General features: G+C 37.1%; 2 protein-coding genes across 3 annotated transcripts; one reads left to right on the forward strand and one right to left on the reverse strand.

The window, feature by feature from the left end:
* Window positions 1–4,725: 4,725 nt before the first annotated feature.
* Window positions 4,726–9,459, forward strand: LOC127074469 (uncharacterized). 2 transcript variants are annotated; one of them, XM_051015797.1, is made up of 10 exons: window positions 4,726–5,278; window positions 5,701–5,787; window positions 5,887–6,003; window positions 6,344–6,874; window positions 7,180–7,547; window positions 7,750–7,849; window positions 8,138–8,197; window positions 8,293–8,376; window positions 8,485–8,601; window positions 8,829–9,459. In XM_051015797.1, the coding sequence occupies exons 1-10, from the start codon at window positions 5,219–5,221 to the stop codon at window positions 9,135–9,137; spliced, it is 1,833 nt and encodes a 610-aa protein (XP_050871754.1). In that variant the 5' UTR covers window positions 4,726–5,218; the 3' UTR covers window positions 9,138–9,459. The 2 variants fall into 2 exon arrangements, with proteins under 2 accessions (XP_050871754.1, XP_050871753.1); XM_051015796.1 differs by having other exon boundaries at window positions 4,727–5,278; window positions 5,698–5,787.
* Window positions 9,460–19,779: 10,320 nt separating this feature from the next.
* LOC127074470 (uncharacterized) lies at window positions 19,780–41,687 on the reverse strand. The gene is made up of 24 exons (XM_051015798.1): window positions 41,271–41,687; window positions 39,291–39,400; window positions 38,527–38,692; window positions 38,325–38,425; window positions 38,112–38,184; window positions 37,870–38,005; window positions 37,552–37,712; window positions 37,231–37,355; window positions 37,047–37,146; window positions 32,438–32,534; window positions 31,766–31,817; window positions 30,788–30,889; window positions 30,558–30,704; window positions 30,293–30,455; window positions 29,975–30,205; window positions 29,659–29,819; window positions 26,893–27,021; window positions 26,675–26,792; window positions 26,398–26,593; window positions 24,714–24,825; window positions 24,481–24,635; window positions 21,778–23,194; window positions 21,182–21,376; window positions 19,780–20,622 (listed from the first exon to the last, which is right to left on the reverse strand). The coding sequence occupies exons 1-24, from the start codon at window positions 41,401–41,403 to the stop codon at window positions 20,152–20,154; spliced, it is 4,851 nt and encodes a 1,616-aa protein (XP_050871755.1). The 5' UTR covers window positions 41,404–41,687; the 3' UTR covers window positions 19,780–20,151.
* Window positions 41,688–72,089: the final 30,402 nt, after the last annotated feature.

The following is a 72,089-nucleotide window of genomic DNA, read 5'->3' on the forward strand; positions in this document are numbered from 1 at the left end:
TGTTATCTCGGTTTCATAAGCGAGATAACGGATGATGTCATAAAAAGTGTGTTAGATTATCTCTCGATTTTTAATAAAATTGATGGAAAATATGTAATGGTCATAAGTTCGATCCTCAATAATGATGTTTTGAACATATAACTTTTCAAATTGATTTATAAAATAATTATATGAACAATTATGTTATATTTAAAGAACAACTTACACTTACCAATAATTTTCGATCATCTTGTAACTCATTATTCATCTCTCGTTCTTTAATGGTTTGAATCTCGTTCAAAGTTTTAAGTTATTCATTGAAGAACAACTAGAAGAATTGAGAGGAATTTTAGCCATTAAAAAAAGTGAGATGAATTATGAATTACAAAATACTCAAAAAAAAACATTAATTAGTATCAGATGTTTTTCAAATTCAATATAAATTTTCGTACTATTATTTTCAAAATCAATTAAATAGGTTATATGTTCAAAGAGGTGTTAGTGAAATAAACATTCGATATTAGATATAATGAACTCGATTGTATTCTATGTCACTCTAATATCCTCTTGACATGTTCGGAAGAACAAGATGAAAGTTGCACATAGAATTGGAAATATATAATATCAATCTCAAACTCAATAACAACAACTAAACAACAACATATAGCTTTCAAAACATTGTTAGAAGGTACAACAACTAAACAACAACAACAATAACAACAACAACAATAACAACATCAACAACTGCAAAACAACATTAAATAACAACAACAACACAACATTAACATTTAACCTCAATCTAAACAACAACAACAACAACATTAAACAACAACTAAAAAACAATCTCTCAACAAAACTACATAAACATCAATAGTAAACCGACAACATACTTATTTCAACAAAAACAACAACATATAACATTCAATCTCACTTTAAACAGCAATAATATTGAATCTTTAGGGTTTAGGGTCTCAATAACAACAACAAAATGACAACAACAATAACAACAACAACAATGTAACATGAATAATGATGTTTAACATACTAAATATGTGATGAAGAAGTGAAAGAAATAATTTCTTCTTTCATTTTGCCACACGGAATCCTAAATAAGTTTCCTAAACAATGAGAGTCCTAAACACATATCATTTCTCTAAACCGAGGTGAAAAATAAAGTTTGTTTTGTTTTTCCTAAACACATATCATATCCTAAAGAAGTATTGAGTTTTTTTTGTTGTACAATATAGTTTTTATTATTTCTTTTTTGAAAAATAAACTCAATAAAAAAGAATTTCACACTCCTTACTTTTTCATAAAACATGTTATATACAATATTTTATCATGGTATAACAATGGTTAATGTGTGTGTGCATGTGTTTGTGGTGTGTATGAATAATTAGAAGGAGGAAGGAAAGTGTGTGTGATTAATTTGAATGAGGAAGGAAAGTGTATGTGAGTGTGTGATTAATTAGAACGAGGAAGGAAAGTGTATGTATTTTTGTATGGAGAGAGAGGATAATCTTTAAGTAAAAAATTTAAAAATAAAGTATTTCAGTTTTTTTTATAACTTCTGTATGGGACAAAAAGTTGTCTCATGATTTAGTGAATGACAAAAATTCATGATTTTGTCCAATCTCATATCATACGTTTTGTCATGTCCCGTGATCACTTTCTACATGAAACAGGGTACAAAAATAGAGTTCTTGTCGACTTACTTTTAGATGAACTTAATTCCTAAGCGGGATGAGACTACCTACTTTGCTATCCCTAATTTTCCATTATTCAAAATCAATATTTTTATCACTCTTTGCAATTTTTATAATGGTGAATGCCCTAATTCCTCGTTACAATATGTATTTTTCACATACTTTATAAAAATTTGAAATTACTCTTTAGAAAATTATCAATTGGATGCCCCTTATTTTTCAATTATTTTTTCTTTTTTTAATTGTTGAAAGAATAATATTATCTTTTTGAAACAAGGGAGAATAGTAGTTGTCTAGATGATAACTTATGAACATTCTAAAAAATTTATCATCCATACACAGTCTTTTTATTAGGAATATTCTAATCTGCATTGGTTGGAGATAGAACATTGAATTAGTTTATATAAAGTCGCACACTTCATCTTACAAGTCGGTTTTGTAAGAATGAGTTAGATCAAACTCTAATATGATATCAAAGTCTAGTGATAGGATCATGGTCGTTCACCATTAATATTCTAGATTTCAACTAGCCACCCCTATACTTATTTCCTGGGAACTCCCTCCCCGCATTTCCTATGAATAGACAACAATAATCCTGCAAAAAATTTCACTCATTTTTCAAAATTCAACTCGCACACGCGTAATTTTTGAATTCTCTAGGGCGATACTGGAAATTTCAATTAGCCTACTGGAAATTTCAAAAACATTATGTTTTTTTACCGTAAATAACAAAATTTGCGTGCTTTTGTACCGTAAATTTCAAAATTTTCGATAATTGTGAAACCATTTACCCTAGAAATTTCACAATTTGCGGTACAAAATGACTTGCATATCCCCAGAAATTTCAGAATTTTTGGTAGTTATAAAAACTTTGGTTTTTCCCATAAAACTCTGAATTTTTCAGAAAAATTAGGAAAATTTTAGAATTAGTGAAATTTTTTGTAGTTATTAATCTGTTTTTTCTCGTTTTTTACATTAAAATACAGGGCCAGGAACGAAACTATTGCAAGTAAAGCGATAGATAGAGTGGCAGATTAGACTAAGGTTGTTGAGGCCGAGTCTTCCTAGATACGGGTTGGACGGGTGGTTCCAACCGGTTCACACCAGAAACGGTTGATTGAGCAGGAATAGTTCCGCGCACCCCGTAGTACCCGACGTCAGCTGGTTAGATCAATTGAGCAGCCCAAAGATGATTCTGAGTATGTTCATGCTCAGGATGTTCATGACCCAAGGTCGATACAGATGCGACACATATTGCTACTGAGGTGGTTGATGATCAGGTGGTTGTTGATGAGGTTGTTGTTGATGATGTGACAGATGAAGTGGTCTAGCTAGATGTCGCTGTTGTAGATGTGGTGGTCCAGCTAGATGTCGTTGTAGTTGATTTGGTCCCATCTGCTACTGTAGGCATAGAGTTTACGACTCCTTCGATTTATCCGTATGTGCACACTGATGGAGGATTCCCGGGAGGACCCATTGACCGGTCGGTGCTTATCGGATATGATAATCATGCGGCATATCGACTATGGCAGGGAGAGGTATATATATTTTATGTTTAACTTTAATTTATTTATTATCGTTCCATGAAAGCTAACTGCTAATTTTTTAAAATTTATTTGTTACAGGATCGTCTCCCACTGAAGGTGACATCGTATGGGTCGAAGCTGGAGAACTTTCTGAAGACTCCGATGTCTAAGCATGTCAGTCGTATTGTACGTGATTTTGAGCTCTTTGATTTTACTGATTGCTTACTTACCATGTTCGACGTCTTCATTTCATCTTCCGTTTGGGGAGATTATATCTCTTAATTATTCCATCTCCCCATCGCCGACATATTCTGGATGGCTCATGTTATTAGCCAGTCGCTTGCATGTTTGACTATTGCACGAGATTTTGGAGTTTCTGAGGAGTTTGGCTTTAACATGGGTGCTCACCTTCATATGTCTTGGCTTCGGGATAGGTACGAAGAGCTTGTTGCGGGACAAAGTTATGAGGTTGTCGCTAGGGTGTACATGCTACATCTAGTAGCATGTACTCTCTTTACGGACAAGTCAAGTGTTTATATCGATGTCTGATTTGTCTGCCTGTTCAATAGCCTTGACGTTACCAGTTAGACATGGGGTGCGATGCGTTGACCATCCTATATACAACACTTGGAATGACGAAAGTATTTGAGACTAGATAGCACAAAATTGTCGATACAATCACAACCGTCCAAAACTGTCAGCAAAATCTTGAGCGTTTAAAATTTCAAACAAATAACCCTATCATAAATTTCACTTGGGTTAAAAATTTAGATATAAAATGATACTTTTAGAATTTCCGATAATATTATTAAATTCACGTAAATTTCAAAAATTTCGGTATATTGAAATGTAAAAATACACTATCGGAAATTTAGTTTGTACCGAAAATTCTGATTTGTCTATCAAAAATTTCGTACAAAAATTTATTTCAAATTTTTATCAGGGACAGTTTTAGAATTTTGAAACTATAAGGGGGTGTCAGGTATAACTGTGAGGCGACAAATTAAAATCTCTTAATATCCACGTATCAAATCTAAAAGATTCTTGAGTGTGAGTGGGTGTATTGAAAGACTTCAAAATTCATATTAGGCGGAGATAAAACATCGAAAAAGTTTATATAAAATAACACCACTCAACTTATAAACCGATTTTATAAAGATGAATTAAAGCAAATTCTAATACTTTTAACTAAAATAGCAAAAACAAATAAATAATAAATAATAGAAGGAAATTGGTGTGTTCATAAGTTATTTTCCATACACACTCCTTTAGTTTTTATTGAGCCAATATTTGAGGAGTTTTATATGGTTTGTGAGAGATTGAAAGGTGTAATGAGACTCTCCATATCCAATCTTCACTAGGCGAATTGATTATTTACATAATGGAAAATCAAAGAAAAGGGAGAACTTGTTGTAAAGAGATAGGGTGCAATGAAAGGTGGGTCGCACGTTAATTGATTATGAAAAAAGGGTGGTGGTCACACTCACTCACACTCACTTTCAAGTCACAAAGTGCACACTCACAAACAACACTACTCTCTCCTCATTTGCCATACCACCCTCTCTCTCTCACACACACACACAACAAATCACAATCATTATTCTCTCTCACTACTTTTACCCTCCCTTACAACTGCCTCAAATTCCATATACCACTACTTTTACAGCATGCTCTACTCTATCACACTAATTTCCTAATTAAGCACACTCCTTAACCATAATATTAACAACATCTTTAAATTTTGTTATCTTGTGTGTCCTTTTTTGTGGTAACTAACTACTCAAAAACACACACTTTTTTTCTTGGAGGAACCAACAACCTCGTCGTTTTCCTTCTTCTTGTTTTCTTCTTACTCACTCTCCTCAACACAACACCAATAATAATATTAACTATAAATCTTGTTTTACCATCATTGCATTTGCTTTATCATTCTCTTTTTTAATTCTAAATAAGCGTTGCTACTAGTATCACATTGCATTGATTTCTGAGAAAGTAGAACAACAACAAATGAATGCTAGACCACGCTCAACTCTTCACTCAATCAAATCTTCTTTCAATGATGCCAAAGTAACTAACTTCTTCAACACTAGTTTCATTTTTTTTCTCTTTTTATTCATCTATGCGTTGTTGAAAAATTCTGTTTTGGAATAATTAAAAAAGAGAAAAAGGAAAAAAAAAAGGTTAATTTCAAAGCATAAAGAAAAAAAAAAGAGCTACTTTAATTTAACAGTATAAGCAAGCATGGAATTTTACTTCAAAATTTGAAATATTAGTTTGTAATTATGAAGCCTCGTGGTTAACTGACAAAAGGGTGTGTTGTGTTTTGCACTTTTGATCCAAATCTAAAACTTTGTTCTTTAAATTCTCTCAAGAAAAGAATAATTTATATTAATGTTGATTATTCTTATACTTTTTGGTTTCTTTTGCTTTGAAAAAAATTTCAAAGTTTGTGTTTAATGGATTTGTTTATTATTGAATGTGCAAAGAAGGAGAAGAAGATGGAGGTTGGAGGAAGCAAAGGAATGAAAAACGGTCGTCGATCTAATCGAGAAAAGAAGATTGCATTGCTACAAGATGTATTGTGATTCTTCACTCATTTGAATAAGAAATTTTTTATGTTTTTGCGTTTGTTTTTTTTCATTCAAAGTAGTGATGTTTTTGAAGGTTGGTTTCAGGTAGATAAGTTGAAGAGGAAGCTTAGACATGAAGAGAATGTTCATAGAGCTTTAGAAAGAGCTTTTACAAGACCTTTGGGATCTTTACCTCGTCTTCCTCCTTATCTTCCTCCATATGTAAGTCTTTCTCTTTGAATCTAATTGAAGCGAGTTTGAAGAAATCACGACGACAAGGTTTTAAATAACGGTTGCAGACTTGCAGTCGCGCAAAGTCTTTCGCGATTTCGACCAGTACATGTGTTGCGTTACTAGTTACGGTCTTCGCGTGTGAATTAACCATAATTTCTTTTTCATCTTATAAAAACTGTGAATAACAGTATTAGTATCGACACCTTCTGATACCGTTTTGTCGCAGTCATTTTCGTGGTAACAGACCCGTTTTTTAAAACCTTGGACGAAACTACAGTTGTTTTTTATTGAATGAGAGTAATGTGGATTGTGTGTGTGATTGTTTTAGACATTGGAGCTTCTTGCTGAGGTAGCAGTGTTGGAGGAAGAAGTTGTTAGGCTTGAAGAACAAGTAGTGAATTTCAGACAAGGTTTATATCAAGAAGCTGTGTACATTTCCTCCAAAAGAAATGCCGAAAATTCGAATGATTCTATTGATCAAAACCACATGAGAAATAGTAGTTCAAAGCATCAAAGATCAAAATCTTATTCACAAAATGAGTTTAATTCAATGACACCAATAAGGATGACACCACAGAATTCTCTTGCCAGAAGTGCTTCCAGCAGGAAGCTACTATTCTCTCCTGACAGTGTCAATAATCACAGTGGGATGAGTAATGGGAAGCAATTGCACAGAAAACAAGATTCATTCTCGTCTATCCAAGAAGAGGGAAGAGGAAAAGAGAATCTTTTGTTTGGTAACTTTCTGAAAGATAAACAGTCTCCGGTGAAGAAAATATCCAAACTCATTACTCCGTTAAAGAAATCACCACACAAACACGAATCGGCCCAGAAGTCCATGGATCACTTGAAATTGCAGGTAATTCAATACATCTGATATGAACCCTCGGGGTTGGTCTGTTAGTGAAAGTTTAGGACCTGAGACTAAGAGTGTGATCTTCTTAAGGTCTCAGGTTCAAATCTCGCTAGGTGCAAATAATTTATATGTTGGGACAGTCTATATAGAATTTTGCTCTGATTTTAAATGGAACCTTAGCAAGTGGACAGTGGGATTGGTCGATCCTATGGTCGGATATCGAGCTTTCAAAAACACTTCTGATATGATTGATTTTTCCGTATTTTCAACAATGTTCTAATCTTTTTCTTCTTCTTTTGGTTTCCTAGCTGGATTGGAGATTATCAGAACATGAAAGGGCACAAAGTTCTTCAAATTCGCCAGCAGATAATAAAGTGTCAGAAGTCGATAGCACGCCAAATAGAGTTTCGGAGGATCTTGTCAAGTGTTTGTCTAACATATTTGTGAGAATTAGTACATCCAAGGACAAATTCATGGAACCGAAAACTCCTTCAACCTCAGGATCATCTTTCAACCAATACAGCAAGGAAAAGGATCAGTTTTGTGATCCTTATGATATCTGCTCAGAATCCAAAACAAGAGAAGTTGGTCCATATAAGAGTTTATGCGAAGTTAAAGCCTCTACTGTCGATCTCAACAAAACAACAAATGCGATGTTTCTTATCCACAGATTGAAGTAAGTTATAAATGCTTAATCTTAACACACGAAACACTGACACAGACACCTGACATTGGTGATAATTTGAGAAAATTAAATAATTGAATGTAACCACGTATATTTGTATCAGATACTATACTGTCTTCAATCTGAAGTGTCAGTACTATTACATAGTCATTAACTGCAGGTAGATTATACTAATCTTGATGACAAAATTCAGGTTTCTTCTTGGGAAACTTTCCTCGGTGAACTTGAAGAGCCTTAACCATCAAGAAAAACTTGCATTCTGGATAAACACATACAATTCATCTATTCTAAATGTAAGACACTTTTCTACTACACTGATTTATTACTTCTACATTTGAATTTGATGAAAATAGTGTTTCAAAAACCAAACCAGTGAAATCTCTAGACCATAGTTCAACCGCCTTAAACTGTTCGAACGTGGACGAAACTACTATTGAACCGCCACATTAATCGAACTTTAATAAAGACAAGTTCAATCGGTTGAATTTTCTGGTTCGGTTTTTAAAACTTCTTAATCAAATCTTAGATTGCCTAACATTCTTGGAATCAACACCTTCAAATATTTTGGTTTCATATTGTAGGCATACTTAGAACATGGCATACCGGGAAGTCCTGAAATGGTTGTAGCACTAATGCAAAAGGTATGATGATCCAAGCAACATTCAAAGCATAAAATTATCGTCGACTCTTCTCATCCGAATAGATATTTAATCTCTTCTGATAATGTCTATTGCAGGCAACAATAGTAGTCGGGGGACAGTTGCTGAACGCGATCACAATAGAACATTTTATCTTGAGACTACCATATCACCTTAAATTCGTAAGTGCTACAATCTCGAGACAAATGTCGTTTTTTATCGATAGTGTCCTAAAAGTATATATTACAAATAACCAGTCCCTTAATTTTCATCTTGAATTCCTTCAACAGACATGTCCGAAAGCTGCAAAAAATGATGAAGTGAAAGCAAGAAGCATATTTGGCCTGGAATGGTCTGAGCCCTTAGTAACATTTGCACTTTCATGCGGAAGCTGGTCTTCACCCGCAGTATGTTTCGATAACTCGCTTTAAATTAGACTCTTCCATTTTTTTCTTACTTGGATCAGTGACAACGATTAGTTTTATGTTATAAATGTTACTGTCGTTGTCGATAACCAAACTCTGCCAAAAGTTTAGGCTGTTAGGTGAATGAATGGTTTCTATACCTAACAAAAAATCCATTTCCTTCGATTTTATTGCATTAACGGAACATTTTGTTTTTTGTTTTAATTAAGGTGAGGGTGTATACAGCAGCACAAGTTGATAATGAGTTAGAAGCAGCAAAAAGAGATTATTTACAAGCTTCAATTGGAATCACAAAATCAAACAAGATAATAATTCCAAAGTTGTTGGATTGGTATTTACTAGATTTTGCAAAGGATCTTGATTCTTTATTGGACTGGATTTGTCTACAACTACCTGATGAAATAAGAAACCAAGCAGTTAAATGCCTTGAAGGAAAAGAAAGAGACTCTCTTTCAAACATGGTACAAATGAAGCCTTATGATTTTAGTTTCAGGTTGCTTTTACACACCAATGAATAAACCATTGGTGTGGTGAAGTTTTTTTTTTTTGGTATATCGGATAATTCACATAGAAAATAGAAAAATCAAAACATGTAATAATGTATTAAACATTACACTTTCAAACGTTCGTCTGAAAATACACTTTTGAATTTCGGAAAGTACACCAGAAGTCATATTCTGGTGTAGAGATTTACTTCCTAAATTTTCTCATTTGGGAATTAGTTTTGGTGTTTTTGGTTATGGTCATTGTTTAGACAATATACATAGATATTGAGGTTTCTTAGAGTTTCATTTGGCTGCAAACATTTTGGATTTGGAATGATTTCACATATTGCTTTAACCATATGCTGCCAAATCTTAGTGCATCTAACATTCAACATTTCAAAATTATCATACCTTGAGTGGAAGTCTTAATTGCATGCAATCCTTAACTTTATACTGACACCAACAATGGTTGGATCTAGAAAAATGGAAAAAATTACCAAGGCAATAATATTACAAACATATTAAAAAGGAGCAACATGAAAGTGAAAAAGTAGTTCGGTAAACAAGTTAGATTTTCTACAATTACATGTTAATGTAATAGTAAATCTCAAACATTGGAAAAAGATCATATATTTCATGTTTGGAATTGAATTTATTGGAAGTAATTCGTAATCTCATATTTATTGTTTTACCATTAGTAATTACGGTTAAGAATGACGGCTGAATTTCATTTACATTTTCATTAGTTGTGAATTTGCATTTCATTAAGATAATTAAAATCTATTAAGTGTACGTGAGTATCTTGTAATTCAGTTAGAAAATAATTCGGATTCTCTCTCTTATATTCTGTGTGTGTGCGCATCAATGGAGTGTCACAAACAACTCCAACAAGCTAGGACTTCAATCAATCAGGGAAACACGAGTGTATGAGAGGTGGGTCTGATTTCGTTTCTTTAATTCACACTGAATTGAAGTGCGAAATAGAAGAGAATCACAAAAATTCTTGATACTCATGGTAGGGTAAACACGAGCATTTGTGAGAATTGAATGATTTGCACACAGAACAAAGATGAACGGAGGAAACGGTGAATTGAAAATGAAGTTGCCAGGGTTTGATGGGAAGAATTGGAATCGATGGTCGATTCATATGCGTGTATTGATCGATGCTCAAGATGTGTTTGAGCTTGTCAATGACGGTTACACTGGTGGTTGAGAATGCAACGGATGCTCAAAGATACACGCATAGTGAGACGAGGAAGAAGGATCAGAAAGTATTGTTCTACATTAATCAATGTGCAGACATGAAGGTGTTTGAGAAGATTGTTGATTCAACGACAACGAAGACGGCGTGGGACATACTTGTACGGTGCTATAATGGTGACACATTAGTGAAGAAGGCGAAATTACAGTCCCTATGTAACACCATACATCCCGACTCGACAAGTAAATAAATAAAACATGAATAAATCACAAATGTTCACCAAGAAGGATGCTACTCACAACCATCAAAATATTTTAAATCACATAATAATGAAACAACCAATTTGATAAGGAGCGGAAAATTATAAATGTTTGGCATTAGAAGCCTCAACAGCATTATTAGTTTTAAAAATGCGGTTCAGAACATCACGAATCAACATAAAGATATGCAACATAAAATAAATGACATAACAGTTTGTCCCCTTGTGTTACATATCAGAGCGACTCCAACTATAGACTTAAACGATAAGCAACTAAAGAGGCACAACACCGTCTTCAACCTCAAACTCCTACTTGGGTACCTGATTATCTGTACTCCAGAGGAGTACTGACGCAACAACACAAAAAGGAGGTGAGAATACATTCAAATAATAAATGGTGCATATACAATCTAGATAGATTCACATAATCAGAAATGCACAACAATATCATGTATTCACATTTCACTCACATCACAATCACACACACAAAATCATGCAAGAGTATTCATCATTACACAAACATCACATCATCATTTAATATAATGCAACAATGACTCGGCTCATGCTCGCCACGGTCCCCACTCTGAACCAGACTCATAACTCAACCCTATATGCATGCGGTATTGACTCAAAATTTGATTCTTCATACGAATCGGATTTCAATCAACTGGGAACCCTGAACTCCAATCAACTACGAGCTCCAAGCCCCCGCTCTGAGCCTGGAAAAAGTAACTAGAACTCTGAACTATCAAACATGCCTCTTTCATAACAACAATGACATATGTTGCATAAAAATTAATCATACAAATAAAAATATCACAACGAATACAGCCTCACTCTAACTGTAATTCATTATATACTGAACACCATACGAGTAGTTCTCACCCCTGAACCACTCACCTCACCAATCACCAAAAGCATGTACAGTTATCACTCAATTATACACATGATTCACAACATACATCCACGCAATAATCATACAGTCACTCAACAAAATTATTTCATCAAAACAAAACCATTATGCAGCTCTACGCGTCAACTCTCTAATGCTTCAAACGGAACCTTATTTGAACTTATGGAACAAAAGTTACAGTCAAAATCGTCGGACAATGCAACAAAAGCAAAACAGAATATTTTTTCCACAAATTGACCTAAGACTGTCGATTTTCATAGGGTGACAATCGATTTTCATCAATGATGATTCTTTATTGACTTCATATAATCGATTAATTCCTCACAGCAATCGATTGTCATTAATTTATTTTCCAAAAATACGCAAAAGCAATCGATTGCTCCACAATGACAATCGATTGCCATAGGCAAAATTTCTAAAAACAAAGGCATGCAATCGATTGCCTTAAAATGTTAATTCCTCACAGAATCACAACATTCATTTATCATGCTCCTAATCAAAAAATAGAGGAAAAACACAAAACCCTATTGGAGGTTAAGAGAAACCTATCTACCATTTCATGATATAAGCATCCCTAGATGAATAATTTCCCCCCTTACCCTGTAACTCCAGCAAAAAAATCAGCAAAGCAAGCTCCCAATAATCCCTTCTCTCAAACCCTAACTCTGCCTTCCAATGTTCTTCTCTCCAAGTCTCTTGTTTTCACGTACTGATAGAAAAGTTCCTTCGACCTAATTTTCTCTACCTTTTAGAATATGTATGATTCTAATTAATTTCTCTTAATGACACTTTTTGTACAACAAGCACTCAATTTCTCTTCACTCACCACAAATGTCATCACTGGCCAAACATACCATAATTCAAACAAAATAATTATTTAAAAAATTTAATCAATTAAATCGAATAAATGATTAAATAAATGATGAATAATTAAATCTGGGTGTTACACCTTGCGGAAACAATGTGAGAATCAGAGCATGAAGAAAAATGAGAAGGTACCTGATTATATCCCACGAGTGATTGCAGTAACGAATGAGATCAAAACTTGTGGGAAAACACTCTCAAAGAAAACAATTATTGAAAAGGTACTAAGATCACTTGCTCCTCAGTTTGATTACATATTTGTAGCGTTAGAACATTCAAAAGACACTAGCACTATGAAGATTGAGGAATTGCACAGTAGTTTAAAGGCACGTGAATTATGATTGATTGAGATAAATTCTTAAAGAGAAACAAAACTAACTCTTAAGGCTCAAACCGTTAAGAAAAACAATAATGATAAGTCTAATTTGAAAAAATACTAAATGGAAGGGTAAGAAACAAGCATGACTAGAGAACATGAATAAGAAAAATGGTGATAATAGTTCTGAGGAGGCGGAATTCTCCAATAGAGGTGGACAGAAATATAAGAGTTATCAAAAAGGAAGGGAGAAATTTGATAAAAGAAAAACGCAATGCTTCAATTGTATTAGGTTTGGCCACTTTGCTGATGAATAATGATCAAATAAGGAGAATAAGAATGAGAAAGCTAATATAGCTCAAGGTGATGTAGAGGAGGAACCTATGTTATTACAAATGATAGTGGAGTGGTGATATATTGGTGGTATATAGACACAGGTTTATTTAATCATATAACTAGGAATAAATAGTGGTTGATCAACTTTAATTCTAGTAAAAGGACCATAATCAAATGTGCTAATGATGAGTACTTATCTGCTGAAGGAATGGGGAATGTTCTGGTGAAGCTGAAGGATGGTAGGACAGTCCTAATTGAAGATGTGGGTATGTGTTTGGAATGAAAAATAACCTAATGAGTATAGGCCAGTTGTTGGAGAAAGGGTTTTCAGTGACAATGGAAGATAATCTATTGATGTTGTATGATTATGAGAAGAGGTTGATTATACAGTCAGCATTTGAGAAAATTAGAATATTTAAAGTGAACATTGAGGTATCAAAATCACAATGTCTTAGTACAACAGACATTGAAAAAGAAATTGCATTATGGCATAAGAGACTATGGCACCTAAACATTAGGAGTTTAGGACAGTTGAACTCCAAGAATCTAATGCAGAATTTTTAAGACTATGACACCAGAAAAATCACGATGTGTGCATGAGAGGCAATCAATCAAGGCTACCATTGTCATCTAAACTGCCTCCTAGAGACACACATGTCTTACGAGTTGTACATTTTGATGTGCGTGGATCTTTTGAGTTGCCTTCACTTGATGGAAATAAATACTTTGTATCATTTATGCATGAATTCACAAGAATGATGTCGGTGACCCTTATTAAATTCAAGCATGAAATGTTTAATGGGTTTAAGAAGTTCAAAGTGAAAGTTGAGAAATAGAGTGATCATTAATCAAAGACTCGGAACGGATGGTGCGAAAGTGTTTAACTTAAATGAGACTAAAGAATTCTATGAAGAGGATGTGATTGAGCATGAGGTAACTGAAGCTAGCGGAAATATACCTAAGCACAATGCACACTCGAAGATACATCAGAGTCGCCATCGAACTTTATTTATTCCCGAAGGAAAGGGAAAACATCGATAAAACCTGGGGGAAGAGAAACGGATAAGGAAGTAGGTTATACAATGGGGAGGTATTAGCATCCCTCGCAACTGTTGTACTCAACGGGAACCATTTTAATTATTCTATGCTCGAATGGGTGTTACTATCTTGTGAATATTGACCATTTTTCCCTTAGGGTTCAGGAACTCCTGATTTTGCATGCTCCCTTTAGTTTAGGGTTTTGCTTAGAATCAACTGATTCAATTGACTGATCATTCATTAGGTTGTGTGCCTAGTTTAGCTGTTTAAATCCCGTTGATTATGTGTTAATCAAAGTTCGCTTTGATCAACCAAATCCCTTTTATTGTGCTTAATTCCACAAGTCTATTCAAGTGATAAAAAGACCCTTGATCACTTGATATGGAAAGTCCCTTGTGTTCAAGTTGTATTGGATCTCAAGAGCTCAATACCTCAAGATTCAAGATCAAGAGTTCAAGACTTCAAATTAGTACAAGGCTTTCACATTGTAGACAGACTGGACTACAATTCAAGCACAACAAAGGTGTCCCAACACTTATCAATCGTGATTTAAGTTGTGTGCCATGAGCCTTAAGCAATAGAGAATGAGTGAGAGTGGAGAATTCATATCCTCATTCTGAATATCTTTAGGTACATGACGAATGACCCAAATGCTCATCGTATTCACCTCTATTCATAGACTTTAGCATAATTTGAATCAAATGATTGTCAAGTCTTCTCCCACAACAAGCAACATTGTACTATCAGAATCAATAATCAGAATCTCCTATCAACTACTTATCAATCATAATGAGAGCTACACGCCACAATCCTTAAGCAACGAAGAATGATGAGATGAAGTTTCTCCTACCCTTGTCTAGAGTACCTTTACGTACGGGGGATAGGCCCTAGATATTCAAAGTATTCTCCTTCATTCATAGACTTTAGTGTAAGTTAAATCAAGTAATTGACAAGGTATTCTTCAAATACATCGATCACTCTCTCCTCTTTGGATCACTAATCATACTCTCATTGTCATCCAGATATCCTTTGGATTAATCCCCATGTGGTCAAGTCTTTGAATACTAATCAATCCACTCAATCAATGTTTACCTTATCAGTCCTCTTGTGCTTTGGTAAACCTTATTTAATCATGTTTGCCTTATCAGTCCTCTTGTGCTTTGGCAAACCCTTATTATTGTGAGCCTTATAAGTCCTCTTGTGCTTAGGCTCACTTTATTCAATCATTGTTCTCCTTTTAAGACCTGTTGTGCTTAGGCAAACCCTTTGAGATCTTTTTCCTTGTAAGACCTCTCGTGTGTTGGAAAATCATCTTTTATTCATTATTTGTCTTATAAGACCTCTTGTGCTTAGACAAACCCCTTTGAGATCTTGTGCCTTGTAAATCCTCTCGTGTGTTGGAAAATCCTCTATTATTCATTATTCGTCTTATTAGACCTCTCGTGCTTAGACGAATCCCTTTGTCTTGAAACCCTCTCGTGTCTTGGCAATTCATCTCTTATTTCTTGTTCGTCTTATAAGACATATCGTGCCTAGACGAATCCATGTTACCTTGTAAACCCTCTCGTGTTTAGGCCAACCATCTCTCAATTTTCACTTTGGCTAAATACCACACATTGGTTAATGCCATATTTATGTTATTCAAGCAATTTACCTCGCCTTTTGGCAACCCAATCAAATCTTCTTTCTTTGTTCCGCATTAGTTCCACGAACTACGGAGCTCTGACTTTCTCATTGCACGATGAGAATACGTAGGCACAAGGCTTCGGACCCTTGGCGAGAATCGCCCTAATTATTAATTCTTCTATCATATTTATTTATTCTTTCTCGTTCTCCTATCATTCACCTATCGTCATTCACTATTCAATACCTCATTTCAATATCTTATACCTTCATTCACTCCATGTGATATATTGTTCTCTTTGAGCCAAATATACTCTCTCTTTGAGCCAAATATATTATTTCTTTGAGCTTCATCCAGTGTTTGTCTTTGAACCGAGAGTTGTTTGACTTATTGCCAAACATTTAATTCCCTTTGTTTTCGGCCCTTCCATATAGTGGTACATGCCTTGGCCCCCCACATATTGCTTCATGCCACCTCTACTCTCTGGTTCAAATTTCATCCCTTTTTAGGTTCAAACAACATTATCCTTCAGTTCAAACCACATTTGTTATCACTCTTCTTTCACCTCCCACCATTGGTTCTATGAACTACGTAGCGCTGAATTTCTTATTGCACTATAAGGATATGTAGGCATGAGGGCCATAATCCTCTGCGAGAACTTTATCTATTCTTTTTCTTTTTCCTTTATTTCTTTTGTGAGTAATCTTTAGATATCACACTCATTCGAGTATAGAACAATCAAAACAGTTTCCGTTGAGTACATCGGATGTGAGAGATGTTAATACCTTCCCATTACATAACCGACTTCCTTACCCATTTTCTCTTCTCCCGAGTTTTATCGATGTTTTCCTTTTCCTTAGGGAATAAATAAAGTCTGATGACGACTATGTTGTATCTTCGAGCGTGCGATGCGTTCGGGTATATTTCCGCTAGCTTCATCCATTGGAGAGTGGACTAGGTGCAAGCTAGGACGACTCACTAAACCAGTATAAATCTGGTGTACAATTTTCTCAGCCCCTTTTATTTAATTTATGCATAGTTTCCATATTTTTATGTTTTAATCGATTTCTAGAATTTCATGTTGTTAGGTTTTACTACTTATAGTGATTTAATGTTTATGTTTGGGCTTGTGTTAGATCTTGTTTGCTAAACATTTAATTGGATGATTATTGTGGAAATATGTAATTGTAGATTGTTCTATTAGTTAATCAAATTTTGTAAAAAAAATAATTATTTGAATCAAACTAGATTAATTGTAATATTTTCACTTGTATGACTGATCATACGTTTGTCATTATTGTATTCATCCATATACACATACTCAATTGCGTAATTTCCATCTATAAAACTCTTTTAAACTTTCGCTCTCACACATGTTATAAACTATGAATTTTCGAAAACCTTTTTGAAAACAATCTTAAGGAAAGGTGTATTCGAACCCCACCCCCTCTAGACCATTATACTCTCATATTCAACTTAACAATAAGATTTGTTGATGTTTCTTTTATAGGAATGTGGTTAATATTGGTGAAGCATGGTGGAATAAAATTGATAATAACAAAGTTATGGTCTCATTTCCTTCTTTGAACGTGATTACACTAAAAACTTTTTTAATGTCATCAAACCAGTAACCATGAGACTCATTCTCATTATTGCCATCACTTACAAATGGCAAATCCAACAAATTAATATAAACAGTATTTTTCTTAATGATATTCTTCAAGAAGAAGTGTATATAACTCAACCACAAGATTTTGAAATATCTGACAAATCTCTGATGTGCAAGCTCGGTATGAAAGTTAACCTCTATTTTACTTCATATTGGCTTAACCAAAAGTTGTTGAGATCCCCCGTTACTTAATTATAATCACTAAGAAGTGTAGACCTATATGTTTATTCATGTTTGATGTCAATGTTGATGACATACTCATCATTGGATCCTTAATAGCTTATGTCACAAAATATATTCATAACCTAAATCACACTTTTGCTCTCAAGCAACTAGGCCAACTTAATTATTTCTTGGGAATTGAAGTTTACCACCTAGCATAATGAGTCATGTTACTCAATTTGACCAAATATCTACATGACATATTATACAAGGAAGATATGGAAGACTCAAAAGCTATTGGATCACCTATGGTTTGCAACCACAGACTTTTGCACTGATTCTCTATCAGATCATACTTTGTATAGATATATTATTTGTGTTTGCCAATATAAAACCTTGACAAGGCCTGACATAGACTACTGTGTAAATAAAATTTCTTAATTTACGGATAATTCTTTAGAGTGTGTTTGGATGGATCATTTTAACAAGGGAAAGTAATTTTTTAAGGGAATTTGAAATGATTTAATTAAAATTCACTGTTTAGATAAAAAAAAATGTGGAGAATTGTTAAAATGAAATAAATTTATGAAATATTTTATTCAAGTTAAATTTTAGGAATTTAAAATGACACCAAAAAATAAATAATTTGAAATTCTTCTTTCACTCTATATAATGCAAATGTTAAATTATTTATTATTAATTTTTTAAATTTTGTAATATGATAATCATATTTTATAAAAATTTCAAATTCACTCTCAAATTTTAAAAAAAAATTACAATTAAGTCTAACAATTTTTAAATTTTACAAATTGGTCCCTTTAAATTTTCAAAAATTGCAAATTGATCCCTGTATTTTATTTTTTAAATTTGGTCCAAAAATTTATGAAAATGACCCTCACAAAAATTTAACAATGAATCATTTTAATACTTCATCCAAAAAAAAAAACTAAAATGAATGGATTTTAATTGAATCATTTGAAATGTTTAGAATATTAAATTTCTTAAAAATTCATAATTGTCTCATCCAAACACACTCTTGTAGTCACATTCAAAAGTTGCGAAGGAAATTCTCAAGTACTTAAAATGCACACTTGGCCATGATCTATTATTACTTTCAACCCTCTGAATCCCCCTTCTCCTTAAGAGCATATACATTGATTCTGATTGGGCCACTAATCAAGATGAGGGGAAAATCTATCTCAAGTTCTTTTATTTACTTGGATCTTAATCTCATATCTTGGAGTTCCTAACATTGAAGCTGAATATAGTAGAGAGTCTAATATCACTGCAGAATTAGTTTAGATTAATATATCTTTTGTAAGAACATCACAATCTTAGTGGAATAGCTCTCGGTCATAATCCTATTTTTCACTCAACTATCAAACGTTGAACTTGACATTACTTTTTATAAATTAAACATATACTAAATCCCATAATAGAGTATAATATTCATAAAATTTGTTTCACCCTACATAAATTATCCATCAAATCATAAATAGGAATGTCCAAATGATTATTCAAAAAAAATGTGGGAGAAGTTTTCATGGAGCAAAATATGAAATAGGATTTTAAAATTTTGACAACAATAAATAAATTTGGATCAAAGAGTAAAATTCAACGATTTTACACAATTTCAGAACGATTTAAATCATTTAAAATCGTCCTAGGATACGATTTTACATAAAAACATTTTTATCTGCAATTTAAGACGAAATGTTAAACTAAAAATGTGAAGTTTATAAAAAAATTAAATCGCAATTTTAAAGATATCCTCTCACCAATTAAGTATGTCTTAATTTGTGACAAGCTGAAGGTGTTCCGTAAATGATCACCTTTAAGATTGCGAAGGTATAATAAAATACATTATAACTTAGCTGATCTAGCATCACATTTGTCATTAGGTAGTTGCTGACATGGCATAACAAGTTTGGAAAGTTAGAAGTCTTGTAACTATGTTGATGTGGCAAGTTAATTACAAGGCTCTTCTCTTTAGAGTCTTGCTATATAAGACAAGCTTTCTTTTGTAATTATAGTTAATGAATGAAATGCAATTGCTAATAACTTGCAAGCAATAATGGTGCTCATGAATTTCAACAATATTGTCTTCTCTTGTTAATTATATTAACAAATGTATGCAATGCAATGCATGCCTCTAATAATTGATTATATTCTTAGTTTGATTATATTTTTTTTACAACTCTCCAACTATAATGAAATTAGAAAGAAAAAAAAATCCCTTCATACCAAAAGAAAACGGATCAGGATTTGCTGCAGTAAATAATACACATGGAAATACGCAATTTTCAAGCTCAGTCGTTAATTTTAAACATGCATGAACACAACAAGTCTTTCAAATAAACCCTTGCGAATATACAATCTTGCTCTCTAACTTTGTACTTCCATCTATGCAGATGTACAACATAATTACAAAATCAGAAGAAAACATGTAATCACAGAACTTATCATCGGGAGAGAGGGAAAAAAGCTGAGGAAACATCACAATCTCACAAGCAAAGTACACAACAGAAACCCTATAATCTCCAGATTTTGGTGCAAGAATTATACTCCCACTCCCTTGTATATTTATCTAGAATGTAGTTCTTTACAACAACTTCATTAGGGGGGTAACAAGTTACAGCATGTTTTGTTAAAACATCTTGGAGACTCAGCCAAATGGTGAAGAAACAGGTCCTGCAATAGCATCAGACCTTTTGATGCTTCCCATTCCACACACGATGCATCCAGGTGCAGTCACAGCCGAAAATTTGGCCCCACAGAGATCACACACATCATATCCAATGGTAGACAGCCTGCTTAGAGTGGCAGCACAGAAATGTGAGGGATCTTCTAAGGGATCAATGGACTTGTTAGTCAAGCCCCTCTGAACACACAGGTCAACCAGGCTCCTAAACTCTTCCTGCTTGTTTGAAGGTGCTTTAGACAGTAGTAGTTCTAGCATTTGCTTTGAATATGCATAGTTTTGGACCTCCATATTCCTTTTGATGGCAGTTCGGATGCAATTTATTCTGTGTTTAGCAAGAAGAGGCAATGACCCGAGATGACGTGAAAGTCTTGCCATCTCATCTTTTGCACTGATTACACTTGGGCCATGGACTCTTTGCAGACGTCCTATTTCCTGCAATAATATAAAAGAATTCCAGTCATCTAATGTATTACAAAACTCAAGTGAAAATAATTATCGAGGTTCGGGTCTAACAAAGAAATTGTCCACGTCTGACTGATTGCTATACCATGCATAATCAAATAGTTTCAGCTCAATCTATAGTGTGGATAATGTTTTTTTTTTCTATCTTGAAGCTTAGCCAAAACTAGAGTCCACTGTTCACAGATGGTAAGTTGTAAAATGAAATGAACTAAAAGAAATTAAGAGGCTGGGTCTCCCATATTAATAAGGGGAACAATATGTATTCTCTTCATGTATATTCAGATGAACTGAAAATGGTGTGGAGTTGTTTTGCCTATTTTGAGAGTGAGTCGACAACACCCCTTACAACAACATGCAACAAAAAAGTCGACGGCAATGAGGACATCTTATAACAGGTTCTCTGATACTACAGGCTATGGCCTAGAGAAACAACAGCTCAAGTAGTATTTTATTTTTATTTTTGCTTGTTATTATTGGCGAGATTTCAATTCTATCTGTGTTCTTTAAAATTACAGAATTGTATGAGTACCCGAAGAAGAGTGACTGCTATTTTGTATTGAGCACAAATTGTCGCCTGAGCTTTAATATCACTTCCACGAGATTGTTCCTTAGCCAATGCAAGAAAAGATTCATCAAAGCAAGACAACGCATCAGAAAGATGGTTTAGTTCCAAGTGGGCAAGTCCAGTCTTGAAACATACAGCAGCAGGAGCCCCACGGGGAACCTGTTATTAGAAAATCCATTAGATTGGAGACTGAAGAGGCAATACAAGCTACTCAGATTCAGTAACCATGTCATTATCATAGGAGAAAACCCCTATCATATATTACTAACACGTGTAATATATAGCTAAATCAAAACATTTTTCTCAAGAAACTTTCCTAATTTCTTTTATAGAAACCATGGAATCATGATAGGAAGAACAGGAAAAAGAATGTTCATTTCAGTTTCTTGTAGATACCAATTCAATACATAACATTGAAATCCTGCATTCCTCCTCATATTCTTCCTAATACAAAATAATTAGCAAAATTGTGTTTGAGAACCATAGAACCTCAAACCAAGAAATAGCGTTGTGTGCACCAATTGACTTGTATGTAACTCTTATGCATGTATGTATTATACCTGTCCAGGATGCACAGAAACTGGTGCAGAACCAGTTTGTGGAAGCTTCCCTGAATCAGCAGAATTTGGTACTCCAAGTACACTAAGGTCAAGAGGTTGGCTAGAAAATTGAGGCTGAGCAGGCTGGAGCTGAGATTGGGGCGTGACAACAGCCTGAGGCATGGATTGGGGTGGGACACCACCATCAGGAAGTCCTATAGACTCAATTGGAACAACAGGTTGTTGAATGACTTGAGTGGAAACACCACCTTGAAAACTAGAAGCAGCTTCAGCAGCACCTTGATTTGGAGTTGTATTGCTTAGTTGAACCCCTGGAGTGAATTTTGAGAGAAAAGTTCCTGCAGGAGGCAGTGATGCAGCAACATGAACAGAAGAAATTGTATTCTGAAAGAAATCCTCTGGAATAGGTCCTGTTGTAACTCCCCCACCTACAAGCCCAGTAGTGGGCTGTGAAATTAATTCTGGTTGAGTTGAGGCTTCTGTACCGAAAAGGTCAACAGGAGTTGAAACAGTAGCAGAAGCTGCTCCTGTAGTTGTTGGTGGCAGGGACAAAATCTGGCCAAGATCCTGGCTTCCACTGTTTGACCTGGTCCTCATTGGTGGAGGTAACCCTTCACCAAGTTTAAACTGTCTAGTGGCTTCTTTAATCTTATTCACATCCACAGTAGAAGAGGAAATTGGTTTGTCATGTATTTTAATGTGTATTCTTTTAATTTTGGATGCTCCTTCTTCATCACTACTGCTACCATCATCAGCAGCTCCGTACATGGATTTCTTAAATTCTTCTTCGGCTTTAGCCTGCTCATCAGCAGATGAACTGGCAAGCTGTTTGTTAAGGCTTCCCAGACCCATCAATGAATCACCTTTGGGATCACCAACCACATTCGGTAGATTAGATATGGATTTAACTGAAGATGCTTCAAGACCATTTACTTTATTGTCATTACCTGCTGGCATGAAAGCCTTAACCAAACTACCTTCCCTCACTTCAACAATATTACCCCTTCCTTTAATTGAGCCTAAATACACACCAATATGATCTACAATAATGGATGGAATTGTTCCATCATCAGTCTTCATGTATGGTGTCACTTCTGCAGCAAGCTCCCATTGAGGTATGTCCTTCACAGTGGTTGGGGTTTTCATTTCCCAGTTTCCACCACCCCATTCGGGTCCTTTTGGAACCATACTCTCAGCAGCAAAGTTGGCAAATATACCTTGTGTCCATCCAGAAGATCGAACTCGTAATATCCTTTCACAATATCGCCTCAATTCGGAGTCAAGGCCTTCGTCTTCCAATTTCTGAGCAATACGCCGCATGGCGCTGGGATTAAGGTGGCATATAAATAGATCAAGCATGCCTTCATAATCCGCTATAACTTCAAACGTTTCTTTTGCACTATCAAATTGACCAAACCTGCAAGTGACATTATATTATAAAAATAACAACAAAAACTTGAATATCATGCTAATTACTACAAACAAACCGCACAACAAACCATCAATTGTCTTAATGCTGCTAAGTCATCATCTCCTCTATCTGCTTCATGTTCTTCTGTTTACAATGTTAACTTTGTATAAAACTTATATTTTTCATTGTCTTTTTGTTCAGATTATATTTGGCATTTATGCAGAGGCCATCGTGATGGTCATTCCTTAACTTGTTTTAGACCATTGTAATATTCCCATTGGAAATAAAGATGTTTCTACCATTTGCCCTCCTTGTTGTATGGGTTAAGTTGTATAAAAGAGAATTAGTAAGTGACAGTTGTCCATCGTTAGTGCAGGAATCAGCTATAAAAAGCTGATTTTCACCTTATTGTAACAGATTGAGCTTCATAATAATAGAATCAAATAACCATTTTCTACTCGCTTAGATTTCTCTGAAACCTTACTACATTGTCTTATGGCAAGAGTCCCACATCGGAAAAATATATGGCTTGAACATGAGTTTATAAGTGGAGACAGTCCTCACTCTACCAACCGGTTTTGTAGGGTTGAATTAGGTCCGACCACATTTCTCAACATGGTATCAGAACCTCGTTTAAGATCCGGTGGGTCACCTACTATGGTTTCCGCTATCGGATCCTGGGCGTGAGGGGGGGTGTTAACGAGTCCCACATCGGAAAAATATATGGCCTGAACATGAGTTTATAAGTGGGGACAGCCCTCACTCTACCAACCGGTTTTGTTGGGTTGAGTTAGGCTAAACCACATTTCTTAACAGGTCTGATTGAATGTTTGCTATGTATTTCCCTTTCAAAGGTATTATTTGGAAATGGATCCCAAGAAATGAGTCCCTGGTGCTTAGCTATAAATGTGGAAACCATTGAAGCCAAGGTTGTGGTATAGGTAAAGACAACAAGAGAGGAACGGAATCAGCTGAAACCTTTCTATGGCCGCACACTTATTTGAGAATAGGTCACAATCATTGAATTTTAGTTAAGAATCTATTGTGAGATGCAACAGCCATTAAAAAACTAATAAATAAAAACTACTATTTTCTGGTCTAGAAAAATATGCATCCATTAATAGATTAGCTAATGGTTGGTCTTAGAAAATAAAACCTGAACAAATTAATATAGACACTAAAAGGCCTTGGAACAATAAATAATTGAAGCAAAACTGTAGTAAAAGGAACACAATATCCCATAAGTACAATGGCGGCATCATATGCATAGTGACAATTCCCAGTTTGCCTACCTGATACACGCATAAGCCAACTGCCTGAACTGGTGAAACAAATGAGATGTGGGAGGACATCTTGGATAATCTCTGGAACGCAGAAATTCATCTTTCAAAACAGATAAAGCAGTGGAAAAACGAAGAGCATTAACAGCATAGACACCTCGCATCACCTATGATCATATTTTCAACATGTTCAGTAGTCCAGAGAGACCAATGCTAAATTGATAAGACAGAATCCAAATGCTAACCTGGGTGAACTGTGGGCCAGATTGTGATAAAGAGACAGCTAAATTTCCACAGACCGTAGATCCTCTTGCAAGGATATCCAGAGACCTAGGTGTTATGCGCAAGCTGTCGAACCTTCAATCAGAAAAAAATTTAATGTGTCAATTTTATCATCTTTAATATACATTTAATTGAGATAAATTAAAAGTGCTCTTAAAGCCTAAAACTAGCATTTTTCCCAAAAGATGCAACTAGATGAGTATGCTACCAGTTTGGTTCAAGTTGCATACTATTTTCAAAAATGGTATAAGTATTTATTTAAGTAAATGGAGTATTGTTCTTAAAGCACCACCAGCCATGTTCCTTGCTAGATATATATTGTAGGGTGCAATGCAAGTGCCATATGGATGAAGCAGGAACTAAAAGGAAAAACACTAAGGATGTTCATTGGGTCAAAACACTTCTTTCCCAAGGTTATGTCGGTTCCATAAAATCAAATTAGTATATTTATTATTTAGAGCAACAAAATTAAAAACAATATGAAATAAATTCGAAGTAAAATATGCAAGAATTTAATAACAATATGACATAAGTTTGAAGTGAAATATGGAAAAATAATGGTCAACCACATGATAGAATAGATATCGACAATGCATTCGAGGAAACCCGCTTAAATCAACAACCTTCACAAAATTAACATGAAACGTAGAAAGCTTGATATCTTTGGCAATGAACATTTGTGGATTGGTTTGTCGATGGCATTGGGTTACATATCTTGTGATTTATGAGGAACATATATTTCCAATTTAAAACTCAGCACATGATTAGATAGAAAAGATTATCTTAATATTAGGGAAAAAAGACTTATGAACATAGGACACAACTTTAGGTTACATATTTTGTGATTTATGAGGAGCATATATTTCCAATTTAAAACTCAGCACATGATTAGATAGAAAAAATTATCTTAATATTAGGGGAAAAAAAGACTTGTGACCATAGGACACAACTATAAAACAACAATAGCAAAAACAAAAAAACCCAAACCAAAAGCATGCCATATGGCCACAACAATATATCATGTGATAATATCAAAATGGATCATCCTCACAAAAAACACAAGGTTTTGACTTTTGAGTAATGAAAAGGAGCTGTGTCACAACGCCAAAACATGATTTATTCTTGGGTAAAACCTCCAATGAGAGTGGCGCACGCGCACCATTTCACTTTCAATCTGAAAAGAGTTGGAATCCTGGAGCTGACGCTACTCATTTTTGGCATGGGAATATAACACCTCACCTCTTTCTAACGATTGAAGACTTCAGCCAAAAAAGTATATTACAAAGGAACCTTGCTCTTCATGGCTTTGAGCTATGACTTTAATTAGGGGAAAAAACTTACTCTTAGAATTGTGGTTGGACTTAACTCAATCTTACAAAACCGGCTTGTTAGGTGAGGATTTCCCCCACTTATAAACATATATTCAATAAAATATTTTTGTAAAAACACTAACATAAGTTCTGTCAGTCATGAGACTTGCACTGACCACTGTTCATATTGAGAAAATTTTAACTTTCAGCAAACTAGTAATATTCTCATCAAATTGCATCTGGTGGATAAAATGGCCATAAAAACTTCAGCTCTACAGAAATAAAGTTGTCTTATTCAAAAAAAAAGTCAAATTTCAAATGTATAAAAGAAGGAAACCTCGACGTTATTTGATACAATATTTCTGACAGATCAAGCTTCTGCTCAAAACTTCGCTGCATTGTTGCAAATCCAATAAGAATTGGTTCAAGAAGACCAACAAGGCAACTTTTGATCTCTACCCCCTTCTTCTGTCTGGGATTTATCTCTGTAGGGCTAGCGAGCAACAATCTGTCATTCAAAGCCCCAACCAAGACTGCAAAATAAATTCATATAAATAGATCAGTATGGTAATGGATGGATGGATAAGATATAGTTACATCCCGGTATACTTTACCTGCATATGGCATACTGACTGATAAGATAGGCCTCACTTTTCCATCCCAACCAAGTATACTGATGGCAGTAGGAGTAGAGAAAAGAAGGGCAGGCCCAACCCACAAGAGAGATCTAAAGTGAGTTGAAGTTAAGATTTCAAAAAAGATAATATATGTGATTCAAGTAATGCGTATAAATGGTGTCTTGGTTTCAAAAAGGAAAAAATTCAAAGGATATTGAAGGAAGTCCCTTGTCAAAATTTGTAGAAGTTCCTGCAAGCAAATCAAGTGCCGCCGAAACAATAAGGACTCTCTGTGTTGTTAAAATTCCAGCAACATATCCCCGTAGGGTCTCTTGCCAGTGCACCTGTCAAATTTGAAGAAATGTTGAAGAATGAAGTTGTTTATTATACTTCAACAAACAAGGAATCCTTATTATCAATGCCTTATGCACAAGGAAATAAAGGATGAAGGAAACATGATCGTAACATATTTGATCTTTGTTGTTCTTATTGGAAACAGACGTATATAAAGTCTTAGGTTCATGTACAATAACTATAACAATCATGTCCTAAAGAAGCTGCTCTTTAAAGAACTTTCTTGTAGACTCTTGGAATAGTTTGTGCCTGACTAACCCTAAAATCTAGCTCATGCGGTGAAGGTTGTCCCCAACTTATAACCACTATTCGGGACATATCACTATTGAACCTGTCTGAGTGCTAATCACAACAAAAAAAAATCAAAAATCTCATTGCCTAAATTCTTGGCATCTCAACTTGATAGCAGAGCAGGTTAAGCCCTGCTTCTGCTCTGTTCCTAAAGATTTCTGCCATTTGGTCCAGCAAAATTGTTTAAACCCGCAATTGCGCCTCTTATTTTATTTTTAAAAGGTCGCCCCACCACTGACCAACCCATTTTCCCTATATTTGGAAATCATTTTAGAAGCTGCTGACCAGCCAGCATACCATGCACTGTCCCTGGAAAACACTCAAGAAGCCACCACTTGTAGATGCCTTCTCGGCACACGTCACTCACGCACTGCTTGTCACAGGAACTCCACACCGACCACCTAAACTGGGGATACGAGCCTCTCGTCAGTTAGATTGTTGGCTAACAGTTGTTTGGTAAGATTTCCTCTTTGTCACCCTTTTTATTTGCACCAAAAAAAAAATATCAACAAAAAACACTCAGTCAGGCCAAAAACAAGTAATGATGACCCTTCTATCTTTATTTGCAGAAACCCCCAACTATCACCTCAGAAAGCTCAAAGAGAAAAACCATTTAGTTTGGTCAACATCACTTGAATTTAGAGAGAAAGGTCTGACATTGGTTCTGAATGACTTGAGATTGAGTTCTTGGTATGTTTATTTACAATTAAAAAACAAGTACAACCAAATTGTAGTCGGAAATCAAATTCAAGAGAGTCTTATCACTTTAGTTGATTCCAAAGTTATCAATCCCGGGGAATAGCGGCGCTATCAAGGGAGAGTGGTGCGGCGAAGAGGCCGGCTGCTATGCTACAGCACATCATGTCTCAGTTTGAGATCATGGCCTCGATTGGCTTTGTTGCGGGTCCCCGGCCTGGAGCAGGTTACAACCCGCTATCTGTTTTGGAACAGAAATACCACATTTACCCTTTACAAAATAACCTTGGAAGACTTTTCCTGTTCTTTCGCACAGCTTTGCCCTAACTTCAGAAAGTTCCTCATCGTCTTCTCACTCTTTTCACTTGTTCCTCATCGTTCTCAGTTCTTATCGCTTCCACCCCCATCCTCTTCTCACGTGACCTGAATCCACTCCTCCTAGCGTCCCCGCCTGCAAAGAGGCCTCCGTTCAGGTCGGTTTTCCTCTGTTCTTCTTCTTTTTCTTTTCTCACCATCCCCTGTTATTATTTTCTTCCTCTTTTCTTTTTTAAATTCTTCTTCATCTTTTATTAAATTTAATAACTCTCTGTCCTCTGTTTTTTTCTCACTGTCCTTGTAGTGTTTTTCTTGTCTTTAAATTTAATAATACACTATCCTCTGTTTTTTTCTTCTTTTATTTGTAGACAATGGAAGAATATAATGGGGTGGAGGATGAAGAGGAATACATTGAAGAAGAAGACTTGTTTGATGATGATCTAGGATTTCTAAGTTTGTTCGAATTTTAATATATTAGTATATAAGTTTGAATTTTAAGATATGATGCTTTGAATTTGATCAAGACTTGTTGAATTTGATTAAGATTAAACTTTGTGCTTTGACATTTGGTTTTATGAATCTTTTATGAATAGTGTTATTTGTTTAATTTTTTCATTAGATATATGTTATATAGTTATTATTCATATAATTAGTCCAAAAAATAGTCAAAGAGACGGTCGCTCCGCTCCGCTATCTGGGATTGATAACTCTGGTTGATTCATGACAACAAGAAAGCCAACCAAAGTAGAAAAGGTTGGAGAATAACATCTTTGGCATCATGTAGCTCACCCATTTAGTGGGAAAAGACTTGGTTGTTGTATAAATTTTAAGATTAGTTTTTAAAAAAAAAATTGTAAATAGAATATTTTGAATATTTTTAAAAATTCAATGTTTTTAAATTACATTACCCACTCCTCCATTTTCTCCAATTTCCGATAATTTTACTCTTTCAATTATTTCACTAAATTTCAGAGAAGTGTGTGCTACTTGTAATCATAATCAAAAGCCCACTTCTAAGTTATTGTTAGAATATAGGGAAATATATTAGGATATCTTTGATAATATATTAGAGTATCATAATTATTCTCGTAGGACCAGTTTCCAATCCTAGAGTATCTTAAATTATCTCCTAAGATTAGTTTCCATATTACTTCCCCTGATTTATTTTCTGATTTCCCTTTTTATTTAGGATTAGGAGTAATATATCCCTTAATTAATAGCTAGTGTTTAGCCTTTTATATCAAGCTAGTATCAAATGATCACCAATAATATTACAGAATTATCATATTCAATGGTCAGAAGACCCATAACTTCAACAGTCATACCTGAAGTACAATTTCATTGCTTTTCAACTTAATTGACTTTGTTCCATCACTTTTGGTGGATATATAATGGCCATTGGCAGTTGAAGTTGATAAGCTGTACCCTTGAATGAGCTTTACTAGTCCAATTTGGTTCCCATGAGAAGCAAACATCAAAGTTGAATCTAAAATCAGAAAAATCATTTTCAATACTTCTTTTTGTTTATAAACTAATGCTAAGCTTGTACAGAAAGGAACAAAATTGTGTAGGTGAAAAAAGGTTAGACAGATAAGATAGGTAGGTTGCATAAATTTAAATTGTGTATACATATTTAAGCACCTATTGGCGTAGAGAAGATACGATCAACTTCGGTTTCAAACATAAATGGTGTTGGGCCACGAATTGAACCAACATTAGTGTCTGTAGGTTGATTTTCTTCAAGAACTTGATCATTGTCCTTAGCTTCTTGAGAGGCCCCTCCTGGCAGAGAATATAAAGCCAACCCTGTCCTGTCCTCATCAAGTATAGCAAACTGATTTTCATTGGAGCCAATAAATGCTGCGTCTCGACCTACAAGATAATTACTTGAATTATTTAAACATTATGCAAGAACTAACTCTAGCAGAAAGAGATAATATATTTCACAGGAAGAAATACCTTTTACTGTGCTGCTTTTACTGTTTCCTGTCTGTGCATCACTGTTTTCCCAGTAAAGCACAACTTCATTTGTAGCGCCACTAAATTCGTAAACTACGAGAAATAAGCGCTGCTTTTTACTGTGAATCAAATATTTTGCTCGGTACTCCACATTTCCAGGAATCTATAGATGATTAATGAACAAAATTACACTGTTGAATTAGCCTCTGATAAACATATTTACAACATATCAATGTTGTGTAAAATGAAAGTTTGATGGAATTACCGAATTGTAGAGCTTTCTGTAGATAGTGTCAGACCCAGACGAAAGGTTATGTGCCATAAGGTTCAATCCGTCCATATAGAACGCCCTGGATGGATAATGAAGAACTCGGTTTGCTTTATTAAAAAAATTTAGCTCCAAATGAAATGGCTGGCAAGGGATATACGGTGTCAGGTGAATGAGAAAAAAAATCTAAGCAAATGTCTTGAATCAAATAGTCACCACAATCATACCTCACAAACTGGAAAGTCCTTCAGATGATGCTTGGTATCTAAAACAGTAATGAGGGGCAGCCGTGATATTGGAGAGATTCTCATATGACCCTCCATGAAATGCTACAAAATCCATGCAAAAGTAACTTTCAGAAAGAATTGAAAAACAAAGACCTCTCTCTTCACTGCTTTGCCTCCTAACATGTGTATGTGTAATGAATTGTTATAGTATGAAAATGAAAAATATTCTTTTTCCTCATTGCTCTACTGCAACTTCTCTTTGAATCAGTTTCTCCTAAAAAAAGAGGTTTTTGCACTTGTAAAGAAGCTAAAATTGTATGCGCTGCTTAGTTATGTTGTTCTCTGGTATCTGTTTTTGGAAAGGAATGCTCGGATTTTTAAGAGTACTTTGCCCATCTCTATACTACACATTTGGGACAGTCATTTTCTCAAGATTGTCTGCTGTGAATTGCTCAATATGACTATTTAGAGGAATTTCTTTGTCAGTTGCGGAGAGACTCAATCTCTCAGAAGCTATTTAATTGGAGAAACTATTTTATGTATTCGCTTTTACTGTAAAAAAATATTACATTTTCAATGGGAAACAGTGGGGGAAAAAAGTGATATTTCCTATACAAAATTCTAAAGGAAACAAAGTGACATCTTTGTGGCTAAAAGTAAAACAGATATTAAAATAGAAAACATTTTCTCAAAGTAAATTGGCCCTTTTCTTGAGAACGAACTCTCTAGGTTTTTCTTTTTCTGTTCTTCCGACACAAAATTCCTTTCTCCAGTCAGAAAAAATTATAAGGAAACGTAGTCTAGAATGCTAAACTAGCTCAAGGGCATAGCTAGAAACCTTCCAAAGGCTTTTTTAGGAAATTAAATAAAATGCAGTAAGGAGGTTTCAGTTTTTTTGCTTTTTTTATGACACTCAGGTTAACACTAGCATATGATGATTATCATGTGACACTATACAATAACAAGAAAGAGACGTACACTGTAAAGAAATGCCTTCCTTGCAATGTCTGATACTGTAAGATGACTCTGGCTGCAAGATAGAGTGCAGATGTCAGCACTTACAAAACGTGGATCACTTCATGACAAACCATATGTGCTGAAAACAGTCAACTAAGGGAGAAAGTAATCTAGCACGAGTTACAGAGGAATCTGTTCTGTTCTCATCTCAAACTAGTGACTTAAAGATGCGTCTCGTCAAAATAATATGCACCCCATATACTATGTTATTAATGATCCTTGTACCCAGGATTAGATGCTGCACCAGAGACTTTTAATAATATTGTGTTACAAATAAACCTCATATTCAGATATAGGTATCACATTCAAATTCAGATAATATGATATGCTGCACGATCAAGACTAAAAACTCAGAACAAGAATAGCAGGGGATTTAGAGTCTAAAGAGTGTTATATAATTAACTTGCCACTTTAAAAATATCATTTTGCAAATAAACCCCATATACAGATACAGATATTGTGTTCAATTTCAGATAATAGGCTGTGCTCCAAAATCAAGACCAAAAACTCAGAATAAGAATAGCATGTGATTTAGAGTATAAACAACATTATATAATTTATTTGTTGAATGCAAACACCAAAAAGAAAGTAAGTGATATCCATTCCTCTATCTAACTGCAGATTAGAACTCACCCTTTCAGATGATGCTCTTGTAGTTGAGCTTGAAGCTGATGTTCTGCCAACACCCCAGATGCTCCCAAGGCTGAAAGTTTTTCCTTTAAAACAGATGCTGCATAGAACCCCTACCATCAGCATATCTGATTATAGAGATGGTGAAACAGAAGAAATGTATACAAATATGATGTGCAAGACACTAATTGACGGAATTGAGTGAAAGAGACAATGTTCAGCAACAACTACAACAAATGTGCACCAAAAGATGCACAAAAGAAATGAAGGTAATGATAAATTATGAACATAGTCCATATAACCATATTTATCTCTATTTTGTTGTTCCTAAAACTATTTCATGTTTTTATTCTCCGAGACTTATGCCGTCTCTATTCCAAGGCCAAATTCCAATATAAGGAACTCTTTTGTTTGATATACTCTTTCCACCTACCTCAATTTTCAGCAATAGTATTTTGCCTAGCCACTGCTAGTGACATACTTCAGCCACTGAAATACATATATCTTCAAGGTAGAAAAAGTGAATACTTCAAATATAACAAAAGGATTTTAATGGAAGAAATTCTAGGATGTCGATGTTGAGAATTTAGCACTTCCATTCTTCCCTCTATTTGTCTAGCACCATTTTGAAATTTTGGAGATATTTGAAATATTCCACTGAGATACTACTAGGTATATATTCCTATTTCCTTTATTAAATTTTTGCTGTAAATGCTAGGATAAATTATCGGACTGATTTGATCCCTATGTCGGGAGTAATCCCGTGTAACTCAAGAACCATAATAGAACATTGTTGCCTTTTTTAAACAAATACCTTATGCTCTGTTGAACCACTCCTCAAAGTTCCTTAATGGATGTTTAAAAACAAGATTGGCCAGATGGTCAGATTGAATGCCTAAAAAAGCCTGTCATGTAGACAAAAGCCATAATCAAATTTATGGTTTGATTATTTATGGTGTTACCTTCTCACCAACTTCAAGATGGCATATGCACATTGGTCTCTATCAGTTAGATATCAAAAATGACTTTTCACGTAGTGATTTAGTTGAAGAAGCATATACGGAACAGCAGCTCGGATTCGTGGCTTGGGGGAGTTGTGTGGTTTTGTTTGTAAGCTATGTAAAGCCTTATAAGACCTCAGGCACATAGCCTTATAAGACCTCAAGCAGCAGCTCGGATTTGTGGCTTGGGGGAGTCGTGTGGTTTTGTGGATTCGTGGCTTGGGGGAGTCGTGTGGTTTTGTGGATTCGTGGCTTGGGGGAGTCGTGGCTTAGGGCAGTTCGACCACTGCGTTTACTTCAGATTTTGACCTGAAAATTCATTTGTTATTTTGTTGCTTTATGTGAATGATATTCTCATAGCAAGCAACAATGTCGAGGATGTAATGAAGGTGAAGGCTGAACTCAATAAGGAGTTCGATATGAAGGATCTAGGAATGATTCTTGGGATTGACATCCGAAGAGACAGAAAGTAGTCAAAATTATGCTTATCTCAAGAGACATACCTACGGAAGATTCTCGATAAGTTTGGTATGTCGAATTCAAAGCTGTTATGACTCCGAAAAACCCTCAATTCAAACCGAGTACAGACCAGTGTCCCAATACTAAGATCGAAAGAGCTTATATGAATAGCATCCCATATGCTAACATAGGAGGTTCTTTGATGTATGATATGGTCTGTACTAGACCCGACATAGCATATGCAATAAGTCTTGTAAGCAGGTACATGGCTAATCCTGGAAAGACTCATTGGCAAGCATTGAATGGATTCTAAGGTACATAAATGGGTCTCTGAACAGAGTCCTGATTTATGGTGGAGCATGTGGTGAAAATAGTAAAGCAGAAATCGAAGGGTATGTCGACTCTGATTATCCAGGTTGTATGGATTCCAGAAAACCTATTTCTGGATATGTGTTCACTATGTTTGGCACAGCAATCAGTTGGAAAGCAGCACTTCAGAAGGTTGTTGCCTTATCAACCACTGAAGCGAAATATATCACCCTCACTGAAGTTGTGAAAGAAGCATTGTGGCTTGAAGATTTTGCTAAGGAACTAAAACTTCAAGGTCGAGTTATCACTTGTAAATGTGATAGTCAAAGTGCTATACACCTGTCGAAGAGTTTAGCCTATCATGAACGAACCAAGTACATCGATGTGAGGTTGTATTTCGTCAGAGGGGTAATCGAGCATGGAGAAGTCCAAGTGATGAAAGTTTAGACAGATCACAATGTTGCTGATATGATCACCAAGACATTACCAAGTTGTAAGTTTTTCCACTGTATGCAGTTGATAAAGCTGCATGAAGAAAGCTAGTTTGTTCCCGTGATGTTATAGAGTTTGTTCCAAACAGAGTTATTAATCCCGGATAGCGGAGCGGGGCGGCCGACCTCAAAAATGGGATAGCGGATAGCGGGATAAGTTTTTAGATTAATTATATAAATTAAAAAATTATATATATATATATATATATATATATATATATATATATATATATATATATATATATATATATAAAATAATAATAATTTTAGAGAATAAAAAATTGGATCATAATAATAATAATTATTATTATTATTATAGAGAAAGAGGAATTGGATCATGATAATAATAATTAAGAACAATAAAAAAAAAAAAAAAAATTGGCACATCTAATGTCTCACATGAGAGTTTTAATTGATTATTGGAACAGTTATATGAGAATATCATGGGAATTGGAATAGTTTTTTTCTTGAAAAGAGAAAAAGATGTGGGCATCTCTCCAAATTGTGATTTAAAAATATTTAAAATAAAACTTTTAATGCAACCTGACCCGGATCCAAATCCACTTTAAAAATTAGGATTTTTCTTTAAAAACCCAAAAGAAGGGGCAGCCGCATCTTCTTCTTCCCCACCCCACCCCACCCACTACTTCATCTTCTTCCCAACCCACATCTTCATCTTCTTCCCCACCCCACGACTCCATCCACATCTTCATCTTCTTCCGCACCCCACAACTTCATCTTTTTCCATTCTCATCTGTATTTTTCGTACACGAAATAGAGGAAAGAAATAGGCCGCTCCGTCCAGGGTGTAAAAGTTCATTAGTTTAGTACGTTAGTTTTCTTATAAATAGCATACTAGTCTCTCAACATTTGAATAACGCAAATCCTAATTAGGATGAGAGAGATTACTTACTATTCTGTAACACTTCTAATCTTGTTTCAAAGAGAAAGTAAAGAATAGCAATTTATAATCCATTTTCACAATAAACATAACCTTGGATGTCATGTTTCAGTCAAATTCATTAATCTTTTAAAACTTTTAATGATCAGCTGGCGGATGTATATCTTCAAAAGTTATCTTATAGGTGTAATAAATAGGATGCATGCGACATATATGTGTGAGGGAGGGAGGGAGGGAGGGAGAGAGAGAGAGGGAGAGGGAGAGAGAGAGAGGGGGGTGGGGGGGGGGGGGGGGGGGGGGGGGGGGGGGGGGGGGATTGAAAAATAACTTGTGAGAAAGCTCTCCTTTAACAATATTTTCTTAAATTAGTATCATTTAATTTTTCGTAACTTACAGTAATATACTTATTATACTTTTAAGTTTTTTTTATATATGTACCTTAAATATGTATAGTATCTTATATTTTCCAATGAAGAAAGCATTGTCGTATCGTCGGATACGTATGTGTCCTTGCTTGTTAGAGTAGAAAGAATAGAGAAAATAGATTGGATCTCATTGAGAATTCTGTTATATTGATTGAATTAATTCAGTTACAAGAGGATCAGCATTTATATAAGCTATCTTAGCATACACCCTTAGGCTATCTTAACATACACCTCATCATAACTATCAGAGAGTTAGTTATGATGATGCGACACATGAAGCTAATAGAAGCTTCCTAAGGAAGCAGCCAGCATAACTAACATGGAGTTAATTATTGCTGAGCTGGCTAGATAACAAACTGATGGTACATATCTCACAATGCTTCATAGATGAAACATAATGAAAGATAGCTCAAAAAATATAGGAAAAAATGTAAATCTATTATCTTCCACATTTTTCTGTGAGCAAAGAGATAAATCAGCTACCCCGTGAAAACAAGCATTGAAGTTCAGAAGAATTATTATACAATACAATTCTCTGTGTTGATGGATGGGTATAGCAGCCAAAATAAATACAGACACAAGCAAATCAATAGTAACTTTAGAGGTTGTTTAGTTTAAGAAAATGTTTCCGATTTTATTTTTTGTTTTCACTTTAAATTACAAAAATGTCATATTATTTTTACCTTACATGTTTTTTTACTTCACTTTAAATTACAAAAAAGTTGTATTCACTATATTCAATACAAAAAGAAACAAACTAAAACAAGTGGCATTGTTACAACTAAAAGTGATTAAAAAAATTAAAACATAAACTATTTTCTCAAACCAAAGGGCCCTTATTCAGATAGAAAATATCATGGAATACTTAGTGCATGTTTGGATTTTTCTTATTTTAGAACCCTGGGAAGTGTTTTGGCAGATACCAGAGCGAATTTTAAGAGTGATTCTTTCTGCAAGGTAAGTTGTTAGCATGCATGCTGTAAGGACTCTTTTAATTTTTTTCATAGATAAAATGAAAACAGTCACCTGAAGATCCCCGTGCACTTTGTAAAACTGTAAAAAGTTGCTTTCTCCCGTCTTTACTGTATGAGGCCTTATTTTTTGAAGTGTCTGCACTTGTCACATTCTGTCAAAATAAAGATCAAGTTTATTTATATTCCATATCATCCACTAGAAGGTAAGGCATAAATAATGCAAGGTAGCACGTAACTGCAAACACTAGTGCAGCTAAATTCAATTTTGGATGAAATTCTAAAGCTTTAATTCGTGGCAATGGATAAACTGCTTCTCCACCCTGTTGAGAGAGGATGCGAGGGATGTCAATTGATTCGATTGCTGCATCAGAATGTATACATATTAGCCAAATACTTTTAATAGAAAATAATACTAAAAGAATGAAGTAAGACCGCTGTTGGGGTGTGTGTGTCATATGTATATACAAAAAGATTCTAGAAGTATGGAGTTGGGGAAAATGTAGCAGCAGAAATCAGGTATTCAGCGTAAAGGAAAAAAGGGGGTCAAGATATCTAACCTGCAGGCTCAAAAAAGTTAGCCTGAGTAGCAGGTCTATTAGGATTAACTGTAACACGTGTTTCCCAAACATGTAGATTTCCATCTTTAGATAGAGTCACAAGTAAACGCAACATGGGGAGAAAGGCAACTGATTTAATTGGTTGTGAGCCAACTTGTTTTCTGAAATTTTAATATGAAAATGTCAGATCTAATCTTAACTAAAAGTAAAATAACATTCTGAACCCTAAATTTGTAAAGATGACTGCACGATAAATAATAAAAAACTACCAAGTCTTGGTGGAATAAGGAAAACTATATCACAAGTAACAACACTCACATTCCAATCATACTTGGTCTCTCTGTTGATACATCCCATGCCAAAAGTGTACCCTTCCGATCCCCAACAAAAATCCACTCCAGAGTTGGATGAAATGCAAATGCACCAGCCCCAATAAGCTTAATGGTATTGTCAACTAAATAGAAAACAAAATATAAATAATACTGAATATAGGATTGACAATAAAATTAAAATATAAACCTTGTGAACCACAAGAAAAGAATGTGTGGGTAACATCTTACGTTGAAGTGTGTAATGAACAGCATAGGTATGAATGTTATATGCCCGAATCAACCCTTCTGCATAAGCAACATACTGTGATGGGAAAACAATCAAAACAAGGGTTGAAGTATTAATATATCATTATCATAAGAGACTTGACATTAGACATGTATTACTGCTGAAATACGCATTCCTGCAAAGAGAAATCATAATAAGTATACTGCACACATTACCAGTACAGGGAGGCGAGGATGACAAGCAAGATTTACGATAGGTTTCTTCAAGTCTGGCTTGATTTTGGTAGGTGTCCGACCGCCTTCAACAGTTCCAACAACTTCATTTATAGAAAAACAGACATTGAACAAAAATCATCACCATCAGTACTCAAACCACAATAAATGCATTACTCTAAAGACATGATAAACCAAAACCAACCTGTCACACTCATTCTCTTAGGGAACCCAAAAAACACAACAGGTTGGAGTGGGGTTAAAGCCATGTGAACTTCTGCATCAGAAGAAATTTGCTCCGTCTTTTTCTCAGGTGAATGCAGTACACAAGTTTGCTCCAAGTCAAAATCACAAGATCTTATTGTACAATCCTACAAATGTAAAAGCAACATGTGCAGTTAGTTTAAAAGAACTCCAATCAAAATATACAAGTTACAAACTAATACGACATATTAAGGGGCACCAACTCAAAAAACAAAACCTGTATAGTTCTATTCCCCAAGTACTAGAATGAATAAATAATAACCAATGAAATTCACAAGGTAAACTAAACGGGTAAACAAATTAAATAAAAATAAATAAATAAGCAGTGACACGAAGGCTCAACTGAACAACAATATCAATCCTTATGCATCTCAGAACAGAATAAAAGTTATATGCATTATTTTTAACATAACTTTCTTATGTAATATGGTTTCTTTTTCAGTTCTTCATAAAAAGAAAAACACTTCAGCAAGATACGCCCATCAGGATTTTATTTGCATATTACTCTAGCCAAAGTACAGATTACATTCTGGGACATCATTTACGGGCATCAAGAGAACAACTAAACTACAAACACTTCATAATATTACTGATTAAATCACAATCTTTTGCAACACCAAGTCCTTCTATAGTTATTACTTTTCCATTTAGGATTTAATACACAGTAAAAAAGATTGTATGATGAAAAGTTCAGGCAGGCCAAACCTGGAGGATTGCAATCACAGTGTGTCCACTTGTTGGACTGTAAGACATTCGAACAGCAGGCGCACCAATGTCAAGAGCGGAAATCTTGCTTCCAGTTAATGCATCAAATTCTGCATGCATGGAAACAAACCAACAAGTAAAGTAAGTGTGCCCAAATCATGTCAACAGACAAGAAAATGCATCATGCAACAATGATAAGTTCACTTGACATAGAAACTCACAAGATTTTAAAAAGTGTAAAACTATTTTATTTATAAAATACTGCTATAGTTCCATATATATATGCTTTCAGTAGTTGACAAACTCACTACTGTTACAACAACAACCAAATAGATGATGTTGCTCACATGAATTAACAATACCATCATGCCATGTCATGAATCGTGTGATCATGCCCAATGATTGGTCTATTTTTATGCAAAACTCTCTTAATGGTTTGGCTTACAACTTTCCTTGGTCTTTCTCCAACTCTAACTATTGGATTATCCTTCATCTAATCTAACCTCCTGACTAGTGTTTTTCGGGTCTCCTCAACATGCCCAAATCACCTAACACAAAACCTTACCATATTTTCTACAATGTGTATTCACCCAACTTTTCCTTTGATGTTTACTTTTAATCGGATCTTGTCTTGTCTGACTACTCATCTATCATAATATTCTCATTTCTATAATGTTAAGAGTCCAACACCGGACAATCTATGGCCTGAACATGTGTTTATAAGTGGGGGCAATCCTCACCCTACTAGCCGGTTTTGTAGGGTTGAGTTAGACCCAACCACACATTCTTAAGATGGTATCAGAGCCTTGTTTAAGATCCATTGGGCCACCCACCATTTAGTTTCATGCCCAGACGCAAATCCTGGGCATGAGAGGAGGTGTTAAGAGTCCAACATCGGACAATCTATGGCCTGAACATATGTTTATAAGTGGGGGCAATCCTCACCCTACTAGCCGGTTTTGTAGGATTGAGTTAGACCCAACCACACATTCTTAAGATATAATACTAAACTTACTTTCTTGATAGATTTTCATAGCTTAGCATAAAGTCCCATAGAGGCAAATCATATTGTTGTGTACAATAAAATAACCCTTCAGGTTTGTACTCTTATATCACATTTTCACATATCACACCATAAACATTCCTTCATTCCATCCATCTTGCTTGGATCTTATTGCTGATCTCCATTACTTTGAAGGATTGAATACCAAAGATACTCATATCCTATAAAGTAACACTACTTTGGTGCCAAGTCTATATCTCAAGTCCATATTCTCGACACTCCCCTTGAATGAATCGCTAACAAAACGTATCCAAGTAAATACATGTCTAACTTTAGGTTTCGTATAGGTATAACACAGTTAAGTGCAGCACAGCCAAGCCCCTTTAAATTTTAATAATAAAAAAATAAGGCAGGGTCCTTTTTATACTACAGTTAACTTTTTTTTGCTGTACATGTACTTCTACATAGTTAATTCTACAACTAGCACAAGTTTGTCAAAAGAAAAAAATGTAAAAGGCTGATAGGAATATGATGTCTGTGTTTCTACAAGGGGCATACAAAATTGTAAGTATTGCCACATATAATACTGAGATACTATACATCTTGAAGCTTTACACACAAAAATTGGCGCATCTCAATGCCAGTGTCTGCTTCAAAGTTCTAGATTGCTTCAAAGTTCTAGATGATTAGTGTGTGCGTGCTCAGATGTCATATAGATCAAATCAATAAGAATATGAAGAATGATCCTTCTGGCTGCAGCTATTTCTGCAACAGATAGCGCAGGAATAGTAGAAGCCGAAAGGATCAATTATTTTATTTTATTTTTTGTGTCAATAATCAGAAACGAACTTCAAATTTGCATAAATAGAATAACTCAGTAACATCGTAATGATAATGAAACACAGTGAACTTAGTGACTCGCCAAATCCAAAAAAAAAAACAATAGGGAGTTTAAGAGAGTGAAGTTGTTCGCTCACCGACTATGTAGGTTCCAATGGCGACAGCAACAAGAGCTTGATGAGGATGGAAGGAAGCAGCGTGAGGCTGCAAAGGCCTAACACCACGCCCGATATGGCGTAGATCCAGATGCTGCAACGTACTCCACTCCATTGAATCGCGTGAATCAAACTCAACCTACAACTTCAGTGCATCGCAAAATCACAAACAGGTGGAGCAGAATTCAGATCTTGGATGAATTTTGAACGCTGCAAACAACAACAAAATCTGTAATGGAATTGACAGAGAAGAGGATTGTGAGATCACGATGAACTCCGATGCAGAGCTAGGACAGTAACACCTAGAAGAAAGGGCGATGCTTTGATTTTCTTTTGAGTTGAAAAGAAGAAATGAAGACCGGAAATTTTTTGTGTCAAGTGAATTTCTTTTCTTTACTGGAAACTTGTTATAGGCTCAATAGTATTTAGCCATATCAAAATATTTTTATATTTATTTATTTTGTAAAATCAAATATTTAAGACATACATTTTATTTCTATTTTTTTTTTTAAATAATTATTTTTTTTTTTAAAAAATCAAAAATAATCAATAATTCAAAAAAAATATCAAAATAATCACTTTTAGAAGAGGATGCGTCAGATGAATTGGCGTATCACCTATGCAATCAAAGGAGACGTCAATAGCAATGGCGCATGCATTTGGCTCATCATGAGGAGGCGACAATGCTATTGGCGCATGCATTGGCCCTCGTGAGGAGGCGACAATGCTCATGGCGCCTTAGTGCTTCATGGTGTATGCTCCAATCTATCTGGCGCATACACCCCTCTTGTATTTAATTTTTAATTTTTAATTTTGTTTATTTAATAAATAAAAAAGAATAATGGAAGAAAATAAATTTATTGATGTTGTAATAATTGGTTACATTTGACTGACAATAAACTAATGATCGGGCCGATTATAACGTCTCCTTGTTCCACATCCAGGTGTGTTAGTTTGTCTCTGAGGTCTCCCACAATTTTCTTGAGGTGTTTAAGATATTTGTGTGCTGACTTGATCGAGCGATGGCTGGTGGGAAGGTCCGGCGGAAGTTCCAGCAGTATTTGACAAATGTGTCATCATTTGTTCCCAATATCCCGAGGGGATCTGGCCAACGGCGCTTCCTTAATGGAGTTCGGTGTCCATGTCATCGTAGTTAGGTCGTTGGGGTTGGGTGGATTGGGGACGGTATAGTTGTCAAAATTGGGTCATTGAGTCATTTTGGAAACGAAGCAATGGTTCATGGGGGTGTACTATAGTTAAACAATGGTTGGGTGTTATGTTGATGGGAAGTTTTTGTGGTCATTGGTGGGGGGATACGATGAAGTGACCCATATGAATCATCTGGACTATAGACGATTGTGGTTGCGGGGTTTGATTCTTGGTATTGTGTTCGGGTGGGTGGTATGAATGAATTGCGACGTTGGATGGTTGGTTGTTGGGTGGATGGCATGAACGGGTTGCGAGGTTAGGTGTTTGATTGTTGTGTGTATGTGGTAGGTTGGTGTTGTGAGGTTGGTTGTTGGGTTTGGGTGGGTTGACATTGGTGTTGGGTGGGGAATTGTTGTGGGGCGTATTATGACGAAGCAAGTTGGCGTGGATCCATCAAATACCGCGACTCAGATACAGATTGTTGAGTTGTTATCGATCTAAACCATGTCATATATTGTTGAGTCGGTCTTGCACCATGGATGACTGGTTCGTTTAAGATGGGTTGTCGTCGATTCCTCCATTGACGACACATCTCTTTTGTAAAGTCTCTCCAGTCAGAATAATCTCATTGTGCATCAACCTTTTTTTGATGTAAATTCCCCAAACACGTGGGAGATTCTGGAATCTGTTGTAGCATGCCTAACTGCAGTTTGACCCCGTCACTCTGGTGTATTTCCACCGTAATGAATCAGATAATTTGTGTCTTCGTTGTCCAAACTGCAGCATCGTCATGGTTCACATCATGACCAAGACCCAGATATGGCCTCCAGATAAACTGTAAAACAATACGAAACGATTAGATGAAAAATAATTTGATAAGTATTTTTAAATTAAAATATAGTTGTATAGAAGTATTACATCGTCATGTCCAATGTGATCCAATAGATTGCGACAGACTACAATAGCGTGTTTCGGACACCTATTGTAGTTCATCCCCCTTACTAACCATCTTAGATAAAAAAAGTGAAAAATAGTATTTACTGTTAATTATAATATAAAATATAATTAACTAAATGCTAAAGTGTTAAACTTACTTAGTTGCAAACGGGAACACGGATGGGTTCTCGTTTATCGGGGCGAGCGACAACATTCTTGACCAACCCCAATCTTGTAGCAACTACGCACATGGAAAAAAAGTACAGGTATTCTTTTTTGCAGTTTTACACGTTGCACTATATAGATGGGCCAACGCAACTGAATTCTAATTATATGTGTTTACCTTATTAATGGTACGTAACAAAGGTAAATACATAATATTTACTGAATTACTTGTACTTTCTGGAAATAAAAAATTACCAAATAAAATCATAATATAACACCAAGCTTTAATTATTTTCTCGTACTCGGTTGAATCTTCAGACAATACTATACTGACATAATATTGTTTAAGGTATTTTAAATGTATACCTTGCCCTCTTGCTTGACCAGATGTCTCTCCCTCAGTTTCGTCGTCTAACAAAGGGGCACCCAATAACTCATTGCAGATAGAGTTGTCTTGGTTAACTCTACCATTCACGGCCTTTCCATCTATACGGAGACCCAACAACATGTACACGTCCTCAAGTTTGACGGTACATTCACCAATCGGAAGGTGAAATGTGTGGGTTTCGGGTCTCCACCGCTCCAACAAAGCAAGAATGAACTTGTAGTCCACCGAGTACGAAACAATGTTGAGGAGATTTCCAAATCCACATCCTCTAATATATGGTTCTATTAAAGGATCGTGGGGCGCATATTCATGTACACGACATCTAAAATGTTTCGGATCCTAATAACAAAAAAGTAAGAAATGCAATAAGAAGAAGAAATACATAATACAAACATAGACAACAAAGGTATACGACTTAAAAACATAATAACTAAAAAGAGAGTGATAACATACAAATGTTGAGATATTCTCGAGTGTTCCTATGTGTTCATCCCCCATAGTCAACAAAGACATGATTTGATGTTGCAGAGCTTGAGTGTGGCAGAGAAATAATGTAGCAAAGAAAGATTATAGATGAGTAGTATTGGAGATGATTTGATATTATGATATGAAAGGTTATTTATAGATGAATGAGTTAGTAGGTTTGCAACCTACGAAGCATGGGATTGGTTGCATGCAATGTAAAAAGTAGACTATGCAATGACAAAAGTAGATTAGCCTTTGTCTTTGTCTTACACGCATGCATGTGAAAAATCACATGCAAGGAAGATGTGCCCTTCCTCTTGGCGCATGCATGTGATTCTTCACATGCAAGAAAGAGACGACCTTCCTCTTAGCACCTAAGTGTAAGGGAATGGAATGGGCATCCTTCCTATTTGCGCCTTAGTGTAATTACATTGAAGGGGCGCCCTTCCTCTTGGCGCCCATGTTGCTTTATGGCGCTTAGGGAATGGGCGTCTGTTAGGAATATTAGGGCTCAGAGATTCCTTGCTTCAGAGATTACCTAGGCGCATGTGTGTTCTTGTCATTCTTGTCACTGCATATGGATTCTTTTCACTGCATGCATGGTCAAGTCTGTACAGACGAACCAAGTTTGTACAAACGTATATGTGTTCCAAAGTCGAATTTGTACCGGAGCCGCAACGGCAGAAAATATTACATCAGCATTTCATTTCTGAATGTATGCAGACATTGTTAAAACATAGAAACTTGAAGGTGAACGGGGTTGAACTAGAGAAAATATGGTATTAGGAGATGATTTTGTGTGAAAAATATTGCATCCAAGGCGTGGCATTTATACAGAGTGAACATAAAATGTATGCGCCAAGAGTGTTGGCGCCCACATGACATCACATGCAGGCGCCAGAGGGATTGACGCCCACACCACAAATAACACTAAGACGCCAGGAGCATTGGCGCCTTCTCATGAGGACCAATGCATGCGCCAATAGCATTGACACCTCCTCACGAGGAGCCCAATGCATGCGTCAATGCTATTGGCGTCTCCTCTTCGTGCTTAGGGGGTGCGCCAGTTCATCTGGCGCATCCTCTTCTAAAAGTGGTCATTTTATTTTATTTTAAATTATTGATTATTTTCAAAAAAAATGAAAAAAATGGTTATTTAAAAAAAATATTTTATTTCCTTAATTTAATTTAATATTCCACTTTAATTTACATATTTAACTCAAATACTTAAAAATTGATAAACTATTTAAATTTCGAAAATAAAATTCTCACAATTTAAATAATATATCAATTTTAAACTACATGATTCAAGTATCAATGATCTTATTGCCATGCCACATTACCATAATTTAATTTTTTAATCAAAAATTAACAAAGAAATCAAATAGAATAAAGAAATTAAAATTATGAAACTAATTTATAGCGCTTCTTTTAGTTAAAAGATTAAAATAAAATATTAAATTAAATTAAATTTAAAAACTTGATGATTAATTATGTCATCGTAATACAAAAAAAAATATATTTAAATAACTTTACAAGTTCAATATTAAATTTTAATGTAAAATTTATGTTTAAATATAAAAGAATTCAAATTTTATTTTTAATTAAAATTAATTATGTAAATATAATCATTTCTACTTAAAAAATCAAACATATTAAAATCATTACAAAATCGATTTTACACATTGTGTGCCTTCATACTATAGTCAATAATCATGTGTCATGGTATTTGAACAAACAAACAAAATTGTTTTGTTATTGGTGTATTTAGGATTTTATAATTTGAATTATCAAAATAATTGTTCTAAATGTAGAATCTAAAACACACCAATAACCTAACAAAAAATAATTGAATTTTATATATCATAAAATAGTCATAATATCACATGCACACCTAAATAATTTATCATTCTAAGATAATATATATATATATATATATATATATATATATATATATATATATATATATATATATATATATATATATATATATATATATATATATATATATATATATATATATATATATATATATATATATATCGATGATCTTTCTCTAAATCTTTATCATCACAATTGTCATACTTCAAAGTTTGTCCTCCCTTTTTTTATTTTTTCATCCACCATTTGATTTGAGATTCATCTGTACACATTCATGTCTCATTCATATGCATCATTCATTTTAACACTTACTAAATAATCATCATAGATTCAAAGCTTGCGGCTTGCAAAGTGTAGCGGTAAATTCATGATCATTAAGCCATGGATAAACTTAACATCAGTAAAACCAAAGTTGTCACCGCATTTTTATTGTTTTCAAAGGAAAAGAGAAAAGTACAAACAAAACCCAAAGATAATAAGTTTTCAAATCAAAACTAATAAAATGCCAGAGATTACAGGTAAGGGGGGGGTTACGCAGAAGGAAGGTGTTAGCACCCAAAGTATCTTAGGTACTCCTAGGGAGCCCTTTTTTATGCGTGCATGTGTTTTGGTGTAAAATGATGTTTGCAATAAATAGAGTGTGGGGATGAGAAAAGAATTCATTAATTATATTTTTGTGTTTGACAAGACCTTGGACTTGTGCCTACGTACCAACATAAAAATGAGAGATCAAACCCTCGTAGTTTGTGGTATCAATTTCAAAGTGAGTGAATTGCTTTTAACAAAAATTTAAGTTTAAGAGAGGCACAATAGGCCTAAAAGTTTGAATGAGTGTTAGTTCTTTTTGTCTTTTAAAATTTTAAGTCAACATGGTTATATTCATTTACAAGTTTGATTAAGAACAAAGTTTAAAAATGCAATTGCATAAGGCCAAAGTTTCTAATTTGCAATAAAGTCTAAGTTTAGAAATCTCAAGCAAAGAAGATTTTGAAAAGAGGGAGAGATTTGAAATTTAAGAAGTGGGAGGAGATGAAGAGACTAATCCCAATCATAAAATTTAAAAGTTAAGAGTTGAAAAGATCTGACCAATGGGATGCAATCTGTAACACCCTTCTAAATACCCCAAATTATTATAATTAAAATAACAATATATATTCATCAGAGTAATTATGCCCCGAAGGGTGTCACACAATCATTTCACAACAATTATCAAAATATCCTGTCATGCTCATTTCTTAAATCAAAATAAGATTCTTTGCATAAATCGCAGCGGAATCAATTCAACATCAATGTAAAACATGTACACAATACATGTCAATCATTCAACAACAGAAATCAAATTAATTAAAACATCCCCTCCCGATGTTACATCTATCAGAGCATGACCCATAAGAAACTACCCTAGACTCCAAGCATTAGCTTCTACTCAACTCATTTCTCGTTACCTGAAAAATAGGCGTAAGGGTGAGTTCCTCAATCAATATAACAAGCATTATAGAACAACATGTAATGCTAAGTAATTAACACATTAATTCACCCTAACCAGACTACACACTCAGCAACGGCAGTATCCGTTCAAACATCATATTCAACAATAACATAGAGCATATATATAATCTCAACCATACTCAACGTCAACAACACAACACACAACACACATACAATACTGGAATACATCCATTCATATTATATGCCATACATTTATTATGCAATGAGACTCTATGCATGCGGTACCGACTATTTGTGAACATATAGTTCAACCTCACCGTCCAAATCCAGGCACGGCTACCAAGCTCACTAGTCCCACTCATTTGAGACATAGTGACTCACTCACTAATTCCTCACCATGGGAATTAGCTACCACCCCAAATGGGCCATGAAATGCACGCTACTCACCTAGCATGCAAACAATCAACAACAGTCCAAAAATGACTAAACTCACTAATTCCTCACCATGGGAATTAGCTACCACCCGAAGGCCACAATATGCCTGCTAATCACCTAGCAATGCAACATCAACAATAATCAAGAATAGACGCATGCTCACACTCTAAGCCATAATACAGTCTATTCACAAATGTATATATTCACATCATCACGTATACCATCACACATCATCAACATAATTAATCACAAAAGCACATCATGTCATGCCCCAAAAGCACACACAGTATTAGCACACTCTACCAATACCTATGCCACTCAAAACAACGGGAACTGATCCCTATCACATCATATCTCAGCTAAGTCGCATCACTCAGCCTAAACAACCAAAACTGCACAACAGTAGCACTGCAAAAACACAATTCTGCCCATACGCGTATTGCCTCTTCCATACGCGTATTGCCCAAACCTGGCCAAACCCATACGCGTAATGCCTACTCTCTTACGCGTATTGCGCATTTCCTCGCCCAACTCATACGCGTATCACCTGTCTCATACGCGTATGCTACGCGTAACAATCTCCCATTACGCGTACCAACAGAGACCAATTTACGTTCAAAATATCATCTTTTTCTCCCATACGCGTAAGGCCTCCTCCATACGCGTATCAGCTAGCTCATACGCGTATTGCCTAGTGCCATACGCGTATGACCAGAAACCAGAACTCTCAGATCTGCTATGGCTTTCTCTGTTACGAAACCTATCCGATCCAACCTTCCACAGTCCAAATTACACAGAATAATCGTCCATATCATCTACACGAATCATATCCTATTCATCTTCACCGTTCCTAACATTATCCCTACTAATTCCTACGAATTCTTTTCAATTATCATCCAATTTTATTCATCCAATATCTCACAAATTCATCATGCATCAATCAAATCAGAGATACAACCAATGGTTATCACTACCCAGTACATATTATCATATAATACCCTTTAACCGATGATAAACCCCCCTTACCTGAGTTAATCCGGCAGTCTCTGAGCTCCAAGCTTTCCCTTCCTTCAACCTTCGTTCTTTTGCTTTTTGCCCTTTCTGCCTCTTTTCCCTTTTCACGTGAAATTAACCTTTTTACCAAAAATGGGATTTTTCTAAATTCCAACTTATATATTATTCCAATAAATAATTATCCCAATAATTATTATTCCAAAATAATAATAATAATTCAAATATTCTAATTAAATTAATAAACATATTATTAATCTAATTTAAATAAATACATATTATTATCGGGGTGTTACAACTCTCCCCCACTAAAAGAGTTTTCGTCCTCGAAAACATACCTCAAGCGAACAACTCCGGATAAGACTCTTTCATCTGACTCTCGAGTTCCCAAGTCACATTGCCACCTGCTGGTCCTCCCCAAGCTACCTTCACCAAGGCAATCTCTTTACCCCGCAACTGCTTCAACTCTCGACCCTCAATCCTCATAGGTGATGTTTCAACAGTCAGGTTATCTCTCACCTGTACATCATCTACTTGGACAACATGCGACGGGTCATGAATGTATCTCCTCAACTGAGACACATGAAAAACGTCATGCAAATTCGCAAGCGACGGTGGTAAGGCGATACGATAGGCTACCTCTCCTATCCTCTCCAAAATCTGATAGGGACCAATAAATCGAGGTGTCAACTTCTTCGACTTCAAAGCTCGACCAACACCAGTTATCGGAGTAACACGAAGAAACACATGATCTCCCTCTTGGAACTCAAGTGACTTCCTCCTCTTATCATGATAACTCTTCTGACGACTCTGAGCAATTCTCATCTTCTCCTGAATCATCTTAATCTTTTCTGTAGTCTGTTGAACAATCTCCGGTCCAACCACAGCACTCTCACCGGACTCATACCAACATAACGGTGTCCGACATCTCCTACCATACAAAGCTTCAAACGGTGCCATACCGATGCTCGAATGAAAACTATTGTTGTAGGTAAACTCAATCAAAGGCAAATAACAATCCCAAGCACCTCCCTTTTCCAGAACACAAGCTCTCAAAAGATCCTCTAATGACTGAATCGTCCTCTCAATCTGACCATCAGTCTACGGATGATATGCAGAACTCAATCTCAGCTTAGTTCCCAAAGCCCTCTGCAAACCTTCCCAGAACTTCGATGTAAATCTAGGATCTCTGTCCGAAACAATACTCGACGGAATACCATGCAAACTTACAATCTTCTCAATATACAACTCGGCTAGTCTCTCTAACGGATAATCCATTCTGATCGGAATGAAATGAGCCAACTTCGTCAATCTATCCACAATCACCCAAATAGCTTCAAAATTCTTACTTGTCCTCGGTAAACCCGAAACAAAATCCATACTGATACTATCCCACTTCCACTCTGGAATAGCCAACGGTTGCATTAGCCCAGACGGCTTCTGATGCTCAATCTTTGACTTCTGACAAGTCAAACAGGAATAGACAAAACTCGCAATTTCTTTCTTCATTCCCGGCCACCAAAATAACTTTTTCAAATCATGATACATCTTCGTAGCTCCAGGATGAATACTCAAACCACTACGATGTCCTTCTTCAAGAATATTCTTCTTAAGTCCTGTAACATCTGGAATACACACCCGATTACCAAATCTCAAAACACCATTCTCATCAACTCGGAATTCACCACCCTGACCTTGATTCACTAAAGTCAACTTATCAACTAAAAGCATATCAGATTTCTGACCCTCTCTAATCTCATCCAGAATACTACTTGTTAACTTCAACATTCCCAATTTAACACTATTGTGGGTACTCTCACACACCAAACTCAAGTCTCTGAACTGCTCAATTAAATCCAATTCCTTAACCATTAACATAGACATATGCAATGATTTCCGACTCAATGCATCAGCCACCACGTTTGCTTTACCCGGATGGTAATTCAAACCAAAGTCATAATCCTTCAGAAATTCTAACCATCTTCTCTGTCTCATATTCAGCTCTTTCTGATCAAACAAATACTTCAAACTTTTATGGTCACTGAAAACTTCAAATCTTGATCCATACAAATAATGCCTCCACAACTTCAGAACAAATACCACAGCTGCCAACTCTAAATCATGCGTCGGATAGTTCCTCTCATGAACCCTCAGCTGTCTCGAAGCATAAGCTATAACCTGCTTATTCTGCATCAACACACCACCTAAACCCAACAATGAAGCATCACAATAAACCTCAAATAATTCCGACGAACTCGGTAATATCAGAATAGGAGCAGTAGTCAACCTTCTCTTCAACTCTTGGAAACCTTCTTCACATTTTGAGTCCCAAACAAACGCTTGCCCCTTTCTAGTCAACATTGTCAACGGTAACGCCAACTTGGAAAATCCCTCAATAAATTTCCTATAATAACCTGCAAGTCCAAGAAAACTCCTTATCTCAGAAACTGACTTCGGAGCTTCCCACTTAGATACCGCTTCTATCTTAGAAGGATCAACAGCAACACCACCTCTTGAAATCACATGACCAAGAAAACTTACCTCTTCTAACCAAAATTCACATTTAGAGAGTTTAGCAAATAACTTCTTTTCTCGGAGAACTTCTAAAACCACTCTCAAATGCTCAGCATGCTCTTCTTCAGATTTCGAATACACCAAAATGTCATCAATAAACACCACGACAAACTGATCTAGATACGGATGGAAAATCCTATTCATATACTCCATAAATACTCCAGGCGCATTAGTCACACCAAAAGGCATTACAGAATACTCATAATGTCCATACCTTGTTCTGAAAGCAGTCTTCTGAATATCCTCAGTTTTCACACGTATCTGATGATACCCAGATCTCAAATCTATCTTGCTGAACACCCTCGCACCAACCAACTGATCCATTAAATCATCAATCCTCGGCAAAGGATACCGATTCTTGATCGTCACTTTATTCAGTTGCCTGTAGTCCACACACAACCTCATAGTACCTTCTTTCTTCTTAACCAATAACACTGGTGCACCCCACGGTGACACACTCGGACGAATAAATTTCTTATCCAACAAATCTTCCAACTGACTCTTCAATTCGGCTAACTCAACAGCAGACATACGATATGGAGCCATCGATATCGGTCTAGTACCAGGTACCAAATCAATCGAGAACTCAACTTCACGCTCTGGCGGTAATTCATTCACTTCTTCCGGAAACACATCAGGAAAATCACACACCACAGCTAGATCGTCAATCACCAGTTTATCTTTAGCCTCCAAAGTCGCTAACAGCATAAACAACTCTGCCCCATCTGCCACTGCCTCATTCACCTGCCTTGCTGATAGAAACAAACTCTTTCCTTCCTCAATCTCAGGGAATATCACTGTCTTATCAAAACAGTTGATAGAAACTCGGTTAAACACCAACCAGTTCATACCCAGAATAACATCAATCTGCACTAGTGGAAGACACACAAGGTCTATCCCAAAGTTCCTACCAAAAATACTCAAAGGGCAACTTAAACAAACTGAAGTAGTAGTCACTGAACCCTTCGCAGGAGTATCAATCACCATACTACCACGCATCTCAGATATCTCTAACTTAAGTTTCACAGCACAATCCAAAGATATAAAAGAATGAGTCGCACCTGTGTCAATAATAGCTACAAGAGGAAAGCCATTAATATAACACGTACCTCGGATCAAACGATCATCTGCAGAAGTCTCAGAACCCGATAAAGCAAAGACCTTGCCTCCCGACTGATTCTCTTTCTTCGGTTTAGGACACTGTGGACTGATATGACCCACCTCTCCACAGTTGAAGCAAGTCACAGTCTTCAACCGGCAATCTGCAGCCAAATGACCACCTTTCCCACATTTGAAACACTTCCTCTCATTACTGGTACACTCATGGATACGATGTCCAGCCTGACCACATCTGTAACACTTAGCAGGAGCACTAGAATCTCCCCCACTAGGCCTCTTCATCCCACTCTGCCTCTGGAAACCTTTGCCAGCTGCATACGGTTTCCCACGATCAACCTGATTCTTACCCTTCCTATCAACCCTCTGCTGATAGCTCTCTGCTCTGGCTTTGGAATCCTGTTCAAAAATCCTGCAACAGTCAACCAAATCAGAAAACACTCTAATCCTCTGATATCCAATCGCTTGCTTGATCTCGGGACGCAACCCGTTCTCAAACTTCACACACTTTGAAAATTCCCCAGCAGCCTCAGCATAGGGAGTATAATACTTAGACAACTCTGTGAACTTAGCAGCGTACTCAGTAACAGACCTGTTACCCTGCTTCAATTCCAAGAACTCAATTTCTTTCTTTCCTCTGACATCCTCGGGAAAATACTTCCTCAGAAATCTCTCTCTGAACACAGTCCAAGTAATCTCAGCATCTCCAGCAGCTTCCAACTCAGTGCGAGTAGCAACCCACCAATCATCAGCTTCTTCTGACAGCATATGTGTACCGAACCTGACCTTCTGGTTATCAGCACACTCAGTTACTCGGAAGATCCTCTCGATCTCCTTCAACCACTTCTGAGCACCATCTGGATCGTATGCTCCCTTGAACATTGGAGGATTGTTCTTCTGGAACTCACTCAGTTGACGAGCAGCTCCCATTCCCACAACATTCGGATTTCCTCCAAGTACTCCAGCTAGCATACCCAGAGCCTCAGCAATCGCAGCATCATCTCTACCTCTTCCAGCCATCTCTATTCTGAAAACCCAAACAAGCTAAACAAATAAGTACTGATAGGGTTACACAACACCTATCCCGTACAGGGGAAACAGAATAACTACGACTCGACACGACCGACTATGCTCTGATACCACTAATGTAACACCCTTCTAAATACCCCAAATTATTATAATTAAAATAACAATATATATTCATCAGAGTAATTATGCCCCGAAGGGTGTCACACAATCATTTCACAACAATTATCAAAATATCCTGTCATGCTCATTTCTTAAATCAAAATAAGATTCTTTGCATAAATCGCAGCGGAATCAATTCAACATCAATGTAAAACATGTACACAATACATGTCAATCATTCAACAACAGAAATCAAATTAATTAAAACATCCCCTCCCGATGTTACATCTATCAGAGCATGACCCATAAGAAACTACCCTAGACTCCAAGCATTAGCTTCTACTCAACTCATTTCTCGTTACCTGAAAAATAGGCGTAAGGGTGAGTTCCTCAATCAATATAACAAGCATTATAGAACAACATGTAATGCTAAGTAATTAACACATTAATTCACCCTAACCAGACTACACACTCAGCAACGGCAGTATCCGTTCAAACATCATATTCAACAATAACATAGAGCATATATATAATCTCAACCATACTCAACGTCAACAACACAACACACAACACACATACAATACTGGAATACATCCATTCATATTATATGCCATACATTTATTATGCAATGAGACTCTATGCATGCGGTACCGACTATTTGTGAACATATAGTTCAACCTCACCGTCCAAATCCAGGCACGGCTACCAAGCTCACTAGTCCCACTCATTTGAGACATAGTGACTCACTCACTAATTCCTCACCATGGGAATTAGCTACCACCCCAAATGGGCCATGAAATGCACGCTACTCACCTAGCATGCAAACAATCAACAACAGTCCAAAAATGACTAAACTCACTAATTCCTCACCATGGGAATTAGCTACCACCCGAAGGCCACAATATGCCTGCTAATCACCTAGCAATGCAACATCAACAATAATCAAGAATAGACGCATGCTCACACTCTAAGCCATAATACAGTCTATTCACAAATGTATATATTCACATCATCACGTATACCATCACACATCATCAACATAATTAATCACAAAAGCACATCATGTCATGCCCCAAAAGCACACACAGTATTAGCACACTCTACCAATACCTATGCCACTCAAAACAACGGGAACTGATCCCTATCACATCATATCTCAGCTAAGTCGCATCACTCAGCCTAAACAACCAAAACTGCACAACAGTAGCACTGCAAAAACACAATTCTGCCCATACGCGTATTGCCTCTTCCATACGCGTATTGCCCAAACCTGGCCAAACCCATACGCGTAATGCCTACTCTCTTACGCGTATTGCGCATTTCCTCGCCCAACTCATACGCGTATCACCTGTCTCATACGCGTATGCTACGCGTAACAATCTCCCATTACGCGTACCAACAGAGACCAATTTACGTTCAAAATATCATCTTTTTCTCCCATACGCGTAAGGCCTCCTCCATACGCGTATCAGCTAGCTCATACGCGTATTGCCTAGTGCCATACGCGTATGACCAGAAACCAGAACTCTCAGATCTGCTATGGCTTTCTCTGTTACGAAACCTATCCGATCCAACCTTCCACAGTCCAAATTACACAGAATAATCGTCCATATCATCTACACGAATCATATCCTATTCATCTTCACCGTTCCTAACATTATCCCTACTAATTCCTACGAATTCTTTTCAATTATCATCCAATTTTATTCATCCAATATCTCACAAATTCATCATGCATCAATCAAATCAGAGATACAACCAATGGTTATCACTACCCAGTACATATTATCATATAATACCCTTTAACCGATGATAAACCCCCCTTACCTGAGTTAATCCGGCAGTCTCTGAGCTCCAAGCTTTCCCTTCCTTCAACCTTCGTTCTTTTGCTTTTTGCCCTTTCTGCCTCTTTTCCCTTTTCACGTGAAATTAACCTTTTTACCAAAAATGGGATTTTTCTAAATTCCAACTTATATATTATTCCAATAAATAATTATCCCAATAATTATTATTCCAAAATAATAATAATAATTCAAATATTCTAATTAAATTAATAAACATATTATTAATCTAATTTAAATAAATACATATTATTATCGGGGTGTTACACAATCCAATAAACAGGAATGTCATATAGGAATCCACTTTTCCCTTGGATTCTTAGAATCAAGCAATATCAATATACAGATAGCAATATGAAGAGTAAGGCATCAAATAAAGATAGCCACATCCAAACTAGCAACTTCATAGTCTTCTTCTTAAGCTCCCATGTATCAGATGACATACTCCTTGAATGGCTCAGAATAAGGCATAGGACATAGGTTCAAGGTAACATTTGCATTAAGACCATGTAGCTGATGAACTCAAAAGGGAGGCCTCAATACTTGCATCATATGAAAGCTCACATCACAATAACATTTACAAACATTTTTTATGGTTTTTGTCGTTTATTAAGTATTTTAAGGTCAAAAAACCACAAACACAAACAAAATACACAAGCAAGTATATACAATCACAATAGATGGCTCAAGTGAGCAAAGTGAAAATGGCATTAAAATAAACAAATCAAATGATATGTATAATGACAAATGATAAATGGCTTGAATTTAAAGTGCATAAAGGTAAATGACTTAATATTAAAAGTTAGTCAAAGATTAGTTGATTAGAAGTTAGTGGAGTTTTGCTTTTTTATTGTTTAAGTCATTCTTTGGAGAACACTCAATCCTCTATTCACAAGCATGGATCCTTGAACCAAGACATCTTCTAAAGGAAGTAAAAAAGGCCAAGTTTCCACATAATACCATGAAAGGGGGGAGACTTACAATCTCACTTACTAGAATGATATGCCTTTTGTGTCAAAATTTAGCGTTATGTTAAGCAATCGTAATTTGACTTATGTAGAAGTCACAACTATATGAGGTCGGGCAATAAATTTTTTGGTGTTAATGCATGTTAGAGATATGGTATAATGAACCATACTCCTAAAACATACCACACACAAAAAGAAAATGGTCAAAGGGTGGACCTAATCTCATCCATACTTGTATTGGTTCATGAACCAATTAGCCTTAGGATATTAAGATGTCATTGGCCAGTGAGGGGGATGGGATAAAATAGGGTTGAATATGAAGAGGGAGGGGAAATGAGACAACCACAAATTGGTCATGGGAGGAATTTTATCAAATTAAAATCATTCATTCATTTTGGGAGATGAAATGTACATTTCATCAATCCCCTAAATCTAATGATTTTAATATAACAAAAATCAAATCAACCTCGACCAAGGCCCAAACATAATAGTCAAACTTCACAAGTCAATAAAAATGGCTCAACACAATTTATTCTCAATTAAACAATTTAAAAATCAAATTAAAATGCATTAAATTAAATTATATTTTATCAAAAACCTAAAACCTCTTCAAAACACTAAATAAATGACCAACCGATTTTTCATAGGTCAAAAAAGGTCAAAGGACCTTGGGGAAAAAAATTTCACTATTTTTGAAAAGTTAGAAGTATTTTTAAACAATTAAAAATATGCACAAAAACAATTAAATCATGAAAAATATCAATATTGATCCAAAAAATAATTTTAATTTAGAAAATGAAAGAGAAAAACATTTGAATTTTTTTGGTGAAAGTCCCATATTTTTTGGATCAATAATGAAGTTAATATGAATTAATGAAAATAAAGCAATTAAAATGAAAAATCAGAAATTCCAAAAAAATATGGACCATCTGATCTCCCTCATTAATTGAGGTGGCAGATCAAATGGGTTAGCGCGCACATTTCACATGGACCCTAGTCAATTGAGAAGCACGTGTGGTAATCAAAACCAATGCATAAGATTATAATAATTTAAATGGATCATATGGTTGAGATGCTTCCAACACATCGCCGGAGCCAGAGCTCCGGTCTTCTTCTCCGATGGACCTCACCGGATTGGTCAACCTTCAACCATCACCAAAATGAAAAAGCAAGACATGGATTTAAAGAAAAAATGCTCAAGAGCTCGAATCTGGCCTCAATTTTGTCCAATTCCAAGTATATGAAAAGATACAGGGAGTTGAATTTTGAGGATCATGAACTGAGTTGCTTCAATTTGACCTCAAAGCAACTCAATCTTGTTGCCTATATTGGTAGGACTTCAGACAACCAAAAATCAATAAGAATATTGGAGAAATGAGAGAGAATCGAAGAGGAGAAGTTTTTGAAAAATCACCTTCGAGTTGATCCAATTTCACTTGATCTTCATCTGGATTTGATTGTTTTCTCCTCCTCTTGCTTGTAGAAACCAAATGGAATGAAACGGGAAGTGAATGTCTGGAGTTTGAACTTCCAAACAGAAGGTGAAGTTCAAGCTCGATTTCAAGAGAAATCTCAAAAAATTCTATGGCAATGAGGGTTTGCAATGGTCTAGCAAAGCTTGGGCAGGGTGTTGATGATGAATCTGAAGCCTTAAGCTTGTCTAAATAGGCAATGCACTTAATACTTTCACCATTTGAAAATTGGACAAAATTAGCAACTTCCTTGCATTGGTGAATGGGCAATCATTTTGACCTTAAAGATGATGCAATCCACTTCCAAATCGTGTACAAAGTCTGCTGAAACCATCATGTGTATGCATGTTGTAACACCTCAAAATTTGCCCTCCTCTCTTGGGACTAGCTTGACATATTGCATTGCATTTCTCAGGTCATTAGTCATTAGCATGTTGCATATCATGTGGCTACATTGAGCAAGTCATCCTCCTAACTCTTGGTTAGAAGATAAAAGGTTGATGTATGCAAGCCTGAGGGTTTCATTGATTGAATTGATCATTAATCATCTGAGGATGTGTGGTACAAATTAGGGTTTCTTGTTTCTCAAGGGGGTTGAGCTTCATCTTGGTTGCAAGGATACATCATCATCATCATGGTCTTGATATCATCCAAGAGATTGATCAGATACTTTGGGATTAGGGTTTTGACCACTGGTCAACCCTAATCAGTTGAATCATCTGCATTGGGCCAGTCAGGGCTTGGCAAGGAGATGGGGTTTTCAATGGATATGGGGATCATCATGTGATTATATTGAGCTTATCGAAGCTAGGGTTTCATCATTGAGCCATTTCATCAGGAGATTGAAGCTCAACTTGATCAGTGCATAGCCAGATTCATCTATCAGTCAGAAAAGTCAATTGTGGTCAACTGTGCCTAAGATGATGGATTTGGAGGTTGGAGAGGGTTAGATACACTTCATTCATGTCTAAACAAGTTTCATTTGGCATTTCAAACATCAAGAATGAAGAAAATAAAGTCAGATGGAAACTTTCCAAAAATAGAAAGTGACTTGTAATTGAAAACTGCCAAAAATGGAAAGTTTTTCACCTCAAAATTACGTGCCCAAAATTGCTTCAAATGAAATTTTGTTCAACACGAAAGTTGTAGATCTTGCTCTCACCTTTCCAAAAAGTCCAAGAACACTCATTTCTCATGTGTGGTTGGCAAGTTATGATCAAATCATTTTCAGAAAAAGTTGATTTTCAAAGTGACATAACTGTTGAATGGAAAGGCCAAATTGGGTGATTCTTTTTTGAGCAAACCACATTTGACATGAACTTTCATGATGCATCATCACATTTCATCAAAAACCATCATAGCAAAATGGCATTTTTCAAGTGGACTAATTTGCATTTTGGTGGGAAAAATAGTGTTTTTGAAAAATACATGGCATTTGCACTTCAAACCAACTCCAACACATCATAAACATCATTTTGGACTTGCTTGAATGGTTTTTGCACTGTTACATTGGCAGCATGGTGAAAAGGGCATTTTGGCCAAAACACTTAAAACTTCACTTTGCTAATTTCACTTGATTTTGCTAATCTTGATTAACAATTGGATTAGGAAGTGGTATATATGCTTAATTGTAACAGAATTCACATAATCACATTTCATTTCTCAGATCTAACAAACTTTTCATCCCAATTCTCTCAACTTTGTTCAAGTGTTTTTTTCATTTTTTCATCAAATTGCACGATTCCTTTTGCTTTCTTTTGCTTGAATCTTCATCTAAAGGTACTTGTGAGGATCTGTTTGAAGCTAGATCGTGCCAAATCCTTGAAGAAGCGCAGCTGTTATCGCCTTGCATAGCCATGGCAGGTTGAGAATCCTTGGATCTGGAGCTGTTTTGAACTGAAGAATCTCTTCCATTCGCCTTCCCTTGCATCAAGCAACATCTGTTTCAATACTTCAGGCCTCGAATCCATCAAATTCATCACTGTCTTCATTTGGAGGTTAGAATTCAATCTCAATAATTGCTCAAATCATGATATGGCTTGTGTAGATCTAAGTTCATAGAGTGCACTGCAACTTGAATCATGTGATTTCGTTGAGAATCACTCTAGTTGTTTGGATTTGAAGTTTAGAGGTGAAACTTAATTTTGCTCGATCCGTGAAGCATGATTAGAGTTAGGTCGAATGCTTGTTAGTTTCATGATCTAGGTTGAACGCTGGTTCCAATGGTATATGGCATGATAATTTTAGTGAAAGTTTGTTCATATTGATTTCTGGAAATGATGAGTTTGGATGAATGTTCAAGAACATGTTCAGGTAGCTGTTTGATCCGTGTGGCTCCATTTTGATTTCGAATTGGTGTTTCCCGCGAGTCCTGGCCAATAGTACGCTGCCACGCCCTTAAGTGAAACGCAGCGTTTCACTTAAGTGGCCTCATATTTACAATTTTGCCATTCCAGCATTTAATTTCATTTCATTTTATTTCTTTCTTCAAATTTTATTTCATTTTGATCATCCATCTCCAAAAATTCATAACTCTTTCAAAAATGATCCAAATTTGATGCAATTTTTTGTGCCATTCTCCTTGTGATGTGCTGGATTTTATGGTGATTTTTAATATTTTTGTGCACGTGTGGAAAAATTATTTGGCTAGGGAATGTTTGAATGTGTCCTTTTGTGCACCATGTTCACCATTTTGATCATAAAATCTTGATTCTTCATTAGAAATTCATGAAATTTTTTGTGCATGTTCTAGACATCTTAAGGAGCATTTTGATATGTGGTTTGCAATTTTTGAGTTCCTGGTTGGTGAGATATGATTTTTTGAATAGAGGTGTGACAATTTGTGTCACACCATTCATTGTGCAACTTCATGATTTTATTTGCCATGCTTGTGGACCTTGGATTGAGCTGTATTTTTGCATGATTGATAATATGGATGTTGAGAATACATGTGAAGTTTTCTGGAATTTATTGATGGCATTTCCTATTTGATTGGAATTTTCTCCCCTGTTTGGTCATTTGTTGATTTTTTGTGATACATGTTTGTATTTGCTTTGTGAAATTCTGGATATGCATTGGATGGACTTGAAATTTTGTGGAGTGTTTGTAGACATATTAAAGTGTATCATGGTTTTGGTTTGGTGCATTTATCATGTTCCTACACTGTTTTATGCTTGCTTGAAGTTGATACATGAAATTGTGCCTTGTTTGGACTTGTATAAGCATGACTTGACTTAGTGAATTTAATTTCCATACTTCCTCTTGTACAAATAGCCTGAAATTTGATATGTTTCTCATTGAATGTGTTCTGTTTAAGCTTGAATTTTCTTGGAATTTATTGAGCTATTTTGGTATTGGTTTGATTGTGATCATTCTGTTTGCTCCAATGTGATTCCAAAGTGCATAGTTTGACATGTTTTGTGTATGAAATGGATTTGGTGCATAGTTTTGATGTGAGACCAATTTGATTCTACTCTTGTTTGATAAATCTTGATTTTGATCAATTTTCACTTGCTGTTTTGAATTTTTCACCTCCTTTTGACCCTAGGCTTGTCCTAGTGGTCTTGCTTCTCATGTTTGAGTTTGACTTTTCAGGATAAGGAGCAAATGCTTTAAGGAGATTAATGTAAGTTGATTGAGTTTGGTTGCTTGTTGTGAACTAACTTGTTTGTTTTGTAGGGTGCTTAGCTCACTTGCTTTGGGCTTGTGCTTTGCACATGTGATTGATTGCATTGTCTGTTGGCTCTTATGCTGTTTGTTTTGACTTTGTGATTGGTATATTGATTGTATTTGATTGATTTCAGGTACATTAGTTGCTAATAGTTCATCTTTGAACTTGCTTTGTGCTGCTGCTTGGTTGTATAAACCAATTGAGGTAGAATTTCTTTTCTCCATGTAGTCTGGAAGACCTGGCCTGTTACTTGGCCAGGCACCTGTCTGAAGTCCTCCTTAAGAGGCAATGATTGTGCTTGTTTATATTTGTCCCCAAGCAGGAAAAGACCTTGATTAAGGCAATTGGCAGACACAAGAGGTGTGTAGTCCACCTCCTGCTATTCTTGTTGAGTCGTCCCTTGGCTCACATTACATGTTGATGCCTTGTGGATCCTAACCCAAGATCCATGTACAGTTGTACAGTTGAGTCAGAGTCATGAGTGTAGAAGGGTTCCCACTTTCTGAACCCACACTCCTTTGTCTGAAGCTCTCCCTGGTTAGGGATAAGAGCTGTGAGGCACGCCCCTCACTCCCATTTCATCTGGCTTCACCCTGACTCTCAATGTCAAGGTTAAGAGTTAACACCACCTGACACAGTTGTGTTGCTTTTGCAACTTAACCCTTGATTGAGCCCATCTGTCTGTATATAGTGTGTGCTAACTGTGAATGTTTGATTTGCTTTGTTTATGCTTGCATGCTTTGCTTTTTCCTGGTTAGGATTAGCTTGCTGTTGTGCAAGTAGATATAAACCATAACATAGGGCAATGATGCATGATAACATCTAGGCTCGAGTCCAGCTCCCTAGTGGTGTGTCTCCCTTTGTATCTGGTTAGAATTTCCTTCCCGTTCAGGGGAACTACGTCGCCCTGATCCTCATACCAGATGAGGTACGTAGGCAGGAGACTGTGCGAGGTCTCTCCGGGCACCCTTTTTTCTTTTCTTTGTGTGTCTTTGCTTGATAGTTGCTAGGCTCGAGTGCCTGACTCCTTAGTAACTTGTTGTTTGTTTGTTCTTGTGTGCCAGGATATGGATGTAAGACCAGCGATTGGATGTCCGTATCCTGAGTGTGTTTGTTTGGTTCGGAAGCCGATGTAAGTCCAGCGATTGGCGTTCGGGTTCCAGGTTTGCCTGTGTTTGTGTGTGTCTTGTTTGGCGTGCGTGAGCCGAACTACGGCAGCTCTGATTCTCGTTCCAGACGAGATACGTAGGCATAGGATGCGATATCCTAGCGAGCCCTCTCCTCTCTTTCCCCACTTGTGTTGTCTTCAGTGTGTGTGTGTGATGTTTGTTTTAGCAACCTTTTTCTATCTTTTAGAGCGTGGATCCCGTCGAGTACGACGGATGCGTAGGGGTGTTAATACCTTCCCTTCGCATAACCGACTCCCGATCCCATTCTCTTTGGTCGCGAGACCATTGCTTTTCCCAGGTTTACTTCGAGCGTTTCCTTTCCCTCTTTTGGGATAAATAACGCACGGTGGCGGCTCTGTGTTGTTTTGTTTTAGCCCGCCGGTTGTTTTTCGCGGATGCGACAGCTGGCGACTCTGCTGGGGACCTCTTGCCAAGATGTTGACCTGTGCTGGTCCATCTTCCCTAAGCGAGTCTCTCCTAGCGTTCTGGGATAGTTTAGGTTGCTTGTGTCGCTTTATTTATTGCATTTATTATTCTGATTGTGTATATATTTGCATAAATGCTTGCATGCATCATACTACCATGTTGTTGTCCTCTGTACAGGTGGTTCCGTTGTTTTGGGGTGGGTGTTCCGAGTGGGGCTAAAACCCAGGCCCGAGTACACACCTAGGATTAGTGTGGTCTCATGTTGCCTCCTTCATGTTAGGTCAACATGTGCTTGGCAATGTGATGTACCATAAGCCGGACGAGGTTCATTTGATAGTGCTCTTCCTTTGTGGGGTACTCCACTCTGGTTGAGTCACTTCATCTGAACTATTGACTCTGGTGACCGATCATTTCCCGGATCTTTGGTTTAGACAATCTTAAGAGAGTTGCAGCGGCAGACCCGAAAGGGCAAACCCGTTGAGTATCTTTGCCCGATTGTCGAGACTATTATCCGCCTTAGGATAACCTGATTAGAATTTACCTGTGAGGGGAGGGTTGATTCTTACAGATGCATGTTCAGATGGTGACTTTGATGGTGACTGATGGTTCCGTGGATCAGAGTCATATTTATAAGTCGGATTTATGGACATTTCTTTCTGAGACGCCGAAGTACTGTCCGTGTTATTTATCAGTGGGGATCCGTTTATTTCAGGATTCCCCGGGCCGATTCAGAGGATTGTGGTTATCTGCTCAGAGATTGTCTGGTGATGATGGTGATGTATCTTTCAGTTCCGTTTATTTCGGAACCCTCAAGTCGGATTTGTGATTATATATTCCTTCAGGTGGTTATGATCAGTTCAGAGATCGAGCTTCAGTGCAACAAATGTTCAGATGACTTGGAGGATGGCACTATGCATTGCATTTATTCATCAGCATCATCACATTTTGCATTTACCTGCATCTAACACATGTTTATCCATATGCAGGGACATTTTTGATCGAGATCCTGGTTGAGAGACTTTCTGCTCAAACATGAGGACCGGTTTGAAGCATGACGTCGCTTACAGTTTCTTCGACCCAGAGATTGGTGTGTTGAGAGATATGATAGCCTTGATTACACCCGACCATGTGGGGATGTTCCGTGAGGCATACGATGGTATTCTGAAGATGGTTTTCAGGCTCACCGATATCGACAGAAGCGCCATTCATACTCTTCTCCAGTTCTATGACCCGAGTCTGAGATGTTTCGTGTTCTCGGACTACTTGTTGGGACCTCTGATGGAGGACTATGCTAGCATCCTGGGTATCCAGATCCGAGATCAGATTCCTTTCTTTGCCACTAAGGTGGAGCCTGTTGTTATGGAGATCTCTCGTGCTCTTTATTTGAGCCCGGAGATGATCAAGGAGGGTTTGAAGGAGAAGGGCAAATTACCGGGTTTTCATTTGAGTTTCTTGGAGGCCAAAGCCAAGGAATATGCTGATGCGGGTAGTTGGAAGACGGTTTGTGCTGTGATTGCTGTGAGCATTTATGGGACCATTTTGTTTCCTAATCAGAAGAACTTCGTGGACATTAATGCTATTAGGCTGTTTATGCAGAGGAATCCTATTCCTACTCTGATCGGAGATGTTTATTACTCGATTCATAACAGGAACGAGAAGCGGCGTGGGGGACTGATCCGATGTTGTGCTCAGATGCTATTTAGGTGGTTTATGGGGTATTTGCCTTCCAAGGGTGCTTTTGCTCATCTCGATCCGACTGTCAAGTGGTCATTCAGACTGATGGGTTTGCGGGCTGCTGATATAGCATGGACTCATAACGGTATGGCAGGACGGCATTTCATATGCAGTTGTGGGAGTCTTCCCAATGTGCCTCTTGTAGGAGTTCAGGGTTGCATCAATTACAACCCGGTGCTTCTCAGGAGACAGATGGGGTTTGCTGTGGAGGGTCCTCCTTTTGGACGAGAGATTCAGGAGTCCTTCTACTTTCCGATTGAGGGCAATCAGGCCAAGCTGAGGCAAGTGTTGGATGAATGGCGTGACATTTAGCGAAAGGGTAAGGTTCCTTATGGCAAGGTCAATAGCCGGTATTTCCCTCTATTTGATGATTGGCTTCGGAAGAGGATCGAGATCACACATCTACCATTTCCGGGAGGTGATCCTGGGTGTCCTTTGATTGAGGGTCTGCGTTCTTCTGTCAGTATGGAAGAATTCCTCGAGATGAAGAAAGCCAGAGATCAGTTGCTTGCAGAGAAAGCTGAATTGGAGATGAGTGTCGCTCAGATTCAGATGGCTAATCAAGAGATCAAAGTAAGAATGGAAGATCAAGACAAGCGACATGCCCTGGAAGCAAAGCGCTTTGAGATGGATACTGCCTACTATGGGAAGATCAGCCAAGCCTTAGCGTCGTCGACAAAGGAGCACGACATCACGAAGGAGAAGCTAGCCAGAGCTTCAAGGGTCATCAAAGATGAGAAGAGGAGGCAAGTCCTCGTGAGAGATCAGAGAGATGCCAGAGCCAGAGTCCTTGCTGCAGAATGGGAAGCGGAGAAAGCAAAGATCATCGCCGAGAGAGATCATTACATTGCTGAGAGAGATCATTACTTCAGGTAGATGAAGATTCACCAGAAGGAGGTGGGGAGATTACAGCAGGAGAACACCGAGCTCAGGTTCGCCGCAGAGTTCGCGAGGATGGTCGATGAGATAGGGCCTTCTGTGGGACCCTCATCAGGATAGCCTGTATTGTTTGTGAGGATTACCGTCAGGCTTGTTGACGGAATTCATTTGCTTGTATTTCTTTCCTGATTCTGGAGATTTGTATCTGATTTGATGTATGACTATGACACTTATTGTGCATTTTGCTATGTGATGGTTATTTTCATTCAGTGGTTGATCTTCAAGCTTTATTCGCTTTCCTGTATGCAATCACACAGCACACACATGGTTGGGTAGTATTTTGCTGAATCATATATCTCTGATCTGTATGAGGGAATCAAATGATGAATATCAGAATATTGCTGCCGGATTATTATATGTCTCGATGAAACCAAGATCGAAAGACAGAGTGTCCCTCATATGGATAAACACTGCATTCATGCATGAACCATAATAACTTGTCTTCTGTTTTGCAGGTGTCAGTTTCTAACCTATTTGATTGACACAGGAATGGTGAATCCGCCCAACGCCGTCCTTCTCGAGCTGAAAGAGAAGATGGGAGAGCTGATCAATGTCATGCAGGAGTTTGCCTTGGGGCAGAAAGTCATTGCCGAGAAGGTGGGGAGGATTGAAGACTGGTTGAAGAAGGGGAAAATACCAGGAAATGCTTCGTCGTCTGGAACGAAGAGATCCTTTGGTGATGGTCAGCATAAGAAGGAGGATGGCGCGGGTGCTGTGAATGTCCATGCCCAGAGAGGACACGGTAGGGGTCATTACTACCAGCATACTGCTGCGGTAATGATTCCTATTGGTAATCAGTCGGTACAACAGCAACATCAGCCAACTCGATAGAGAGCACAGAGAGTTGGGAACCAAGTGAGAGGAAAGGGGGTTGATCGTCAATTTGATAGGCCACCCATGACGTATGCTCTTCTGTTGAAGAAGTTGAAAGATCTCGGAATGGTACAATTGAGGACATTAGCTCCATTGAGATCAGATCAGAGGCCACCTAATTATGATGAGAACGCAAAGTGTGAATTCCATTCTGGTGCGTCTGGGCATAACATTGAGGGTTGTAGAGCCTTTAAGCATGCTGTCCAAGACCTGGTGGATTCTAAGGCCATCAATTTTGCACCATCATTGAATGTTGGTGCTAATCCCATGCCGGCGCATGGTCAGATGATGGTGGGTGCAATTGCCTAAGATTCCAATCATGTCTGTACGGTGGGCGAAGAGACTGACAGTGACTGTGAACTTGACTCGTAGATAAAGCCGTGCGCGCCAGGGATGGGAATCCAGAACTGGAGGGCCTAACAAAATCATCACTGTCACTCTGCTCGAAGAGTAATGTTTTCTGTTTTCAATTTTATTTGCATGAAAGCCATACGTGTTGCCCGACATGTAATGGTCCATTGTAAGGGCCACCTCATGTTTCATTTTGCAACATTTTGCATCATTAATAAATGGATGTTTTTCAATTAAAAGCGGTGTTCCCTGTTTTTCATTTATTTTTGCAGTTTAAAAACAAATAAAAATGGCAATGTTTGTTTTCATTTTTCCCTTTCTTTTTGATTTGTCTCGTTCCGACTTCGAAAAATAATTTTCCGGATCTCATTGATAACAATTCGGTTACACCTCTGTATGACTTCGACAATCCGATCTATCATGCCGAAGAAGAAGGCGAAGAAGATTGTGACCTGCTGGAAGTTAGCCAGGTTGTTGTCGAAACAAGAGGAGAAGGTGATTCAGCCGCACGTGAAGCGAGTTGAGATTGTTATTCCAGGCACCGCCTAGGTCAGAAAAGAGAAAGTTGGGGCCGCATCAGAGGCGAGTCGAAAGCAGAATGGTAGCCTTGTTGAAGGAGCATATGGATACCTTCGCCTGGTCGTGTCAGGATATGCCAGGGTCGGATACCGATGTCGTTGTGCACAAGCTACCATGGAGAGGAGACTGTCCTCTAGAGAAGCAGAATGTCGATGCCACGTATCAGAGTGACTTTGTTTCATGATATGATTCATCATGAAATCAAATGTTATGTTGATGATATGATAGCAAAGTCCCAAACAGAAGAGGGGCATCTGGCAAATCTGGCCAAGTTGGTCGATCGGTTAAGACAATTCAAACTGAGGTTGAATTTAAATAAGTGCACTTTCAGAGTGCGGTCCGGTAAGATGTTGGGGTTCATTGTAAAAAAGGGGAATCGAGGTTGATCCTGCTTAAAAAAAAAAAAAAGTGATGCAAAAAAAAAATGCCTGAACCGAGAACAAAAAAGAGGTTCGTGGTCTCCTAGGTAGATTGAACTACATGTCATGGTTCACATCTCCTCTAACTGCCACGTCTGAACCTATACTCAAGTTGTTGAAAAAAAAAGGATCAAACGGTCAGGTGGAATAATGATTGCCAAGGGGCATTGAAAAAATAAAAGAATAAGTTGCAGGAGCCTTTGATTCTGATGCTCCCTGTAGAGGGGCGACCATCAATTCTGTACTTGACAACCTTCGAGGGGTCTACGAGGTGTATTGGGTCAGCATGACGAGTCTTGTCGAAAAGAGCATGCAATTTACCTTAGCAAAAAGTTTACTGACTATGAAACAATACATTCACTGCTCGAGAAAACTTGTTGTACTTTGGCATAGGCTGCTCGCCGACCGAGACAGTGTATGCTGGTTCATACCACTTTGTGGATTTCGAGATGGATCTGATCAAATACATATTTGAGAAGCCAGCAGTGACCGGACGGGTTGCAAGAGGGCAAATGATTTCGATTGAATACGATATTCAGTACATCTCTCAGAAAGCAATCGAGGGGAGTGTATTGTCTGATTACCTCGCCCAACAACCCATGGAGAATTATCAATCGAGGAAGTTTGAGTTCCCTGATGAGGATGTCTCGAGGTGCTCCAATCGAAAGATTGAGAGTAACCGATCCCGGAGGAGGGGCCTGACCCTGAATCCGAACGGATTCTGATGTCTGATGGGGAAGGTTAATGTGAAGGAGTTAGCGTTGCTTTGGTTACGCCAAAGGGATCCCATGTTCCCTTCGTTTCCAGGTTAGCATTTGAATGCACCAGCAAGGGTGGCTGAGTACGAAGCTGGTATCCTGGGGATCAAACTTCGGTGCATACATCCACTGGGGCAACGCTTTTCACTTGTGTCTGGAATGGAAGCGGTGCTACCGGTTGAGGTGCAGATTCCCTCTTTGAGAGTCCTGATGGACGTGCAATTGCAAGAGGCGGAATGGGTAAGGACCTGGTACGAAGAGCTGAGCCTGATTGAGGAAAAGAGGCTGGCAGCCATCTGTCATGGGCAGTTATACCAGCAGCGGATGAAGTGTGCTTTTGACAGAAAGGTACGACCTCGTGTGTATCACGTAGGTGATATGGTGCTGAAAAGGATCCTTCCTCCTCAAAACGATCGAAGGGGCAAGTGGACACCCAATTATGAAGGTCCATTCGTGGTCAAGAAGGTTTTCTCTGGTGGAGCCTTGTTGTTGACGACCATGGATGGCGAGGATTTTCCATCCCCTGCAGATGCGGACGCAGTTAAAAAATACTTCGTAAAAATTGACCCGCTGGATGAAAAGAATAAAATAGTCCAGGCAAAAAAGGGCATCCCGGTGAACCGAAAAAACGAATGATGAAAAAGGTTCGGGCAAAAATTAGGGATAAAAATGAAAAAATTGTACACCCGCCAAGTCGAAAACCTGAAAGGGTGACTTGGGCAAAAAAGGGTATCCCGGTGGACTGAAAACCCGAAAGGGCGGTCCAGGAAAAAGAGGGATTGAAACGAACAACTGCGTCTGGCATGATCGTTTGCGCTTTGGTTAAGGCATCATGGATAATCCCCGATGAGGATCAATCAGAATCGTCTTGTTCAGAAGGCAGAAAGCACGGAGAGTCTGAGGACATATGGGGTGTAATCGAGTTGGAACTCGATGAGATCACGGGTTTCACATTGCCATTAGGATAGATTTTTCCTTTTGTGCGCAATTACCTCTTTTCAGGAATTGCTTCCTTTGTATTGCTCGGTTTTGAGCCACACACTTTTCAATCAATAAAATGCATATTCAGTCAAATAATTTTGTTTTTGTTTTTCATTACCGCTTTGATTGCAGAAACATCCGATTATTTTGATAAAGAATCTTGCATTTTAAGACAAACAGGTCCCTTCCAATGCATGCTTATAAGATTGAAGCTTGAAATCTTATTCGGAAGGTTGAGTGACCCAAGTGTTGAAATCTTGACACGCCTGGGGGCACGGTTTTATCTAACGATCTCTTTTGTAGGAGCTGTTAGATATTTTCACTCACTTGCAGGTTGTGATGTGGAAGCTTTTGATGAACAATCCCCGTGGAGTCCGATCAGGGACGAGTGAATGGAGAACGGTGAAAGGACGACGAAGGACGTACGACGATCCCTTGAGATTAATCAAGAAGACTCTTCAAAGTCGGAAGATTGAAAAGTCTGTATAAATCCCGGGAGTTTGCTCTCCGTCGAGTATGGAGCGGTCGGGAATACAAGGTGATGAATCAGAAAAGTCCAGACGAGTCTGGGAATTCTCAAAATTGGAAAGCTGACATGGGAGTTGGATATGAATGCCATGGTTCGACGAGTCGACGGGTGTTCAGTACCAGACTGTCCTCCTCCCCAAGCAGAGTCAGAATGACTAATTCCCCAGCAGATTCAAGGTCTGTGGATTCCCTAGCAGGGTCAGGATGGTTATCCCTAACAGGTTTTAGATTGATGCTTCCCCAGTTGCCAGGCTTGGAGTTTGTTATTCCCCAGCGGAGGTATTTGTGAGGGTTTCCCAAGCAGAGTCAGGATGCAGATCCCCAGCAAGTCAAAGACTGGTGTATCCCCACAGAGAGCGTTGGTGGTTCTTATCCCTAGCGATATCCCCAAGCGGATCGGGGGCAAAGGAGGTTTTCCCCAGCAAGGGTTGCCTTTTCCTAGCAGCAGTGCTATTCCCCAATAGGGTGGAGATCGGAGTATTGACGAGTTCCTCAACAGAGTGTCTCGAACTCCCCAGAAGAGTCCCTCGAGGGGGATGCCTTTTTATACATTCATCATATAGACTAAGCATAGCATAATGCATAATAAATCGCGTAGCATTTCCATAATTATGGAGCATTACGCAGAAAAATCAATCATGCATCATTATTGCAAGCATAAAGCTAGTCTCAAGCCGTGGTTATCGTTTGAGAGGTGGTTGTGCCCGAAGAGGAAGGTGTTACTCCGAGGAGTCTAGCATCATGAATTTGAATCAAAGGTATTCCCCAGTAGTGCGACACTGGAGGAAGGGTTTCTGTCGAGCAGAGATGGGAATGTTAATCGAGAAGTTTCGGGGTCCACAAAAGAAAAAACAAGAAAGAATAATCCCCAGCTAAACGCGAAGTGTTCGTGTGCTAGGGCGGAATAAAGAGTAGCCGGTTCGTGGCGTGTTATCCCCAGCATGGGTTTTTGGCATGCGTGCCGACTCACTTATCACTGTTTTGTTATCTTCGCCAATGCTGATAGGCATGAAAAGTTTTCCGGTGTTCAGACCGAGGCGGGTATTCAGACCGATGTGGCGCTCAGGCCAAATTTCCGATTTTCAGATCGAAGAAGTTTCCGACGATCAGGTTGAAGTACTTATGGTATCCAGACCAGTTTTCCGGTGTTCAGACCGAGGCGGGTATTCAGACCGATGTGGCGCTCAGGCCAAGTTTCTGATTTTCAGATCGAAGAAGTTTCCGACGATCAGGTTGAAGTACTTATGGTATCCAGACCAGTTTTCCGGTGTTCAGACCGATGCGGGTATTCAAACCGATGTGGCGCTCAGGCCAAGTTTCCGATTTTCAGATCGAATAAGTTTCCGACGATCAGGTTGAAGTACTTATGGTATTCAGACCAATCTTCCGGTGTCCA

This window comes from Lathyrus oleraceus, chromosome 4, assembly GCF_024323335.1.
Source record: "Lathyrus oleraceus cultivar Zhongwan6 chromosome 4, CAAS_Psat_ZW6_1.0, whole genome shotgun sequence".
NCBI lineage: Eukaryota > Viridiplantae > Streptophyta > Magnoliopsida > Fabales > Fabaceae > Lathyrus > Lathyrus oleraceus.

What these genes read in the sequence shown, in the direction of transcription:
- LOC127074469 (XM_051015796.1), top strand. Translation starts at nt 5,219, where the DNA reads ATGAATGCTAGACCACGCTCAACTCTTCACTCAATCAAATCTTCTTTC. An exon ending in AGATTGCATTGCTACAAGAT is followed by an intron (nt 5,788 to 5,886) that starts GTATTGTGATTC and finishes GGTTGGTTTCAG; the next exon opens with GTAGATAAGTTGAAGAGGAA. An exon ending in ACAATTCATCTATTCTAAAT is followed by an intron (nt 7,850 to 8,137) that starts GTAAGACACTTT and finishes TTCATATTGTAG; the next exon opens with GCATACTTAGAACATGGCAT.
- LOC127074470 (XM_051015798.1), bottom strand. Translation starts at nt 41,403, where the DNA reads ATGGAGTGGAGTACGTTGCAGCATCTGGATCTACGCCATATCGGGCGT. An exon ending in ATCCTCGCCTCCCTGTACTG is followed by an intron (nt 38,185 to 38,324) that starts GTAATGTGTGCA and finishes TTCCCATCACAG; the next exon opens with TATGTTGCTTATGCAGAAGG. An exon ending in TAGCAGTCACTCTTCTTCGG is followed by an intron (nt 20,623 to 21,181) that starts GTACTCATACAA and finishes ATATTATTGCAG; the next exon opens with GAAATAGGACGTCTGCAAAG.